At 30.2% G+C, this 72,089-nt stretch overlaps 6 protein-coding genes across 12 annotated transcripts; 3 read left to right on the top strand and 3 right to left on the bottom strand.

The window, feature by feature from the left end:
• Positions 1-8,708: 8,708 nt before the first annotated feature.
• Positions 8,709-11,666, bottom strand: LOC107903544 (uridine 5'-monophosphate synthase). The gene is made up of 6 exons (XM_016829617.2): positions 10,710-11,666; positions 9,987-10,070; positions 9,647-9,729; positions 9,470-9,557; positions 9,139-9,393; positions 8,709-9,057 (listed from the first exon to the last, which is right to left on the bottom strand). The coding sequence occupies exons 1-6, from the start codon at positions 11,490-11,492 to the stop codon at positions 8,929-8,931; spliced, it is 1,422 nt and encodes a 473-aa protein (XP_016685106.2). The 5' UTR covers positions 11,493-11,666; the 3' UTR covers positions 8,709-8,928.
• Positions 11,667-27,937: 16,271 nt separating this feature from the next.
• On the bottom strand, positions 27,938-31,253 carry LOC107903543 (uncharacterized). 6 transcript variants are annotated; one of them, XR_005913117.1, is made up of 9 exons: positions 30,481-31,225; positions 29,833-29,973; positions 29,627-29,740; positions 29,362-29,535; positions 29,123-29,238; positions 28,753-28,840; positions 28,427-28,649; positions 28,245-28,309; positions 27,938-28,182 (listed from the first exon to the last, which is right to left on the bottom strand). XR_005913117.1 is itself a non-coding variant. In XM_016829616.2 (7 exons), exons 1-7 carry the CDS (start codon positions 30,985-30,987, stop codon positions 28,644-28,646), a joined length of 1,146 nt encoding a protein of 381 aa, XP_016685105.1. In that variant the 5' UTR covers positions 30,988-31,253; the 3' UTR covers positions 28,341-28,643. The 6 variants fall into 6 exon arrangements, 2 of the variants coding, with proteins under 2 accessions (XP_016685105.1, XP_016685104.1); XR_005913116.1 differs by having other exon boundaries at positions 28,427-28,652; XR_001685844.2 differs by having other exon boundaries at positions 27,938-28,309.
• A 10,564-nt stretch (positions 31,254-41,817) lies between these two features.
• On the top strand, positions 41,818-44,398 carry LOC121217282 (putative disease resistance protein At5g05400). The gene is made up of 3 exons (XM_041092805.1): positions 41,818-41,925; positions 42,947-43,024; positions 43,595-44,398. Exons 1-3 carry the CDS (start codon positions 41,818-41,820, stop codon positions 44,396-44,398), a joined length of 990 nt encoding a protein of 329 aa, XP_040948739.1.
• On the top strand, positions 42,824-47,287 carry LOC107903542 (disease resistance protein At4g27190-like). Of its 2 annotated transcripts, none has more exons than XM_041092410.1 (3): positions 42,824-43,039; positions 43,595-46,584; positions 46,986-47,287. In XM_041092410.1, the coding sequence occupies exons 2-3, from the start codon at positions 45,551-45,553 to the stop codon at positions 47,008-47,010; spliced, it is 1,059 nt and encodes a 352-aa protein (XP_040948344.1). In that variant the 5' UTR covers positions 42,824-43,039; positions 43,595-45,550; the 3' UTR covers positions 47,011-47,287. The 2 variants fall into 2 exon arrangements, with proteins under 2 accessions (XP_040948344.1, XP_040948343.1); XM_041092409.1 differs by having other exon boundaries at positions 42,824-43,024.
• LOC121217283 (probable disease resistance protein At4g27220) lies at positions 44,462-45,484 on the top strand. The gene has a single exon (XM_041092806.1). It carries the CDS (start codon positions 44,462-44,464, stop codon positions 45,482-45,484), a length of 1,023 nt encoding a protein of 340 aa, XP_040948740.1.
• Positions 47,288-50,779: 3,492 nt separating the features above from the next.
• On the bottom strand, positions 50,780-52,760 carry LOC107903541 (uncharacterized). The gene is made up of 2 exons (XM_016829613.2): positions 51,882-52,760; positions 50,780-51,388 (listed from the first exon to the last, which is right to left on the bottom strand). Exons 1-2 carry the CDS (start codon positions 52,369-52,371, stop codon positions 51,006-51,008), a joined length of 873 nt encoding a protein of 290 aa, XP_016685102.1. The 5' UTR covers positions 52,372-52,760; the 3' UTR covers positions 50,780-51,005.
• Positions 52,761-72,089: the final 19,329 nt, after the last annotated feature.

Below are 72,089 nucleotides of genomic sequence, written 5' to 3' on the forward strand. Positions count from 1 at the left end.
TGTTGGGAATTTAATATGTTGTGTCCTAACGCATTGGATGTGACGTATTGATTTCTCGAGACAAAGATTTTTTTAAAATATATATATTAATAAAGGAAATATTTAATGTTTGGGATGTTGAGAAATTGTGCCCTAACGTATTGGACTGCGGTTTCGTCATAAATCTTAAACACTTGAATATTCTTTTAAATTTTATCACACTAATCTTTTGGACAAACTCATCTTGAAAAAAATAAAATATTGTGCCCTAACGCATTGGGTGTGACATTTTCTTTTTCAAAATGAGAGAGTTTTAACAAATAACTTAATTTAATTAAGGATTGTATTTTTCAACTCTCGACATTAAGACATTTATTAATCAACTTGGTACCAATTTTTGGGCGTTACGTGCTAATCCTTCCTCGTACGTAACTGACACCCGAACCCATTTTTTCTAAAACTCGTAGACCAAAGTCATTTTTAGGTGATCCAATCACACCTTAATAAAATATTGGTGGCGACTCCAATTTTCGTCGACAACTAATTTTTGTTTTTTTCCCAAAAATAGAAAATGGTTTCGACAGCTTGGCGACTCCACTGGGGACATTTTTAAAAAAAATAAGAGAGTCAAGCCACAAAGTTGATTAAATTTTGTTTTATGGTCGAGAAAGTATTTGTTTTAAAAAAAATTCATGATATCTTTTTGCATTCATTATCTTCTTGCTTAATGTATTTAAGTATTGTTTGCACTACACATTACATGAGTTGAATGATTTTACCCTTTAAGTGGGAGCGAGAAACTAGTCCTTCGTGAGGTTTTCACCTCCGTGCAGAGTAGTGGACCGCTTCTGGGGTACATCCGTACCTATTTCTTCATGAGATTTTCATCTCCGTGCAGCCATAGGGAAATGTATTCCCCTGAACTGAACTCAGTCCATATGAGCCTATAATGGGTGAGGATTGAGGAATCTGCTAGTACGGGTACCCTTGCTCTAGAATCCAAACCTCATATAATGAACCTTAGGAACTTGCCCTAGGTAGAACTATGCCAAACCCCTAGAGGTCACCCGAGTAGGTACTTTATTCATTTGCTTTTACTTTGTACTAACTTATTTTTTATGTTGTTTTTATTATGATTGCATTGCATTTGCATCTTAAAAAAGAGGTGTTGATTCACGTTCAATTGCTAAATAGAGAGCTTGTCATAAGAAAATGGGTTTCTTGATAAAGTGGATGACAATATGGTTGTCCGAATATGGTCCAAGAACACATGATAAGAGAAAGATGATAATTTAATAGAGGACTACACGACTATGGCTCCGTTGCCCAAGGATTCAAGATGGCAAAGATTATTCGAGAGCTGCTGAACCTTCTTAAAGAGAAGACAACGAGCATCACGAGGATGGGTGAGCAACAAGTTACGGCCTGGATCGAGCAAAAAGGAGATAGAAGAGACGTTTTTTTGAAGAGTTCGTGAGATTTATCTTAACGCTCGAATGAAGAAGAGGATCAAATATCTTCGCTTATGATGGCAAGGCCGTATAAATATCCATTTTATGTAAAGAGATTTGTTTTCTAGTAAAGTTTTCTAAATGGAATTGAATCAGTATCAACATCTCTTTATGCATTCATTGCATGCATTCGCATTGCATGAAATCATAAACATTAAAGTCCACTAAAAGAGCCTAATCGATTAAAATCATTCCTCAGTCAATCTGGAAACCAACCAACTTGCCAAACACTGCTACGGTACTCGATCAAAGACTAAAGACATAGACCAAATGCTAGAACAGTTCCAAAAAGAAATGCAGGATCAGCTTCAACAACAAATGAATAAGCAGCTTGAGAGGATTCAACAAAAAATGATGGATAAAATAATGGAATCCCAAAATAATATTATGGCAAAGCTAACCCAACTGTTGACTGGAGGAGGTGATAAGGGAAAGGGTCCCATGGCTGATGTCGAAGAGGGTAATGAGGATGAACCACTCTATCCTCTAGGCTTTACTCCTCCACATGTGCGAGCTCAAGCTGAATATTCGCACAAACCTACTGTCACAATCAGGCCTCAGCAATCCCAGGCCGGTGCTTTAAACTTTCAAGCTGGATTGGGCTCTAACCCCGGAAACAACCCTACTAACTCTGCCATTCCTGACTTTGATGAAGTGGCTGAAAAGGAAAGATTAAAGGAGGAGTTACCAAAGCAGTTAGAGGAAATGTGCAAATGGCTCAAGCAGAAATTCAAGGCGATGGAAGTCACTGAAAGCTATCGCGGGATTGATGCTAAAGAGCTTAGCTTAGTTCCAGATTTGGTATTCCCTCACAAGTTTAAGATGCCAGAATTCGAGAAGTACAATGGGACAACTTGCCCAGAAGCTCATATCACCATGTTCTGCAGACGAATGGCTGGATATGTTAGCAATGACCAGCTATTGATACACTGTTTCCAAGATAGCCTCGCAGGGGCAGCATCTAAATGGTACAATCAACTGAGCCGTAACATGATTGGTTCATGGAGGGATTTAGCACAAGCATTCATGAAACAGTACAGTCATGTAACAGACATGGTACCTGACAGAATCACCCTTCAGAATATGGAAAAGAAGCCGAACGAGAGCTTTAGGCAGTATGCACAGAGGTGAAGGGAGGTCGCCGTCCAAGTTCAGCCACCGCTCTTGGAAAGAGAAATGACAATGCTCTTTATAAATACATTGAAAGCCCCGTTCATCACACATATGTTAGGAAGTGCTACAAAAAGCTTTTCTGATATAGCCATGAATGGTGAAATGATTGAAAACGCCATAAGGAGCGGAAAGATTGATGCTGGAGGAAATAACAGAAGGCAAGCCTCAAAGGAAAATGAGGTGAACAATTAACTTTATCTGTCAAATTATTTTTTTAGATAAATTACACTCATTGTTACTTTAAAATAGAGTTTTTTCTATTTTTGTCACTTCAATATTTTGTCTCAATGTAGTCACTCTAAATAAAATAATTGTGCAAATTAATCACTATCGTTAAAATTTTCCTTTTTGTTCTAACAGATTACTGACATGACATATTAATTCATTTAGTGATTAACACGTATCATTTTTTTTGTTAACTTTTAACTAAAGTTTAGAAACCTCTCTATAACTAACACTATAGCAAAACAGGTTTTTAGCGGCATTTTTTTTAGCCTATAAGCGCCCTAAAACTATTTGCAGCATTTTTATAAGCGCCGCAAAAAACACCGCTATAGATAACGCCGCTAAATTTTACGGCGTTTATGTGAAAAAAACGCCAGTATAGAACATGACCTTTAGCGACGCTTTCCAAACAAACGCCACTATAGAACATGACCTTTAGCGGTGTTTTTCCCATAAACTCCGCTAAAAGTCTTGTTCTTTAGCGGCGTTTAGTAAAAGTGCCACTAAAAGTCTTGTTAGCAAATTTTTAACATCCCATTTTCATTCATATAAAACCTGAATTGTCAACATAATTTCCTGTAACATCAAATTCAACCAAAAACTGCAAATCTAAATGATACTTCAAATCCAACGAAAGATATATGATCTAAATTAATAAATGAAATAAAAAAAATTTATTATTTTCAAAATTTATAATGTTAAAATATTCTTACAATAAGAAAACAAACGTCTAAGATGACGAATTCTGCAACTGCTGAAACAACTTCATTATATTTTGAAGCTATAACTGGAGTGCGTCATATCAATGATCATATATCATATCATCACCATCAATATATCTCAACACAGTACTCTCCCAATATAAATAATAATCAACTACTCATTATAACAATACAAATTTTGGATTTCTTATACACTGAATTATTCAACCATAGTCAAAATCAAACCACCATTAAAGCTCCTTTTTTTTCTTTTGAGTTTCTTAAAGAAAAAATTAATTTGACAGTTTTCCATTACATTTTTTGTTTAAGAAACTAAAAAAAAAAAAGCTTTAATGCCGACGATTTTGACTATGGTCGAATAATTCCATGTATAAGAAATCCAGAATCTGTGTTGTTATAATGAGTAGTCGATTGTTATTTATGTCGGGAAAGTGTTGAGTCGAGGCATGATGATGGTGATGGTATAATATATGATCATTGATGAACGGGTTATTTTAGGGTTCTGGTATTGGGATGTCGGCGTGAAAAATGAAAAAAAGTTTTAGACTAATTATAGAGAGGTCTTTGATTTTTTGTCAAAAATCAACAAAAAAATATCACAATATGCCATGTCAACAATCCGTTAGAGGAAATCAGAAATTTTAATGATGGTGTCTAATTTACATAATTATTTTATTTAGAGTGACTAAATTAAAAGAAAATTTTAGATTTTTTAGAGTAACTTGGGTGTAGTCAGGATCCAAAGAATCAGTCAAGATATGATATATTAGTCATATCATTATAGCAATTAATTTTTTTGTTTTTGCATTAAGTAAAAGGCAAAATTAATCCGATTATGAATAGATCGAAATTGTGAAGCAAAATAAAAAGTATGTGGATAAATTTCGAGTCTCAATAAAAATGCTAGTTCTTACTGTTCATATGTTATGATATGAATATACTACACCAATTCGTTATGTATAGATGATGAGGTTCCATTGATACAAAGCCAATTCCAATAAACTTATTGGAGGATCCCATTAGCGTGCATCCAACTAAAATACTAAAAATGGATCAAACACATTAAGATTTTCATCAATACAAAACTTGAACTATATGATAGTCAAAACAAAACTGACTACCATGGTTTAGATTTTAAAACTACTAAAAATTACATCAACCAATTAAGCAAAGTTTGAAGTTTCCATTGCTGTTATAAAAATGAGATTGTGAAGTGGCTAAAGGAATATGACAACTGATTTTTGTGGAACCAAACTTCAACAAAAGTATGAAAATGCAAAGCCTTGTAAGACAATTTGACAGCAGACATCCATTAACAACGACATCACTATCTCAGAACAATGCACTTTGGGGGTGAACCATTAATTCTCTTCAAAGTAATATTGGTGTTAAGTGAGTACAATTCAGCTTCCACTAAAACTTGCTGATTATTCATATGCAAAATCTTAGGTACAAGTTTATAGCCACTGGCTTCGGAATCCAATTCGATCCCAAGTCACGAGGGTTTTAGGAAGGATTTTTTTTTTCTTTTCCAATAGAAGATGGGTTGATAGAAAGCAAATGTTTAGGAATACAGGGGCGAAGCAAGAATAATTTTTTAGGGGCAGAATAAAATTTTAATTTTTTATAGTCTATAACTTTATAACTTTTAAAGTATTAGATCAAATTTTTATAATTTTAGGGTGGCCAAAGTGTAATTTTACACTTACTAATTTAAAATTTTTAAAAATTTTAAAGGCTTAAATAGTAATTTTTCATTTTAGAGGAGTCGGGCCCTTGTCAGCCCCCTAGATTCGCCTCTGGGAATATATTATCTAGACATATGTTTATATGGTAGATTTTTTTTAAAGTATCATTACGGTGTTTATATTATACTTTAGATTTTATTTTGTCACTCTATTGAAAAATTGGATAAATTGATTCCTATATATTAGATGAAGAAGCAAAATAGTCTTTCCGTTAAAGTTGCGTCGTTAAATGCTCATTTTGGTATTTTATATATAAGGTAAAATAACAAATTTAATCCTTAAACTTTACACATTTATTTAATTTGGTACATACTCTATTATTTCTTGTAAATTAAATTGTTGATGTAATACTATTTTATCTTATACGTTATTTAACAAATAATTAAAAAATTAAAATTTTTAAAAAATTAAAAAAGACAATCCTATAAATTTTGGCCAAACAAAATTATCGAGACTTTTAAAAAAAATCTAAAATAGTGAAAAATAAAAATAAAAATGCAAAAAGAAGAGATTTGGCAAAAAAAAATTTATCCATATTTTAAAAATTTTAAAAGAGATTAAAATTACATCCATCCAATGCTGGGGTTGGTCGGGCGAAGGTGTGACGTAGAAAGGATGACCCACCTGACGTCATTGATATGGTGGTGGAGAAGCCAATGGAGGAGCTTGTCTGGTTTTAAGTTTAACTTACAGGTTGGACAAAAGAAAGGGATGAATCAAACATGCTAAGTTAGAAAAATCAGTTTAGAAAATAATATTTTTAGGCTTCAAACAAATTCTAATTCTATTAAAGTCGTGACAATTTTACCGTTCTAGAACCTATGAGGAAAATATATTTAATTTCATTATTCAACAAATTCATGATAACTAAGTAATTTAATTTTCACTTAAAACTTCAATTATTTAATTATAATAAAATAAATAATAATTCAAAGAGTTTAAATTAATTTTTAAGTCATCTTTTGTATTTAGCAAGAAAACATATTCTTTGCATATAGTGGTACACGTGATATATTTATCTTTCTTAATCATTTTCATTTATGTCATATTATTGGTTTTACATGCAATTCATTATGGTTATCTCGAGCTAGCAGAAGGTTCGATTGGGCATATATAATTAGGGATGAAATAATTTGTAATTAAGTTTCAGCTCTTTACCTATTAATTACAACATTATTTAATTAGTTATGAAGTCATTCCACTAAAGTATCAAGACTGTGCTCTTCCTTATTATATACCGTTCAAAAGTTACTTATTCCGATGACCTTATCATAAGTGTATTACCCTCCTATGATATTCTTAATCTCTTTGGGATAAATTTATTCTCCCAATATGATCCTATTTTATCATAATAAATTGTTCGAGTTGGTGAATCAAATGAAGGCACATAGTGACACGATAGATGAACATAGAGTTGTTAATAAAATTCTAATCAGCTTGACAGAAAAATTTAATCCCATGGTGATTGTTATTGTAGAAACTAAGGATCTATCCAAAATGTTTACTCAAGGGTTGATGGGCTCACTAAGATCCTTTGAGCAAAGATTGATATGTCCTCAAAAAAATATGTTGAGAGCACGTTTCAATCCAAGCTTACTATTGATTCCATGAATGGTGATCCTTTTGTTTTAGAGGTGGTAAATTTGGAAGAGGAAGAAATTCACGTGGATGAGGCAAAAGTAACAATAATGGTGGCTGAGTCAATGCTAGTGGAGCTAATAAATGGTGTAGAATTTGTAAAAAGAATAATCATGAAGAGAAAGATTGTTGGAATAGGGGCAAGCCACAATGCTGCAATTGCAAGAAGTTATGGCATATGCAAAAATATTGTCGACTTAGCAATCAACAAGAAGTATCACCTATTAAAGAAGAAAAAATTGATGGGAATTTGTTCTTTGCTTGTCATAAGGCTTCCGTGCAACAAAAGAACGTGTGATATTTGGATAGCAATTGCAACAACCACATAATGGGAGATAAAGAAGCTTTTCTCAACATGGATTGCACATTTCGCTTAAAGGTGAAGTTGGGCAATGATGAACATGTTGAAGTTCAAGACAAAGGTAATAGAGTTGAAGCAAAGTGAGGAAACAAGGTCATCCATGATACCTTTTATTAGATTTGTTAAGCATTGGGTAACTTTTGGAGCATGATTATTTCTATCCTTTAAAAATCGAGAGTGCAAAATCCTTAATTCGAATGGGAATATTGTTGTTACTATCAAAATGACCAACAAAAGAAATAATACAACATCTGCTCGATTCTCCAAACAGAGAAATAATATAATGACTATTATGATACTTTTACCTTAATTTTTTAAAAAAAAAAACTTTAAAAATAAAAAATAAATCCAATAATATTTCACCAAGCCATTGATAGAACACAATCACTAAATTTGTTCACAAATTGTCATGGGGTTTCCTTCATTCATAATTTCCACATCACATGAGTATCGTTATCATGATCAAAGATGCCCATAAGGACTATTTTGTTCTTTACCAAAACTATTTTTCTTAGTCAATAACGCAGCAGGAATTACGGAAAGCACCGCTTAAAAAGCTAAAAGCTGAGGCTATAGATACTAAGTAGTTGTGGCAGGAATAATTGTGTAAGTATGGGTTTTAACATCGATATTATTACTTTTTTCCTCTAACTTTAACCCTCAATATTTATATAGATTTTATTATGAATAATTACGTATGTGTAAATTTTAATATGAAGATATAAATATTAAATAGTTTTATTATAGTAACTTTAACTCTCAACATTTATATATTGTCTCAATTTAGTTTTAATTTTAAAAATTTCAACTCTCAACAATTACATATTATGTAATTTGATCAAATTTATCTTTATTATATTGAGGGTTAATTTTAAAAGAATGGCAAAAAATTAAATTATTATCTTGCATTTTGTTGGTGTTTCCTTTTCAATCAAATTTAGCTTATAAATTTGTTTTTTAGCTATTTAGATAAAAGGGTCACAAAGAAAATAAAAAATGATCAAATTACATGATGTATAAATATTGAGGGTTAAATTTTTTTAAAATCAAAATTAAATTAACACGATGTATAAAATTTTGAGAGTTAAAGTTGCTATAATGCTAATTTTAAAAGATGTCATTTTAGTCCGCTGATGACAACCCACTTGATGATAATCGATGTATATTGTATGATAACATAATACTATTTATCTTATATGCTACATTAAGAAATAATTTAAAATTTATAAAATATTTCATATAAAATTTAAATTCCGAATTTCAAGCATGTAGACTTTTAACCTTAGAAAACTAGCCCAATAATGACATATAAAATAAAACATAATTGGAAAATAAATATATAACACAAACCTAGACATAACTTACCAAAATTTATTGAAAAAAACATAGAAGAAATTGCATATATATAGCCCTCAGCAAACAAGGATGAAAACAGTAATGGGATCCCAGAGATCTCCCTCAACAAGTATTACAAATATAACAAGCCAATGATGCAAAATCATAGATAGATTCAACAAAATTTGGCTCTTATGTTATTAGGGACGTAACATACTTAAAAGATAAGATACCCTCTAAGTGCATTTAGCCATGTAGGCTTCCCATCCTTGAAGACGGTACTCACGAGCTGCCTCAGCTGGGTTTGCTGCCTTAATGATTCCCCGACCAACGATTATTATGTCGCTACCCCTATCAAAGATGACCTACAATATTGTTTTTCTCGGTTATTAGGGAACGGTAGAAGAGCCAGATTGTAAAATTAATGATGGGATAAAAACGCTTACTGAATACGGAGTGTTGTATTGTTGGCCGAGGGCATCGCCACCCTTTACCATTTGAACTCCAGGGGTTGCCTGAATGAATGCTGGATTTACAGGTGCACCGGGCCAAGATGCGGGGTTGACCGAGATGAAACCGATGACAAAATCGGAGTGTTGTTCGGCAATTTTTACGGCAGCAGCTGTGTAGTCTCCCGTGGCAAGGTTACCAGCAGAGCTCATTTCAGCAAGTAGCAACAGCCCCCTACCACGAAGCAGACCCTAAAACAGGTCCCAAAAATATAAAATTACGAGAAATTGTACCTTTAAATCGGGTAATTATAGATTTATAACAAACCTTCAATTTCAAACCATCAACAATTCCAGGACCAGAGATTATATGAGCATTAACAATATCAGCCCATTCCAAAATACGGAAGATACCCCTGCAAAAGAAACATGCCGAAAGCACTTAGGTAATAGCAAAGGCACTGAATAGAAAAGGAACAATTGTGTAGCAAAAACCAAATATTACCCTTCATACTGCATTGTTACTGTGTTACCGATGTCTGCAAATTTACGGTCTTCAAATATCATGAAGTTATGTTTTTCTGCAATCTTTAATCAAAATATGGAATAAGGCATTGTTAGTTCAACTTCTCGATCAAACACCAGTTTACCAGATCCAACATAAAGCCAATGGAGGTCAATAGCTCTCTATATCGACCACCAAGTTTAACTACTAATTTGGAAAATTGAAAGCAAGGGCAACATAGTTAATTTGCCATTGAAAATCAAAACCATTTCTCAAGAACGGCCGTAGCTAGGGAAATGTAAGCATAATAAGACATTTGACATAAGCAGTTGAGATATACCGCGCGAAGCTTAGATCCGAACTCTGGAGTGAAATCAGGGAATATGTCAACATGGGTCTTCAATAGGCAAATTTCAGGTCCAACCTGCATAATAGTTCAATATTGAGCAAGAGAAACACAAAATCAGCAAACAAGAAAATTTTATCATTACAATCATTCAATAGATATTAAGCTTAGCCACAACTCAAGTTCCATGATAATAAAATGAAGATAAAATAATTTATTTACAAAGATATGGTCAAGTAATAACATTGGCTTCATACCAGGCTGCAGCCAATCCCTAAAGACTCATTTGATATGGTTAATTATGAGTCAAACAAATCAAATAAACTGTCAGAAAAGGATGTAAGCATATATATATATATTTGAGTGTGTGTGTGTGTGTGTGTGTATGTATGTGTGTGATCTCATTGTTACTATGCCTAAGTTCCCGAGCATAAATACCATGATAAGCATCGTTGATAAAATCAAAGGTATCCTAAGATAGAACCTAATGAAGATCTTAAGCAAATCACACAAAACATTTCCATCACTTTCCCAAGTAAGTTTTTCCACTTTCCTAGGAAAAATCAACAAGGAAAACCCATTTCTGATCACTTTCCCAAGAAAATTTACAACTTCCCTTAGAAATAGATCAACCCAAAACAGAAAATCCATTTTCTATCACTTTCCCCAGAAATTTCCCAAGTTTCCTAACAAACAAAAATCAATCCACAAACTTACCTTCTCAGCAATATCAAGCAACTCAGCAGCAGTGGCAACATCAGCCGCCAAACAGAGATTACTCTCTTTCTTAACCATAATCTCAAACAGCTTTTTCCCAGTTGGATTCTTAGAAATCTTAGCCCTTTCTTGATACCCCAGACACTTAATCCTCACTTTCTCAACCTTAGGCACGGGTACTTTCTTATTCTCCTCCAAAAACTTCATAACCAAACTTTCCATCTCTTCCTCCAGCTTCCCTTTAGCTCTTAAAACCTTGACCATCTCAGTTAAAGTAAAAAGTGCATGAAGTTTAATCCCATTCTCCTCCAGCGTTTCCCTCCCGCCTTGCTCCCTATCTATAACCACGACGGCATCCGTTACGTTGATACCCAAAGACCGAAGCGGTGCCGCCGTTTCGAGAACCGATGCACCGGACGTTACGAGGTCTTCCACCACCAAACAAGCTTGACCCTTTTCGTAAACACCTTCGATGGACTTGGCAGTTCCGTAGTCTTTCACTTCTTTGCGGCGCATGAGCATGGGGATGGAGGTGTCGAGAGAGATGGAGGTGGCTATAGGGAGGGCAGTGTAAGGGACACCGCATATGAGGTTAAAGTGTGTTTGGGGAGGGAGAGAGGAGAGGAGGGAGTGGGAGATTTGGTGGAGGAGGGAAGGGTAAGAGACGATGAGACGGAGGTCTATGTAGATAGGGGAGAAGATCCCAGATTTCAGCTTGAAGTTACCGAATTTAACGGCAGAGATTTCATGGAGTTGGAGGATGAGAGACTCCGTTGACGACATTTTGTGACGGCGCCGCTAGTGACGGTGGTGGTGAAAGTCAGTGGAGGAGTGGGAGCAAAGGTGAAGTGCTTTATAAAGTGGAGAGATATGAAAACGTTAAACTTTTAAAGGCTTTTTTTTCTAGAAAAAGTTAAAATTAGTGGAACCTTTAAATTTTATTAAGTTATATTTGGAAACATGAAACGAAAAATGGGTAAAATTAGGCATATATGCCGCATTTAATAAATAATTAGGAAAATAGGTTTTTTTATTTGAAATTTAAGAAAATAAGTCGATTTTAGTATAAGTGGTAAAAATATTCTTTGAATGAAGGTTTTTTTGTTGACTAGGTAAAAGTGCGTCCTACGAGATCCGTTTTTCCCCTCTCTCTTATTATGTCAGCAGAAAACACTCTTTACATCGTCTAATTAAACTTTTTTTTAAAAAAACCTTTATATTGAATTTTGAAAACTAGAAACTCCTAGGAGAAAGTTTTTTAAAAACCTAAGAATCCCAGAATAAAACTTAGTCTCATCTTTTCCGCGACAAAACAAAAATATGAATCTTAAAAACGTTTTAGAAAAACACTTATAACAAGAAGCGTTTTTTTTCTTCTTATTTGTGAGTCATGTCTGATCTTTTCCAATATTTTGAAATATGATTTATATTCGGTGGTAGAGTTTCCTATAAAATGAATATTGATATGGAGAGTTTTCATAGTTAAATTTCGAGCAAAAGTTTGCATGTTAATGAGAAGATTGTTGATGTTAAAAGTCTGAAGTAGAAAAATCGACCCAACAAAGTAAATTAGTTGAAGTAAGTAAATTTAGTGTCATTCTTTGAAGTTGATTAATGATTTTTTTTGTATAATGTTTTCGTTTTAATTTTATATTAAACATGTGAAACAAGTTTTTTTTGGCAAAGATGAGTAGACAAATTAGAATCATTATTTATTACGACGGTCAAATTTGTGATACCGAAATTGATATAGTTTTTGTATCAGCCCAATCTATAGAGCATAAAATTGAACGAGCTTCTATTAAGAATTAGAAGAAAAGTCTCGACTTCAAGCTGGAGGAGTATTTCAAGCTTGAAATATAGATATCTAACGTTAATGAACCCTATTAGATACAATACATTTGAGCTCAAAGGTGAGATGGATGTGGAGTTAATGTTTGATAAGTATTGCTCAACTGGAAATGTTATACTAGAGTTATATGTCCAGTTTGTCGATGTAGAGGAAAGTGGTCCAAGTTCGACAATAGCTCCAATTAATTTGTTTCAGTAACAGGAAGCAGAAAGTCCAACCACATAATTATGCGATGGTTTCACGGCGTAGTTGCAAAGCTTGGAACCATCAATGGAAAGTTATTCATCAGTTTCAACCCTCAGTTTCAACGTTGGCATATAGTTAGGGTTAGCTTGTAACCCAAACGTAGACCCCGACACGACATTCTGTGAGTTCTTTTGATTTCAACTTTGAAATGTTGATGTTCTATGTTGGAAACTCTTATGCGGGTATGACATTAAGTTACATGGGTAGGCAATTTGTAAGGAATATTGGTTTTAACATAGGGTTGACGAGAACGAATGATGTTCTCCCTACAACCTGCAGCAGCAAAGGGACATCCAATTTTGGACATGAAATTGTAACTAGGTTGACAACAAAGAAGAAGTTGCAAACGAAGAGGAAGCTAAGAAAAGAGAGGAAGTTAAAACCAATGATGATCCAATCTTGGAGTCAGGGTCAGATGGTTTAGGAATTGTATTATTTTCTAAACTAGAAGTTGTTCCTACTGAACCAAAAGGGAATGGTTTTAACAGTGAAGGTCCAAACAATGCTAGAGGAACCCAATTAGATTTTATGGTATACGAACCTCTACCTCACATGCTTTATGTCGACATTGATACTGAAGATAGTTTAGAATTTCCAAAATTTCCTCATAGAAGACTGGGCCATGCGAGTTCTTCTACAAATTTTGGCTATTTACAAATTGGAATGGATTTTTCCTCCAAAGATGTTGTTGATGCAATGAAACAGTATAGCATAAAGCATGGGATCAATTTCTATGTTACAAAATCGCAAGCGAAAAAATATGCGACGAAGTGTGCAATATGTGGCAATAGATATCCCTAGAAAATCATGACATCGGTGAGAAAGAAGATAGGATTCTAGACGATAAAAAAATATGACTCTCCACATACTTGTGTTGTTGCAGGTAAGTCACAGAATTATCTGAAATTGGATCTTGAACTTATCTTTGACATTGTATTACCTATGGTAAAATACTTGTGTTATTGTAGGTATGTCACAAGATCATCCGAAATTGGATTTTGATCTTATTTTTTACATTGTCTTATCTATAGTGAAAGTGAATCTTAGGATTCTCATGTCGGATTTGATTGATAATATCCATAGTGAGTATGATTACACCATGTCATACTACAAGGCATGGGTTGCAAAACAGAAGGCGGTGGAAAAAATGTATAACGGGTAGGATAAATCATATTAAGATTTGTGGCAATGGTTGAAGGTATTGAATCAGTACGACCCAAGTATCGTTATCAATCTACAAACAAAACTTGTGTATTATGAAAATCAAATGGTCTAAGGAAAAATAATTTTTCATCTTTTTTGGGGGGCATTCAAGCAAAGCATTGAAGCATTTTGATGTTGTAAACCACCAGTTCAAATTGGCAGTACATTCATGTATGGGAGATATGAGGATCACTTGTTATTGACCATTGGACAAAATGGTAATCAGAAAATTATGCCAATAGCTTTTACTCTTGTTGAACAAGAAACCACAGATGCTTGGAAATTATACTTGACTAACTTGAGAAAGCATGTTATGCCACAACTTGATATATGCATCATTTCTGATAGGGCACTTGAAATACATGCTACGATTGATCAACGTGGAAGCCTATGAGGTCGTGCATACCATAGGTATTGTATATGTCATATCGGGTCAAATTAAATAAGTCAATTCCACAAAGATGAGGAGCAACGATATGTTATTAACACATGTATGTAATAAATATTATTTTCTATATCATTCTTCAACATATACATTGTTTGCATTCATAGATATACTATTTATTTTCTTCAACAGAGTACGAGCTCGTCTAACATCGATTTCATAAAATGTTGAAGAATTTGTAGGTAGTAAACTCACAAGGTGTTGAATACCTCGATGGGATACCTAAGGAACAGTTGACTCAATCATATGATGGAAGTCTACAATACGGGTATATGACTACAAACTTAGCAGAATGCATAAATTTTGTATTGAATGGGACGTACGATAATGTTGGTGGTGAAAGAAACATATTTTTGCTTATCAACCTTATTTCCGAAGTGAGAAAAGAAATATGTTGACAAATAAAGGTCGAATACATTTGGTCTAAGGAAGTGAGGAAAGATATGGCGAAAAATGCAACAAGAGAAAAGTCTATGTCTATAATGTGTCACTCGCATCCAAATGAAATATTTTGGGCTATGGAGTTCCAAAGATCGAATGGGGGATCATGGGGAGATCATATTGTGTATACTTAAAACCAAGGACTTACGAATGTGGGAGATTTCAAACACTTCATTTTCCATACGCACATGCAATTGCTGCATATGCCTCGGCACGTTTGGATTGCATGAAGTATGTTGATGAATTGTACAAACTAAAATAGATATATAAAGTATGGAAGTTTGAATTCCCATCGGTCCCAAATGAAGGTAGATGGCTCCATTTGAATTGCTACTGAATATTGAATTGCATTGCAAGCCAAAAGATCGACCGAAATCTAGTTGGATATGCAACAATACAAATATTCAGGAGAAGATAAGCCAACTAAGGTTATATAGTTTTTGTAGGAACCCAGGACATAATAAGAAAACATACTTACATTTGAAGGCAACGTTGAGGCAAGGATCGTAGATATGTAATTTTCCAAACTTCTTTGTTATAAAAGTCACATTTAAATTTCCAAAGTAGATTTAAGTTCTAATCCATCTTGATGAAAATTTTAGTAGTTATCAAATGGAATTAAAAAATTAATTAATTTAGCTATATATGCTTTTAAATTTTTTAACAAACAAAATCATTAATTATGTAATCTACTCTAATATTATGTTGACTAATTTTAAAACTAGTGAATAATTCAAAGTCGAATTAAACATAAAAAAATAAACAAATAATTTTTTGATAAAATGTAAATGAGTAGATTAATGATATAAAAATACAATACAAATATTAATGGAAGCATTACTTATATAAAAAAATTTCAAAATTAACAAACTAAATGATGATGTACATAAAAAAATTTAAAATGAAAAATTCATCTCTATCGTCGGATCGAATGTGTGTCAGAACCCAGTGGGTATCGATTACATAAAATTTGCATTTACCATAATTGATGGAGTATCTAATTTACAAGATTTTACTAAATTATTCGAAATTTACTATGTTAATGGAAAAAATTACATGTTTTGCTTTTTATTATCAAATATTTTTTAAAAAAATTAAAATTGAACCCCAAAAGATAGATATTTTGACAAATAAACCACTCCTTTATAGTATTAATATATCATATTATGCAAATTAGTATATATATATTATAATAATAAATTGTTTTTCTATAATTAACAATGTATTATATGTATACTGATATTACGGGATTTTCGTAAAATTGAAAAAAAATATTTTAATATTTTCGTATTATATGTATACCAATGTTATATGAAATAATAATAAAAAAGGGAACAAATTGATTGCAAAAGATTTATACTACTTTCTGTTTATTCCCAAATATTTATTAAATTGTATATTCGACCATTTTTAAACTTTACATATAAAAAATTTACCTTTTTTTTCTTATTAATTAATATTAATATGGATTTGATTAAAATTAGTGCCAAATTTCAACCAATAAATGGCCTAATTTCATGGTGCCAAATAGACCCTTTAAATTATGCCACATAAGCTAACTTATCAATTTTACTCAAAAATCTTATTATAGTGTATATATATTAATTTACAATGGACTTTTTATAACTACATCTATTTCAAGTAAAGTTCTTTCAGTAATGATGGTTTCAAAATTCGAATTCAATCTAAACGATTAGGAAGGAAGTCCACTCCACTTCTTTTAATTACCCATTTGTGATTCCGATAAAATGTGATTGATGGTGATGATATCATTGTAAATTATTAATTAAAATCTCGTTAAAGTTACATTAATATGTTTGGTGCATTTTAATAACTTTTTTGGAAATACAATGTTACTTTACAAAATTAATTTTATTAAATAAAAGATAATATTAATATATTTTAATATTTTTCATTAAATTTATTATTAAATTAAATATTTAATAATAAACTTATCAATGATTATTATTATTTATAAATATTTAAATTAATCTACCAGGTATGATATTGTCGCGTTTTGATTTAATCTGTTACATGAATACATTTGAAACACAACTTGCACATTAATTTAAATTTATGGGCCACAATTTTTAAGGTTATTTCACTTTCATGTTATAAAATTTAATATTAATTATTATAGGTGGTTGGGAATTTATTGGAATATGTTTTTGTTTTTAAGAGTATCTTAAAATTTATGGGTATTGATTTCTTGGAATATGTTTTTTAGGAGTATCTTAAAATTCATGGGCGTTAATTTCAAGGTGCATGTCAACACTTGCAATTTTTTTTGTGCACTCATAGAATTAGGCTCAATTATTATATTATGAGTATTGTATCTCGAAACTTGTGAGTGTTAAGGTCATAGTAAAATTTTTTAAATTAAATGATAACAATTTAATTTAATTTTAAGGATACATCTAAACCCTAAACTCAATATCCACTAATGTCGAGTTGTGTACTAATTTAAAGAATGAATAATGCAATTTGAATAAATTTTAATGAAAATGTAAATTTAAGTTGAAACCACTTTCACTTAAAACCCTAGCAGAATCTTGATTTTAGAAACTATAAAAATGTAATTAAACTTGTTAATTTTCACAACAAACCAAAACAAATCGTCTTTTGCATTCTATCTTACCTTGTACATAACTAAGTACCTTCAAATTACAATTATCAATCGTATTGTAATGGTTGTCAATTTATTAAGATTTGAAGAAGTACATGTTAGCTAAAACGAAACAACATTTCAATATTCTCTTGTAGCTTGGCTTCGTGGCAATGTGAGTATAAGTTTACTTAACGAGAGAATCATTTCTCAATTAAGAGATGTTAGTTTCTTCTATGTAAGTCAAATTGAGAGAGCATCACTTACGTTCCGTCATCCCTATTTGATCTGATTAAGCGATGGAAACCAAATACCCATGCATTTCATCTCCCATATGATGAAGTGATGATATTAGAAGATGTAGTGTTGTTGATAGGCTTCTAATGGACATGTATATTGTAACGGGAAATTCTAAGCACAATCTAGGGTAGAACTGTAACACCCGGATTTCTAATAACCTTGAAATTTAAAATAATTAGAGGACTAAATTGAAAAAAACCATAAGTTAGAGGCTTCTATTGAAAGAAACGGGAAAGCTGAAAATCGAATTGGACATAGTTGTAAACCCTAGTTGAATTTACCGACCACCTTAAAATCTGCCAGTAAAAGAAGATACAATAGATAGACCTTGTTGCTATACTTGTTCGGCAATAACATTCCTTTGACCATCTAGAGCATCCAAGCTCTAGTGTCTCAATCCATCTCCTTCTTGGTGGCATGCAGTGGATGTTCTAGTAAGACAAGTTGTTCCAACCATGTGCACTTCAAACAACACCCATTTAGATCCTTCTTCGGTGTCTCCTTCAGTGACACAACACCCCAAAACCAGTGACACTCGTACTTCAGGTTAATGGCACTAGGTCTAATCGTCACATCATCGTTGATTAGAAGGTCGATTATTAAAATGACATCTTTGAGCATGATGGTCGCTTCCCCATATGGAGAATGGAAAGTAAATGGTTTCAGCCTCCATCTTTCTGACTAGGCATCAACCAATTCTGAAATGATATTGAACTTCACCATTGTAACTACAGCACGTAAATTGGCATCCTTTAAGCGTTCTTTGATCTGACCATCAAGCACCAAGTGATTAAAATCTATTATGATTGGGTAAATATTTATATTCTCCTATTGTGATTTGATTAATAAATAATTAAATAAGCACATTAAAACTTTTAATGAGGTATCCTTTTCATAAAAAATCAAAAATATTTACTTTTATACTAAATTTAAAAATACTAATAATATTTTGTATTTATTATTGTTAAGTATGACTCATATTTTCAGTCAAATTTGAAAAATAATCTTTTAGTTAAACTCTATTTATTTATTTCAGTCAAACACTGATTAGTTTAGATTATTTTATTATTATTTGACATATGAATTTAGCCTATAAATAGGCTCTTTTACAACCTTAGTAAAAACACCAATTAGAGATTAGAACTCATAACACATTTAGAGAATTTTGTGTTTATGTTTTGAGGGTTCTTTGTTTTCGGGTTTTTGGGGTTTAGTTTTATCTCCATCTTTTGTACTATTCGTTCTTTTGCCATTATAGTAAAATTATCTTTGCCGGTAGTTTTTTATCCTCTTTAGAGGGGTTTTTCCATGTTAAATTTGTGTGTTCAATTTCTCAATTTATTTCGCTTTTTTGTTACTTGTTGCTTAATCGTGTCGATGCCTATCAATTTAAAATAATAAATAGACACCCAATAAATATTTTTATTTTTAAAGTATAATTATTACATGTACACATATTTTATTATATAATTTATAATTTTTATAGTGTCTACTTTGAATCAATTTTTTACAAATTTAAGATTTTAAAAATAGCCTAAAGTAAAAAAAGCAATGTAAACATCTTCCTAAAGTCTTAATCTTTATCAACAAAAGATGACTACTACGGTAGCTGATTTGTTATAGTCTTTTTCTAATTGGTATAATAATACATTTAGTCCTCAATACTTACATATTCTATCAATTTGATTCTAATTCTAAATAATCCAATAAATTTAATCCTTCATTTTTATAAATTCTATCAATTTGATCTTTAAACTTCCTAACCAAAACTCTCAACTTTTAAAATAAAGACATTCCAGTCTATAAATTTATAAAATCCAAAATAGAAACACGAATATGGTAGGACGATGATTTATATAATTTACCCAAATAAAAAGGATTGGCTGTAATCTTTCCCCTTTTATTCCGGAATCAGTGCAGCCAAAAGAAAGTTACACAAAAATCTTTTCCATTTTCCAACTCCATTATCGATTCATGCAATTATTAATTATTAACAATTATTCTGGACCATCAAAGTGTGTCTAAGTCTATGTTTCTTCTCAATCTCAAAAATTTTAGTCAAGCTTTCCAGAAATATTAGCATATACAAACAAACAAACAAATAAATTAAATTGTTGACTCAATTATGATTTTTTTAAATTTAAATTTTATATTAATAAAAACCCACCACCGTCCCTCTCTCTACTGCTGCTGCTGTAAAAATGGCAGCATGTTAGGAAAGTTTTGTCAATGTATCATCACCTTCTTCTAAGCCATTAGCATTTCATTAATGTAGATTGTAGAGTTGCATGTCATTTATTTTTCAGGAATGAGTTAACAAAAGCTTCTATGAAGCTGTGGAAACATTATTAACCACAACTCTGTCTCTTTTTATTTAATATTAATATAAAATTTATATTTATTATTATAATTTTTGAAAATATTTATGTGTTGTTATTTTTATTTTTTTTTTGAATTTTTTTAAGAATTGGGATTAAATTGAGATTATTTGTAACTTTTGAAGGTTAATATTTTAAAATTATGGTTAAATCAATATAATATGTAAAAGTTGAGGGTTAAATTTATTGTTTGATAACTCTAACAATTTAAAGTTATTTATATTTTACTTTATTTTAAGAAATTAGTCTAAAAACATCATATTTTTTTCTTAGATTATATGAAAATTTTAGTTATTTTTATTTTGATTGTTGTTAGTTCAGATTGTATTATTATTATTATTATTATTATTTTATTTATTATGGGTTTGACAATCATGAAATATTATGATGCAAGGAAGAGATTTTCCGCTTCGGCGTGTATTATGTGAAACTTTTGGTAGTCAATTTTTTCCCTCTAGTGGAGCCCAGTTTTAAAGATTTTCTTTAGAAAGAAATAGTGGGTTTAACGTTATATCGAATTGAATAAAAAAATTTTGAGTTAATTGGGTTGATAAGTCTTATTTTATCATTCTAACTAATTAAAATTTTATTACAATATAACTAATTTCATATTAAAATGCATAAATTTGATACCATATATATTTGAAAACTTTTTTAAAGTATAATAATAATAATAAAAGATATGATAAACTTGAATCATTAATTTATTTATTTAGGTCTCAAAGTTATTATTTTAGAAATTTTTAACTTTATTTATATATTTTTTAAATTTTTTTGAAAATATAAACTTTAGAATTTTTATAAATATTTTCAATTTTTTTTGTAATTTTTGTTGAGAGTGACCAATTTGTTTATTTTCAAAATTGTTAGGGATTAAAGGAGTGTTGAAACCTTTTTTTTTTGAAATCGACTTTTTATTTTTAAAAAGAAACGAAAATGGGAGTCGCCGCCAATCCTTTTTATGAGGTGTGATCGGATCACCTCGTAATTTGATCGTTTCAATAAACGATTTGATTTACTAAAACAACGAATTTTTTGTCTACAAAATTCAGGAAATGGGTTCGGGAGTCGGTTACACACGAGGAAGGATTAACACCCTCATGACGCCCAAAATTGGTACCTAATTGATTACTTAATGTCTTAGTGTCGAGAATTAAAAATTTGAAGAGAATTTAAAATGCGTTCCCACTTTTGCATAATGTTGTTTTTAATTAAAATCACTTGAATAAATCAAAATGTATGTAAAAGACCCTCTTATCTCAAGGTAACAAAAGGTCACATTCTGTAAGTTAGGACATGACATCTCGAATCCTCGAAAATAGGGTTGCTCTTTATTTTAATTACTATTTAAATATCATGTGTTTTAATTTTAAAAAGAATGTTCGGTTATCTAGGTTCAAAGAGAAAGTCGAACCCTATAAGTTAGGGCACGACTTTTCGAATCTCCAAATACGGAACATTGCCTTAATTTTAAAAATTTTCTTTTTATGCATCGAGTAAAAAAAATTTATGTAACACTTAAAATGATACATATATTTAGCTTTTTCGGGCATCGTATGAAAAACGGACAAATGTGTTTAAACATAGTGTATAATACAATGATAATGAAATAATGTGAAGTAGCTATGTGGGTAGAATACTAAAATAATAAATAATAAATAAAGGAATGATATAATAATAAAACACCAAATAATAACAATGGCAATAATCCTATTAATTACTATTTTAATACGAATTAAATAATAAAGAAAAAATAAACAATGGTAATAATAATAAAACGTGCAAATAAAAGAATAAATGACAATACAAAAAAAGTACATAAATAAATAAATGAATAAATAGATAAATAAAACATAACATAACAATATAAATATAAAAATCTATAAAAGGTTGAAATTAAATGAATAAAATTAAAATGAAATTTAGAGCCTAAATTATAATAAAATAAATGAATAAATATAAAAAGGACTAAATTGAAATTTAAATGGAATTTAGGGGCCTAAATTGTAAAAAAATAATAAAACATAATAAAGGACCAAAATGAAATGCGCGAAAAGAAATAAGGACTAAATGGGAAAATATTCCAAACCCTATTAAACGCACTGTTTCTTTGGCAAATTGGGGGACTAAATTGAAAACAAAATAAAATTAAGTAGTGCAATCTAAAAGAAAAAAAATAAAAGAATTAGGACCAAATTGAAAAACAAGGAAAGAGCGGAAGGGCAAAAGCAAAAATTAGACCCCCTATAAAAAACACGCGGATCCTACTGAGTCGGGTTGGGTTTGGCCCCAAAACGAAGTCGTCGCCTCCTGTGGCCGGAAAAATGCTTTTTAGCCCCCATTTTTTTTTAAAAAAAAATCTATTTCTTAAAAAAAACTCAAATCTAGCCTAATAGTTTCTGAAAATCAAAGAAAAGGGAATAAAGCGTGTAGAAACAGCGTCTATGGTTTCCGATGGTGGTAGAAGATGAACCGACAGGTGCGTTTCCCCCCCTTTTTTTTACTTTATGTGTTTTTTTAAATAACAGATTTTAAAAAAATAAAAAAAATAAACAAGAAAGTCACCTTTGAACTTTTTCTTTTTTGTTTTTTTATTACTTTTTGTTCTTTTTTTCTTTTAAAAAATCACATTTTACAATCTGTTTTCAGACTTTTTTATAGCCAAATTAAAATACTATTTTTCATTTTTTTACTGTCCTTGCCTCTATTGCGTGTTTGGTTTTTGTCCTTGCAGTGGTGGTTAAGGAGCAGTTGATGGTGGCAGAGGCTAGGAGCTACGACGGCACTAGGGTGCGGCGTACTGACGTGGCGAAGGGGAGCGGTGGCTAGGGTTTCTTCTTTTCTTTTCTTTTTTCAAAAATAGTTTAGGCTATGGGCCTTTTGGGCCATTAAGGTTTTTTTTGGATTTGTGCCGTATTGGGCTATATTGTAAATGGACTACTATTTATTATTATTATGTGTTTGGTTTTTTTTTTGGTTTGAGCCTGGACAAAATTGGGCTTCCATAAGGAGTATTTAGATCAATATGTTATTCATATTATTCGAGTTATTCGAATTGTAAAATTCAACCCTACTCAAACTCAAAACTTTAATTATTTATTCGAGTTGACTCGAATAACTCGGTTCAACTAACTCAAAATTTATTTATTTTTTAAATTTTTTAAATCAAAAATTATTTTTGCTCGCACCTAATTACAAAAGACAAAGCATCAAAAGGAGAGTGTGAAAAGCGGCCAAAGCTTTCAAACATCAAAAGTCAATAGAATTCGATAAGAAGGCTTGATTTACTTCCTCTTATTTCTATGATTACTTCTTTTAGAGAGGTCATTTTCGGAACATTAAAATTTCTTTTTAGGATTGCAATAGATTTTATGTTTAGATAATTCATTTTTTTATTCTTAATAGAGATATGATTATTTATTTATTCTTGTTCTTTATTGATAATAATTTAATTAACTATTAATTTAACAAAATTTAAATAAATTGAAAAAATGTTTTTACATTTTAAGTCTAAAACGAATAACTATTATTGTAACGTTACTAGACCTAGGGACTTAATAAGCTAGACTTGGAAATTCTAAAGAAAATAGAGTCTGCATTAACCGTTTGAGTTAGGCCAATTTGTCACCTATCGTCTAAAGTCTCTAAACTAATCCTAAAACTAAACTAAAAACTAAGGCTCAATCTCAAAACTAAATATAAATTCAGGGGTATGATTATGTGTAAGGAAGGTAATGGCATCTCTATAACGCCTATTAAAAGATAGTCCTCAATGTTGGATTCCTCTACAGGGTCCACTAACCTAAATGGATTATGAACGTTGTGATGGTACACAAGCACAATGATAAATGGAGAATGTGTGGACTTCGCAAGCTTAAATAAAGCTTGTTTGAAAGCTAGTTTTCCACTGCTCAACATTGATAAACTTGTTGATGGAAGCTCCAGAGAAGAACTCCTAAGATTCATGGATGCTTACTTCGGGTATAACCAAATAAGAATGATGCTTGACGACAAGGAGAAGCCATCCTTCATCATAAACGAAATGGAAGGAACATTTTCTATAAGGTCATGCCCTTTGAATTAAAGAATATTGGAGCCATCTATCGACAGCTTGTCAACAAAGTGTTTTGAGGGCCAAATTGGATGAAACATGTAAGTATACGTTGCTTGTCAAGAGTCCTAACCTAGGACACCACATCACAGACTTAGGCAAAACATTTGAAGTGTTGCAAAAATACAACATGAAGCTCAATTCCAGAAGGTTCTTAGGATTCATGGTCACCCAACGAGAAATCAAGGCAAATCCAAAAAAGGTCAAAGCTATCCGTGATATGGCCAACCCTTGGACCATTAAAGACAAAAATATTTACCAGACGAGTTGTTGCCATCAATGGTAAGAGTACCACAAAACCTCCTATACTATATCCTAGGTTGCATTTTAGTCCCTCTACTTAAAAAAATAGCAATTTAATCCCTGTATGTTAGATGAGTGAGCAAAACAGCTCCTCCATTAACATTTGGTGTTTATATATAAGTTATAATAACAAATTCAGCCCTCAAACTTTACACATTTATTCAATTATTTGACCCCTACTCTTTTATTGAAAGTAAATTAGAAAATTTTTAAACTAATAAGTCTAAAGGATCAAAAACATTTTAGTATTAAATTTTAAAAAAGTCCATTAAGCCCTTTTAAAATTTAAAAATTATTTAAAAATCATAAAAATATAAACCAAATTTATAAACAAATTTCTAAAAATTTTAAAATTATAAATTTTTATTAAAAATAACAATACCGACCCATTAAATTTTAATAATTAAAAGATTTAAAAAAGTTTAATCCGTACTCTTTTATAAATATATTAAAACATGTTAAGAATTTCTTTTTATTTTAAATCATAATATTTTATTAAAATGATTAAAATAATACTTTTTATGTCGCTGAGTAAAATTTTCATTTATCCAACAACGCAAAGTTCATTAATGAATTGGAATAATAAAAAAATTATTTAAAAAATTTATAAAATTACTTTGGTTTACTACATTACAGTTTATTTATACATCAACGTAAATATATAGGGTTTTTTTTATTAAAATATTACAAAAAAATATTTAAAAAATACTAAAATAATATACAAAAAAGTTTATTTACCAAAATAATACAAAAAAAAGACAGCTGAATGGAGGGTCTGCCACAGGCAGCACCAATGGTGCCTATGGCAGAGGCGGCACCAACATGTTTATATTTCAGCCCTTTGTTCGTATTTTTTTCTCGGATTTTATTACTTTAAAAAATATACTATTTTCTAATTTTATTATTTTAGTAAATTATGCTTGAAATGTATTAATTTACTGTTTTTTAAATAAATTTTAAAAAAAACCCTTATTTCATCCCTTTGTTCGTATTTTTTCCCCGAATTTTATTACTTTTAAAAAATATACTATTTTATAATTTTATTATTTTACATTATTTTAGTACATTATGTTTGAAATGTATTCATTTAGTGTGTTTTTTAAATAAATTAAAAAAATCCTTATTTTGGCCCTTTGTTCGTATTTTTTCCCAGATTTTATTACTTTAAAAAATATAATATTTTCTAATTTTATTATTTTACATTATTTTAGTACATTATGCTTGAAATGTATTCATTTAGTGTGTTTTTTTATTGAAAGTAATAAAATCCGGGAAAAAAATACGAACAAAGGGCCGAAATAAAGATTTTTTTAAATTTATTTAAAAAACACACTAAATGAATACATTTCAAACATAATGTACTAAAATAATGTAAAATAATAAAATTAGAAAATATTATATTTTTTAAAAGTAATAAAATCTGGGAAAAAAATACGAACAAAGGGCCGAAATAAAGGTTTTTTTAAATTTATTTAAAAAACACAGTAAATTAATACATTTCAAACATAATGTACTAAAATAATGTAAAATAATAAAATTAGAAAATATTATATTTTTATTGAAAGTAATAAAATCTAGGAAAAAAATACGAACAAAGGGCCGAAATAAGGATTTTTTTTAAAAATTTATTTAAAAAACACACTAAATGAATACATTTCAAACATAATGTACTAAAATAATATAAAATTAGAAAATTAGAAAATATTATATTTTTTAAAAGTAATAAAATCCGAGAAAAAAATACGAACAAAGGGCCGAAATAATGGTTTTTTTTAATTTATTTAAAAAACAGTAAATTAATACATTTCAAACATAATGTACTAAAATAATGTAAAATAATAAAATTAGAAAATAATATATTTTTATTGAAAGTAATAAAATCTGGGAAAAAATACGAACAAAGGACCGAAATAAGGATTTTTTTAAATTTATTTAAAAAACACACTAAATGAATGCATTTCAAATGTATTAAAATAATGTAAAATTAGAAAATAGCATTTTTTTTAAAGTAATAAAATTCAGAGAAAAAATACGAACAAAGGGCCAAAATAAGGTTTTTTAATTTATTTAAAAAACACAGTAAATTAATACATTTCAAGCATAATATACTAAAATAATGTAAAATAAAAAAATTATAAAATAGTATATTTTTTTTAAAGTAATAAAATTCGGGAAAAAAATACGAACGAATGGCCGAAATAAGGGTTTTTTAATTTAAATAAAAAACACACTAAATGAATACATTTCAAACATAATCTACTAAAATAATGTAAAATAATAAAATTAGAAAATAGTATTTTTTTAAAGTAATAAAATCAAGAAAAAAATACGAACAAAAAGCTGAAATACGAACATGTTGGTGCCGCCTCTGCCACAGGCACCATTGGTGTGGCCTTTCAGCTGTCTTTTTTTTTTTGTATTATTTTGGTAAATAAACTTTTTTGTATATTATTTTGGTTTTTTTTTTATTTTTTGTAATATTTTAATAAAAAACCCTAAATATATATAATATATGTCTACATTTAATTTAATAAAAATAATAAATTTAACAATTTGCATTAGTAAAAATTTCATGATTGATTGTAATTAAAACAAATAAAATTTTTAATAAATATTTTATTTGAATAAAATCATATATATATAACAATTTGACTCGATTCGAAAAAATCGAAAAAAATTCGAATTTCAAGTTAATCGAATTAAGTTATACGAATTATTCGAGTCAACTCGAATAAATAATTCGAGTTTCAAGTTTGAATCAAGTTAAATTTTACAATTCAAATAATTCGAATAACAATTGGTGTAAATACCCTTTTGGTCCCTGTCAAGTTTAAAAATGAACAAATTGATCTCTCAACAAAAATTACAAAATAATTCAAAATAATTTTTAAAATTAAAAATATTTATAAAAATTCTAAAATTTATATATATTTTTAAAAATTATAAAAAATATTGAATCATTAATTTTAAAACTTTTAAATGGAAAATATGTTGTTAAATATTTATTAATAAAAAAAACTTCAATTCAATTTAAATATAAACAACTAACACACAAAATTAATCAATGTTTAATCTATAATACATAAAAATTAATCAATTTCTAATTTTATAGACCTTAATGTTAATGGTAATATATTTTGTTAATAATAATTTTTTTTCCTAATAGTTATTGTTGAGGCATATAATCAAGAAATAATGATTTATTTGATCCTCTAACTGTACAAAAAAAAGTTATTTTACCCCTCCATTTTATTTTTCATTTTCTTTAGCCCTTAAATTTAAGTTGTTTGTCATCAAACCACCCTAAAGTAAATAGAAAATTTAATATTTGTCATACACGTGGATAACAATGGTTACTTTTTCTATCTATTTTGGGGTAATTTGACAAGCACTGCAAATTCAAAAGCTAAAAGAACGAAAAATTAAATGGAAAGCGAAAATGATTTTTTCTTTTTTTTGTAAAGTTGAAGAGTCAAAAAAGTCCTTATGCCTATAATCAACATGGTGATGAATCCTCAGAAGTTCCCAATGTAAGATAGGAGATATACATTGCAGCTCCTCAAGAGAAGGTTCCTCCATTTGCAGATTCCTTGTCAAACAACAAAATTAAACAGGTAAAATAAGTGGCAATTAAACCTCACCAGTACTTACTTGTGGTGCCTAATGCCATTTGATTTGGCCTACCAATCCACCATTAAATTTCTTGTGATGGAAACCTGTCCAGATTTTATCAATGGAAACAAAACAAAAAAAAAAGAACACAATTACAATGGAACAAAGGTTTTACATCCATGAAAACTTCCATATTCTATAGAAAATTTCCAGCACTATACCATGATATTTTCCACAATTAGTGATCACAATGTCTCCAAAAGTATAATTTTTGTACATACAAACAAAAGACGGCATTTACGTAGCATACGCATGTAATTTCCCCTTGTTTTTGCGATATTTTCCGGTGACCGGCCTGTCAAGCCTCGTTTGATCGAAGCGAATGAGGGTTAATTCCACTGCCATGTCTCAAATCCCAGATATCCTAAATCTCATTATTTACTCCTGCTAAGAGCACAAGAAGGAAAATGTAAAGAAAATGAGTAAAGGGACATTATATTCTATGCAACTCTAGCTAGCCTAAACAACAACCAATCAGCTATCGTACCTCGGGTGGACCAACGGGTGGCAAAATTGAACTTGCTTCTGCTGGTGCTGCCTCGGAGATTCTTGCTTCCGATTTTTCATTCGAATAACTAGAATAGAGTTGAAAAAAGAAAACGTCAATAATGTAGAATTCAGTCACATTTGAGCAAGGAAAACATTTGTTATTATAGGGCTTGTGCCTAGTCCGAACAAGCTCAGTCTATGGACATGTCTAATATCAACACTCACACTACCATCTATTACTTGCATGTCCAAAAAGCTAGAGCTTATACAAAATGTTCTTCCATGCATCTCAGACTGTTTTTAAGTAGAAAGAGTGTTTCTCAGTGCCATTCCATAATATCGAACCATTCAATATTCGAGATACTTACGTTGAGAGAATCGTCACCCAAATAAGTTCTACGCAGTCCACCCAAAGAAGCCTTTGTTCTACCGGAATAAAACCGTAAGTGATAAGATGAGCAAATGGCCAAAGTTTCCATCCGGCCTACATAATAACCATGCACAAGAACACTATGAGATCTTGATACCACGGGAAAACGAAACAATACCAAATTGTTCAAATATAAAGTGAATGAATGGCATGGAAAGAAGGTTAAGGTTCTCTTACTGTCAACATAGGCAAGAATGTTGCCTTCCATTCGTTAAAAATACTGATCGGAGATTCAAGACGCAGAAATCCCAAAACCACAAAGTAAATGCTGTTCCAAACTGCAGCCCATGCAGTTTGGTCGAAAGCTACTTTCACAGGAACCACCCACCAGTCTTGGAAAGGAAAAAGCTCCTACGGGCAAAAAACGAGTTTCAATACATTAAATAGGACAAAAATTTCAACTCCGAACCTGTTTGTGAGATATATAGTGCGGAATGATTACCTCACAGAATTGGTAATAGTAATGAGACAAGGAACCGTGTAGAGTAAAGCCAACAAGGCCAGATCTGAACATCCGCATACGATCAAACTCAAAGAGAGGTTTACCTTCAAAGCACTGAAAGATTAAAGACAAGAAAAAGTGTAAGGGACAATCTCATGACCGAAAACTAAAGATCGAAAATTATTTCTTCGATGATATAAACTTACTTGCGCGATCCAATCCCCTATAGAATAGACGATTCCACTGATAACCATTTTCGCTAAAACAGGGTTTGTCCTCAAAGCTTCTTCATAAGCACTCCAATTGTGTTGAGGTGCATATCTTACTATCTCATAAATAGTCCATCCCTACGACCCGAAGATGTAAAATTTTCAGTTATTCGTAAGTTGCAGGCCAAATTCATTATGAAATACCAGTGCTATATGCATATGTGGTACATAAGCATGTCAAACACAATAAGATTAAGATCTTCGTTAAAAAATCTCAAGCTACTAAAACATCCAAGAGCAATATATTTTTTTTATACAATACAAATTCAAAGTCACACACCCACACATGCACAAGCTTATAATCGAACTCTGGAATCGAGATGGGCCTACTACTAGAGTTCATCCAAGAGCCCTCAATAATGGCACAAGCATGAAGAGCTAAGCATACATATAGATTACTCACATATTTTTGTATTATTCAGCAATTGAAAGAGCAAAAGGGAATAACAAAAAAGGAGGGGGATTTTACAATAACAATCTGATACCAATAACAATACAAAGATTTTGCAATCAATCATTCAATTTCCTAAGCCAAATCATGCAATTTTCCACAAAATGAAAGTAAAATTGCAGATATAATCTCACCTGCCAATAATTCTGATCAATGGTAAGCAACTTGGTGATGGCATAAGTACCAGCAGCAAGAACAATAGTAGCATTAATAGTTCTATCTATAAGCCTATCCAATTCCTCTTGACTTCCTTGTCCATCACCAAATCCGTTCCCTGAAGGTGAACCTGAAGAAGAAACCCCTTCAAAAGATAACATTCCTTCATTGCTAAACCCACCTACCTGAGTCACCAACTCTCCTCCTGCCGATTCTCTCGGCACCTGACTCACCGCAACACCTTCTTGCATATCTGTAACATCCTCACTTTGAACTGGTATCACGTCAAGCTCCTCGGCTAATGACTTCACCACCACCACCGAGTTTTCCCTTTTGTTTTTCTGTTTGGTTCCCGAGAAAGCAAGGCCCTCGGGCAGTTTTGAGGTGGTTAATGAGGAAGCTGAGAGGTGCCTCGAAATGGGTTTTCGTGGCTTTGTTAAAGAAAGGAGGCTTTGAGGAGATATCGTGGGGTGAAGAGACGCCATGGATCGGACTGAGTGGAGTTGAGTCGACCGAGATATGCCTCGGCAACTTACAAAGACTTCAACAGCCACTTGTGTAATAGTTGTTTCTAGCGTCCCCAACGTTGCAGATGTCGGGAAGAGCCGTTTCTTATATGAGAATAACTTCGTTAGGGGCGATTCAATGCGGTAAGCCTTATGCTTTTATGCAGTGCTCTTGATTCAAGCCCATTGGACGGCGATATTGGGATGGTGTATGATCTCTTTCTTCTTGAAACATGTGAAGGTGTATCTTAACTATGATAGATGTCATACAGGTAATAACTTCATGTGTGATTGGTGGGTGAGATAATTTGAAGATGAGAAAATAAGGTCCACATAATAAAAAAAAAAGGTAGCTAAGATTTAACAAAATAATAAAATAACCATAGTTGACCCAAAACACAAACAAAATGCTTTAAAAAATAATTAATTAAATATAGTCTCATGTTTTTCGCATGTTCTAGTAAATAGATAAATATAAAATATTTATAAAAAAGTAAAATTATATGGTACGCAAATAACATTTAGTTGAGTTTTTAGTGATTAAGGGATGTTCACCTCGGGATTTGAATTTCTTTTCTTTTATAGCATGTATGATGCCAATATATCTCTATCTTGTATGTAAGTAATGACCCTTTAATTTGATCATTTATAGGTATAAATCATTAACTATTTGTTACCCTTTAAAGTCTCTAAAATATTGTATATATTAATTTACAAATCACTACCGACTCATAAATGTAAAAACCAATCATACATCAAAAATAGTTAAGTGTGGGGTGTCTATGAAGTTGCAATTGGTCAAAAATGAAGATTGGAAAGCAAGATCATCAGTTGTGGGACCATTGAAATTAAAAGATAGAAATGGTCTGGAAAGAAATGTGTCATTGTTGATGAATCACTTGTTTGTAGATAAATATGAGAGTTCCAAATTTTGATAACCATTCAAAAATTTCAAAGTTTTTTTAAGATATTCTTTTGTTTGTACAATGGGGCAGATTTTTTTATTTTTTATTTTGAAGTTTCTCTCTGAAATTTGTGGCCAATAACTACACACATCCATATATGATAGACGGATTTGCCTCTTTCTTTGCTTGGGCACAAAACCAGTCAAGTATTTAATGGTACCTAGATTTTTAGGCATTTAACACAAACCATCTCTTTATATTTTATAATGGTACCTAGATTTTCAGGAATTTAGTCTTCTTTTTTTAATTTAAAAATTCATATCTAATTTTTAACGCTATAAAATTATTCTATTAAATTTACTAGTATGACATTTTGAAACTTAAAGAAAATACTCACTTGGTAGTCATGTAATAAAAAAATATAATGGACTTGAATTTAACAAATGATTTTAATAATGTTTACAACTCTTAAAAGTTGTATCAACATTTTAATCAAATAAAATATTTGGACTAATCAATGGCATTATAAAAGTTGAGGTACCAAATTATATATTGTTGATATAGTGATACAACAAGGAGGATGTATGAAAGAGAGAGTGGTGGTTGTCACAGAGGTTGGTTCACCCAATCGAGGCAGAGAGCTGGAGGTTATAAAAGTGAAGGCAAGTTGGCAAAATGTAGGCTTGATATCCTTGGAGAGTCAACCCCTTCTTCATCATTCTGGAGGTATTTATAGGCAGCGTCTTATGTAAGGTGGTGTTAATAGGTTGCACTTGACATCTAACCATCATAACAGAATGCGTGGGACGGATGTATTCGATAGGACAAGGATGTCTATGATGGGACAAATAATGTCATTCATTTTGACTTGATGATATAGAGCAATTGGGCCCATGTGGTATTTGGTAAACAACGACATCATGTTTCTTATACGAGCTCGAGGGCTTGGGTGTTGGATGGAGTTTGCTTGTCCGGGTGGTCATGCCAAAAAATGGGTTTTCCTGGTTTGTTGTTAGCTAGTTTGCTATTCTGGTGGCCTCCCGACTTGCCACATGTCCTCATACAGATAGGGGTATAACAATATTCCCTCTATTCAATTCGAGAGAGAGGTTATAAAGTGGCTCTCCTCAAGACACCTTGTTCGATTGTCTCTACGTATTCAACTATTTTTCAGCAGATGAGGGCCTTGTTTGACAATGAAACGTTGTGACAAAAACTTTTGAGATTTTGTCATAGGTGTTTTTAGAGGATTGTGTTTTTGAGGAATTACGGTAATGATGATCAACATCTTTTTCAAATAGGTGGTAAGTCATCATTGGGCATCATTTGTTTTTCAAAACGATGTGTTTTGGGAGATAGGTTTATATATTATTTAGGTTTCCTTCTTCAGAGTTACTATTGTTCTTTTAGTTTTGAAATTTCTGCAACTATTCTTGTGAGTTTCTGGTTTTGGTTGGTTTTTACAGTGATTTCTACTTTCAAGTGTCTTTATTTTGATTCATCTTGCAGTTTTTCTTTTTGTTATCAGTGGAGTTATCTTTGGCATTTTTGGAAATATAAACTACCGTCCAAACCAATACTATAATCGACAATTTGACCATTTTCAACCATTTTCCATTTAACCAACAAATTTGAATCATCAAACTGCAACTCCCGAATTTTCTTTAGAAACTAGGGCTTAGCCCTTAACTCGGTTAAAATAGAACCATCACGCTCCAACCTAAGTTGAACATTCTTCAACTGAAGAGCAAAAAAGGGATTTCTGGCTCAAAGCATCGACAACAACGTTTGCTTTACCCGAATAATAGTCTATCACCAGATCATAGTCTTTTAGTAACTCAAGCCACCTACGTTGATGTAGATTTAAATCCTTTTGAGTTATCAAATATTTCGGACTTTTGTGATCGGTATAAACATGACATTTCTCACCATACAAATAGTGTCGCCAAATTTTTAATGCAAATACAACTACATCTAACTCAAGGTTATGTGTCAAGTACTTCTCTTCATGAGTTTTAAGCTGTCGATAATCATATGCGATAACCTTACCTTCCTGCATCAAAACATATCTCAAACCATCCAAGGAAGCATTACTGTAAATAACAATTTCTTTCCCAGATTCAGGTTGTGTCAACACTGATGCCTTTGTCAACATAATCTTTAACTGATCAAAACTTTGCTGACATTTGTTATAACATCTTCCTGTAACAATTTTGTCATAGGTAAAGCTATTACTGAAAAGTTCTTAACAAACCGTTGATAATATTCGGCTATTCCCAAAAAACTACGTACCTCAAAAATGTTTCTCAAAGGTTTCCAGTTTAAAATAACAGACATTTTACTCAAACCAACTCGTATCCCTTCAGTTGAAATCACATGATCGAGAAATTTGACTTCTTTAAGCCAAAACTCGCATTTACTAAACTTGGCATAAAGTTGTTTTTCACGCAAGGCCTGTAATACGATTCTCAAATGCTGGGTATGCTCAAATTCATTTCTAGAGTAAATCAGAATGTCATTAGTAAAAACAACAACGAACCTGTCGAGATGAGGCTGAAAAACTCGATAAATTAAATCTATAAATGTTGTCGTGGCATTCGTCAATCCAAATGGCATGACTAGAAACTCACAATGTTCATAACGAGTTCTAAACGTTGTTTTTGGTACATCGACATCTTTAACTCGCAACTGATAGTAACCAGATTTGATATCAATCTTCAAAAACACCGTGGCACCTTTCAACTAATCAAATAAGTCATCAATACGAGGCAACAAATATTTATTCATTATTGTGACTTTGTTCAATTGTTGATAATCTATACACAATCTCATCGACCTATCTTTTTTTTTACAAACAGAATAGATGCACCCTAAGGTGATATACTTGGTCGAACAAAATCTCTGTCAATTAATTCTTCAAATTGAACTTTTAATTCTTTTAATTCAGTTGGAGCCATTCTGTATGAAATAATCGAGACTGAAGCAGTCTCTGACATTATTTCAATAGCAAACTCAATCTCTCGCTCTAGCAGTAAACGTGACAATTCCTCAAGAAAAACATCGGCAAAATCACAAACGGTCGATAGCTGATCAACTTTCAATTCAGATACTCTAGAGTCTAATATATAAGCTAAAAATGTATCACAGCATTCTTGGATCAATTTCTCTGTGGAAGTCACAGAAATTATACTCAAAATGTATTCAAACTTAGCAGATTCAACTTCGAACATCTCAAATCAATCTGTTTCCATCGGAAATTCACTACAACATCATGAACAATCAACAAATATCCATATTCCCAGAATAACGTGAAATTCGTTAAATGGTAGTAACATTATATCTACAGGAAAGTCATATCCCTAAATTTTTAGTGGACACTGTTTGCAAACCAAATCAACTATAAAACTCTGACCTAAAGGATTTGTTACTTTAACTACATACTCAGTTGACTCAACTGGTAAATTCCTTTCAGTTACTAACGTAGTACATATATACAAATGTGTCGATCCAGAGTCGATTAATGCATATACAATAACATCAAAGATAGAAAAGGTACCAGTAATGACATCAGGAGCTGAGGCCTCTACATGTGCACGAGTCGCATACTAAATCCTTGGTCTAACTTCTACTGACTCCCGAAGTACCACTATTCCCTTGTCGCCTACATTTAGTAGTAGTAACAACAAGTTTTGCATTCTGATTTTTGTTGGGCTCAATCCAATTCGGGCAATCTTTCTTGAAATGATAGGGAGATCTACAACTAAAGCAGGATCCATCTTTCAACCTACACACTCCAAAGTGATACTGGCCACATTGGCTGTATTCAAAAAGTAATATCATAAAATCATATAAATTATTAATGTCCATTATGGTTGTTCAATTATGAATTTGGACATTGGGCCCAATTCATCTCAGGCTTGGATTTGTTACATGCTCGAGCTTTATCAAGCTCAAATTTTCTCAGGATCAGGCTTTTCCTAGCTCGAATTTTCTCGAGCTCGAGCTTTCTTGAACTTGCATTGGCATGGGTAGGCTTTCAAGCTCAAGCCTTTTTTTCCAACTCTAGTTGCCATTATGGTGTATTCTTATTTTCAATATTTTTTTTGCTATTTAGTGAACAACTAAAAAGCTATTAATATTAGTTTAAAGTTAGGGTAAACTATAACAATGGTCACTAACTATGCCCGCATTCCTGTTTCGGTCACCCAACTTTAAAAATTTTCAATTTAGGCACTAACGTTTGAATTCATTTCTATCTTGGTCATCCGTTGTTAAATTGATAACAAAAGCTTTTTTTTTAACTGGTATAATAACAAATTTGGTCCCGCATACTTACATATTCTATCAATTTGATCTTAATTCTAAATAATTCAATAAAATTAACCCTTCACATTTACAAATTCTATCAATTGATTCTCAAACTTCCTAACTAGAGCTTTCAACTTATAAAATATAGTCATTCAACATTTATAATTTTGTAAAATCCAAAATAGAAAAAAAATTGATACCCACAACTAGCTTGTGTAGTTTATCTAATAGTTGGATATATCAATTCATTGATGCATGAATTTGGTTGTATATATCAATTAAAATATATTTTATGATTTTGTACAAATTTTATAATTGATATTATAGTTAAGTTTAAATCATTTTAAATATTGTGTAATTCAATATCTTATTTGATAAAATTAGTGTCTTAAATCATTATTATATGTATATGGTATATATAAAGTACTAGACTAAACATTTATGAAAAGTGTTTATAAAATCTATTAATTTTTATATTTATGAAATCTATTTGAAATAAACATTTAAAAAAAAGTGTTTCTAATTTTTTATTTTTTATTTTTTATTAATCTATTTTGAAAATATTTTATTTGTATATTTTAAATTTTAAATCCAAATATGCTACTTAAAAAAATTAATTTATTTTTAATTTATTAAGAGTTGGATGGCTACAATTATAGTTTATCCTTAAAAAAACTCAAAAGCTCACATCTATAAATTAAAAAATGATTGATATATTATAATTGCTACACACATTACGAAAATATTTTATTGCACAAATATGAAAGATGGTCTTTGTTTTCTTGGGATGTCCTTGTATTGCTCACAAATCATATACTTATTGGATTAAGTGATTAAAAATTTAATATCTAAAATTTTAAGTTTGAGTATTGTAAATTAAAAAAAAAGTTTTATTGTGTTACTTTGACATCAATATAGAGCCTCTTACCATTTGTTTTATTACAGAGTTTTTTTTTTGGAGGGGTTTACAAATTTATTGATGTGACATGCTTCTATTTTAAAAATTAAAATTTGTCGTTAGGAAGCTTGAGGATCAAATTGATGAAATTTGTAAATGTGAAGTGTTAAATTTATTAAATTATTTAGAATTAGGATAAAAATGATAGAATATGTATGTATTGAGGACTAAATGTGTTATTATACCAATTAGAAAAAAATGTTTTTCGTTATCAATTTAATGGTGGGTGACCAAAATAGGAACAAATTCAAACATTGGTACCTAAATTGAACATTTTTAAATTTGGATTATCAAAATAAGAATGCGAACAATAGTTGAGTGATCATTTGGAAAGTTTACCCTTAAAAATTAATTGAATACATTATTTTAATTGGCTAGATATTAAGGACTACTAAAAGAAATCATTTCTAACCCCAAGAAATACCTAAATATGGGGCTAATATTAGGGATGGCAGCGGGTTGAATATTTACAAATTTTGAATTATCCGAATTTGAATCCGTAAATTTTTCTAAGAATCTAAATCCGCAAATTATTCGATTTTTAATATCCAAATTCGAATCCAATTTAAATATCATTATTCAACGACTATCTAAATCCAAATTCATTATTTAAATAATAGATTCACATATCCGACTTCACATTGGTTACAAAAATATATAAAATTGTGCTTCTTGCAAGATTTGAACACGTGATCCTTGACCATTAAAATTATGCTTTAACCATCAAAATTAATCCTCAATTTTAATTAAAATTTCCATAAACTAATAAATAATGTATAGATATCAATCAAATGATTTCTAAAATAAAATAAAACAACTAATAATAAAATTAAATATGTTTAAAAGAATTATAAGAAAAATATATCTTATTTAACATATTATTCTCTTAAATCTCATATAATTTCTCTTAAATCTTATTCTTTTGTATTCGTAAACTTAATTGAACAATAAGATGGAGTCATTAGAATTTCTAAATTTACGATTATACCTTTTATTATTTGATCAATTAAATTAGTTAAATTTTTTAAACAAAGAAAAGCTAATTAATATTTATATAATTAAAATAAATATTATTATATGATTTTATTTTTTAATAGTACATATTGTATTATATAAAATAGTATAGATACATGTTTAAGGACATATAATATATTAATTGTTATATAATTAAATTATGAATGTAAAATAATTATTATAACGTGATGATATTACAATGTACATTCTTCTAGTAGCGATATACAATCTAAATCTTAAATATTTAACTTAGGATCCACTTGTTTGACTGAAAATGGTTTTCAGAAAATAATTTCTGAAAAATGACTTACTTTTCTGGCAAAGTTAATATTTTCTGGTATTTGGATGAATCTGTGTAAAATATTTTCTGTTATTCGATAGATTTCTTGAAAATATTTTATAAAAACTGTTTTAAATTAAACAAACATACGAAAATTTATTATTTTTTCATTGTTTAGTTGAGCTTATTTACATATATTGCAATGATTTATTTATTTATAATTAAATTAAATTAAATTAAATATATAATAGTACTCAATTATGAAGTTAGAATTAGATAATCAAAATCTCAAAATAGTACTCAATTATTAAGCTAGATTGTTCAGTAGAATCTCAAAACATGTATAGTATTAAATAGATAGAGTGAACTGCAAAAAACAAGTTCATTATTGAAGTTTTTCAAAAGAAATAGATAATTTTCATTTTTCATACAACAATACTCAAAATCTTGGAATCACAACATCATATTTGTAACATTTGCAATAACTAAACTCTACAGATCAAAACACCTCCACTTTTAGACCATTCTTTTAAACATCCTATCCTAGTCAATTATTAATTGCCAATGGAGTAACATATTCTTAGTAACACAACAAGCTGATAATAACTGGGTGATTTTCCCATCATAAAACCCTAAAAAGTAATCTCCTTGAAACCACCTACTTGTTGGGTTTTTCATGGACTCCAAAATCGGATTCATCAGTAAACCACCATCATAGATTTTTGGGCCTCTAGCATAATCTGTGGTATACCTGCATTTTACACTCAAGAAAAGCAAAAAAGGGCTTCTAGTTTAAGTGTGAAAAGCAAAACTGCAGATTGGTACGTATTTGTAGTCTAGTAGATACTTTAGATTCATACCTCAGCATAATTATTGTAATTGAGAAGCTTAGCCTTTTCCAACTGAAGTTTCAATATCTAGTTGATGATTGGTATATATGTTATCCAAATTACCACTTGCTGCCCGAGTTATATAAGCACAATAGACTTCCTCACGCAAGGCATGTTTACGAGCATGTTGCAAAACAGAAATAAAACTTGGAGCATCCAATGTAATCATTCATGCTCCATTCTCAGCAGTTGCATTTTCATGCCCCTAGGCGAGTATAGAGAGAGAACATATATTACATGAAAAAACAGAAATTGCACTAGACTTGACAATGAGAGACCATTAATAAATGCAAACACGTGCTGAAACTTGGAAAAGAATACATTGGACACTATTCTTTGAGCAGCTAGCCCAAGAGCAGTTGTAGGTAAACCCTCAATTTCTTCTTATCAGTTATCAACTTTTCAAACTTCTTTGTGGCATCCAAAACATTCTCACTAAATTTGTGAGACAACATCTCCAATTCCTGTAAATTAGCTCATAGTAAACAGAAAAGAATAGCTAAAAAGAATGAACATGATACAATTGAGCATAAATGTTTATATGGTAACAAGAAGAAACCAGACACCAAGAACTACTATATTGTACATGTTCAATTTTGTTAAATTGTTCTCTTTTATCATCTTCAAGTGAAACACCATTGAGAACAACTTCATTTATCTGGGTTGAATACATACAATAAAACAAAAGAGATATCAGGTCAAACACTCACAGAAACTAAAAGGAATGGAAGAAGCATGTTGTAATGAGAACACTTTTATATATGCAATACATGCAACAACACTAAGCTGGTTTTTTTGTTTTGTTTTTTTTAACAGAATGCTCATCTTAATATCTGCTATAGCAAGCCAACTAATAGACTATGCACTTAGTATTGAGTAATGGTTCTAGCTTTGAATTAAGGTACCAAAGCGAAAAGGGAACATATACTTACCATCTAGAATAAGTTTGTGAGCTTCACTCAACGATTGCCAATCAGGAACATTATAAATGGGTTTACTTTGTCCCAATTTTAGTTGAAAATTTACTTTTTCAAGTTGTAAGGAAAAACTAAAAATGAGACTATGGAATAATGCACCAATGCATATTTAATTAAGCTCTACAAAATAAAAGGATCAAACTGAACAAACTGCCAAGCCAAATTGCTCCAAAACCAATAAGATCACAATACCTTGGATTCATCAATAAACCACCCCACAGATTTTTGGACCTCTAGCATAATCTGTGATATACTTGTATTTTACACTTAAGAAAAGCAAAAAATGACAGTTTCAAATACCAATATTCAACTTGTAACAATAGAAAAAGAAAAGCTAAAACTTCATTCAAAGTACTTACAGAAGTTAATATGATGAATCTTGGCTGGGAATTGCTTTGCCCATTATTACATTGTTACTAGCTTTGGGAATCCAGGCTGGTTTTCAAAGAATATTAGTAGAGCCAGTTTCTCAAAGGGCTTCATTTTTTTGGAAAAAAAATCAGAGCTCTTCCCCAATAAGTAGAAAAATAAACAAAAACAATCGCACTGAAATAAAAAAAGTAAGACATTTTCCTAAATTAAGTATTTCTTTTCCTATGTTTTGTAATAGGTTTTATCAGTGGGAAATCATTTTTAGCCAAATAAATATTGGAAAAGGCTAAAAAACTTTTACAGAAAATGTTTTACTAGCAAACAAACGGAGCCTAATTGTATATAGGTTAGGCAACTCTGTTACATCAACTAGACTCACTCCTACAAAAAAATAAATTCTTTGTACCGGCCAATCCTAATTTTAAATAAATCACTCTCCCTCATTTGTTTCTCTTTCCTTACCTTTTTTTATTAGTAAAGAGGATCCTCAATAAAGCTCTTTCATCAATCCGATAAAATTTGACATATGGCGATGTTATTTCCAGCCAACATGCCAAATGGAATTTGATACGTAACCTTATATACAATTATATTATTATAATATACATAACTAATATAATACTAATTGTATATATTATTGTATATCATAAAATTAGTTACATGCTTAAGGTTTAGGTTGCACATCACTAATAGAAGAATAAACATTGTAATATCATATGTCCTTAAAAGTGTATGTATATTATTTTTATAATATAATATGTACTAAAGATAATCATGTCGTTACATTACAAAATAAATTCATATAATAAAATTTATTTTAATTATATAAATATTAGTTAATTTTTTTATTTTAAATAATTTAAGTAATTGAGTTTATCAAATGATAAAAAGGATAATCACAAATTTAGAAATTCAAATGATTTCATCTAATTGTTTAGTTTGGTTTACAGAATACAAAAGAATAAAATTTAAGATAAACTACATAAGATTTAAGATTATGACAGTGATGCACTCGGTGGTAATCAAAACGGTACATGTAGAACACCTAGAATTGTGAGACCCCATCGGGAGGGCGAGGGGTATGAACTTTTGCACATTATAGTTGATGTCCTTCGGAGGGTTGCCGATGTTGCGCCCTAATCCGCTTTGTCAACTAGAGCTCGAAAGGCTCCGATTAAGGAATTTAGGAAGTACGGTGCCACTGAATTCAAAGGTGTGAAAGGCATTGACTAAAGTTTGGGGACCTCCCTATAATTAGTCCAAAATTTTTTCCCTAAATTTTGGTCAAAAGTCAACAAAAATGTCACATATCAATCACTCAATGGGCTAATATGTAATATCAGCAATCCGTTAAAAGTAAACGGAAATTTTAACAATGGTGGCTAATTTGCACAGTTTTCTTATTTAGAATGACTAAATTAAGAAAAAAATTTAATGAACAAAATAGGACAGACTCTATTTTAGAGTGACCATGGTCAAAATTTACCCTTTTATTTATCTTCATTTACACGTGATGAAACCTATTAAAATGATGTTGTCCTACATCTAATTAAATCTTGCACTAATATTCTTACATTCAAATTGAATTTCATGAGAGAACACTTAACATCTCTTGGTAAATATTAAATAGAGACCCCAATTGTTCTCAAACGTTTTTAATAGGTAAAATTGTGTGTTAGTCTATGTACTTTGATAAAATTTAAAATTTAGCTCATATACTTAAAAAGTTAAAAATTAAATTCTCTTACTTTTTTTTTTATTTAAAAACTCATTCATATCAATTTGGCATGTTGATTAGGTAATCTTCATATGACGTTGCATATGACTGACAGAAAATAAATGTGTTAAGTTGACAAATTTTGATGGAAATTAGCAACAAAAATAATAATTGAACCTATAATTTTTAAATTGAAAAAGTATGAGATTGAATTTTTTAACTTTTAAAATGCATAGACTAAATCTCAAAATATAGAGAAGTGCAAGGACTAGTAGCACATTTTAACCTTTTTAATATATTTAAAATGCTTAAACGTTAGGTTTAGACTATATGTTGACCAAAAATATATTGCTATGTGTGATCAGTATAAACTATAAAGCAATAAAGTAGCCGGTTGATTCTGTCCTTTGAGGAGGAACCTACCATGAAAGTGGCAGCCATGACCATAAAACTTGACTAATAATTTTGCTTGTTTTTCTTTTCACTTTCGTCTTCGTCTTACTATTGTTTTTATTAGTGTTCCCAAAACTCTGTATCATTTCTTCCTTGTTTCAATCTCAAAGATCGTGCAGAAGTTGTCAGCGAGCCAGTGAAGGTACCATTGCTGTTTGTAAGTTTGCTTGCTTAATTCATGATATGCTGTTCTTTGCTTTTATCTTGGTCTGGTTTATATAGTTTTCTTTCCCACTTTCACTAAGATTATTAATTTTGGGCCACATAATATGAAATATGAACTACTGTGATAAAATCAGTTGATTTTGCTTTTAGATTGGATTTAAATCTGAATGAATCAAAACTTCATGAAAATCCAATACACCTCACACATTTTGATTATTTCAGAACCTCTCTTGGTTCTGGTTAAGCCCACATTTGTATGTATGTATCTGCCACTGCTATAGCAGCTTTGCGTGATTGGTTCACTGCTTTGGTTCACTACTTTATTTTCAGTCCTAATTTGTCAAGCCACAAGTCAGGTGATTTCTACTTTCCATTATTTGATTGCAGGGCTGTGTTTGTTTTCTTTGGTTGTTTTTATTTTTTTCCTTCCATGCATCTATTTACATGATTTTTTTCCAATTTTTTCTCAAAGCTCTTTTGAAACTAATGATTAAGTTGAAAGAATGATAATACATGAAAGAATGACAATATACATATATGATTGCAGGGACATTCTATGGAGTGCATACAACCTGCAGCTAGCATTGCAAATTGTCTTGGAACTCCAGTTTGTAAATACTTGCAATATCACAGAAAGCTGAATGATTATGTGAGAAACTTCAAGAGAATCAGAGATGAATTGAATAGCAAAATGGAAGATATAGAGCTGCAATTGAAGGCAGAGCTTCTTCATTGTGTGGGGAAGATACCTAAGAAGGAAGTAGAAAATTGGTTAGGAAAAGTGAAAGTGATGATTATGGAAGCACAAGATGTTGAAAATAAAGTAAGTAATGGGAGATATCTCTGCCGTGCTTGCAATGGAAAGCTGGTTGATAGAAATATTCAAGAAATGCAGACATTTCTTGATAAAGCTCCTAATATCTCCGAAAGTCTTGTCATTGAAGGTCCAAGTGTTGGGTTGCCACTGCCAACATCAGAGCTAGTTGGTGAGAAAGCCGTGAGAGATGAAATTTGGCAATGTTTGATGCAAGAGGAGGTGGGTAAGATTGGGGTTTGGGGGATGGGGGGTGTGGGTAAAACGACCATCATGAAGCACATCCATAATGATCTTTTGAAAGAACATAGCTTTGAAAGGGTAATTTGGGTTACTGTATCAAAAGACTTCAATGTGATGAAGTTACAAGATGATATTGCAAGCGCATTGAAGTTGAAGGGAGATTTGGGCAATGAAAGAGATAAGGTTAGACGAGCAGCAATCTTGTTAGAATTGTTGAAGAAAGTGGGAAAGCATGTTCTAATCTTAGATGATGTGTGGGACAAAGTCTCTTTGGAGGAAGTTGGGATCCCTTAGCCGACCAGCAGCAATGGATGCAAATTGGTGTTAACAACCCGTTCGGAGCAGGTTTGTAAGTATATGGGTTGTAAAGTGACACTAGTGAAGCCCCTTTCAGAAGAAGAGGCATTGATACTATTCTTGAATAAAGTTGGACCTACCATAGTGCAAAGTCCAACTTTAATGCCAACTTTGAGGCTTGCCGTCAAGGAATGTGCGGGTCTACCTCTTACAGTTGTTGTGCTAGCTGGTACCATGAAAGGAGAAGATGACCCTTGTATTTGGAAAAATGCACTCAAGGAACTGAAAGAGCGAGTAGGGATGGTGGAAGGAGTAGAAGCTGAAGTGATCGAGCGTTTGAAATTTAGTTTTGATCACTTAAAAGACGAGAAATTGAAGCATTGCTTCTTGTATTGTGCATTATATCCGGAAAATTTTCCAATTTGGGAGGATGAGCTAATCGAGTGTTGGATCGATGAGGGATTCATAGATGAAATGAATACAAGGCAAGAAATGAAAGATAAGGGCCATGCTATTTTGAAAAAGTTGGAAGATAATTGCTTGTTGGAAAATGGTGCCTATCAATATGGTCAGCCTTGCAAGAAGATGCATGATGCAGTGAGAGACATGGCATTATCCATCACAAGTATTAATCCTCGATATATGATACAAGCAGGGCTGCAATTAGAAAAGTTACCAAAAGAGGAGGAATGGATAAGAGATATTGAGAAAGTGTCGCTTAAGAATAACTCCATATCAGAGATTCCCATAGACATGTCGCCTCCAAAATGCCAACTGCTTACAACCTTGTTACTACAGTGGAATCCAATAAAGAAGATCCCAAATTCTTTCTTTGTGAACATGCCTTGTCTAAGTGTTCTTGATTTGTCCTGTACGAACATCGAATGTTTGCCAGATTCCATCTCTGAATTAAAGAATCTCACCGCATTGCTGCTTGAAGGTTGTGAAGAGTTAAGAGCTTTGCCTTGTCTTTCAAAGCTTCAAAGATTGAAGAAGTTGGATCTTAATTTCACCAGCATTGAAAAAGTCCCTGAAGGAATGGATATGTTGATCAATCTAAGGTATCTTAACCTTTTTGTTTAGACTCTGAAAGTGATACCCACCAGAGTATTGCCAAAACTCTCTCACCTTCAGCACTTGAAAGTTTATATGCATGATGAAACAAAGGGCCTTAAGGCGGATGAGGTAGTGCCATTGCAAAAATTGGAATGCTTTTATGGACGTTTCGAGAACATGCATGAACTGAATAAGTTTGTCTCCTCAATGCAGCAATGTAAGAAAAATCTCATCAAGTACCGGTTATATGTAGGCTTATTTTCTCTTGTTGCTGAAGGAGAGAGAGTTGTATCAATCAATGACCTTGAAATTGTTGGCGGTGAGTTAATGTTCCCAGTTGATATGCAAGAACTCAACATTTCATATTGCCACTATTTGAGAAACTTAAGCGATATTTCTTCCTTAAAAAATGTGGTTGACTTGAGGGTTTGCAAAATTGGGCACTGTGAAGGGATAGAATGTGTTGTTTCCTTCTCTTTTTCCTCTTCTACTCATCAATTCCAGAGCCTCCAGTGCTTGTGTCTTATTGATCTGCCAAAGTTGAGTGACGTTATAAAAGTTGAAGGATATGGTTCAGCAACAACCTCAATATTAGCTTCGTCTGCTACCTTTTCCAATCTTAAAGATATTCGTATATCGGAGTGCCCAAGTATTATGACGTTGCTTCCACATTGGTTGCTTCCCAACCTCCAAAACCTTGAAGAAATAAATGTGATCAATTGTGAGAAGCTAGTAGAAATATTTGCAGCAGAAGATGAAGAAAAAGGAAGTGATGCACTAATCAAATTCGACCTTCCCAAACTAAGAGTTTTGAGACTAGAGTCCTTACCAGAATTGAAGAGCATTTGTAGTAAAAGTGGAGTGATGGTTTGTGATTCTCTCCAACTTATCGATGTTGATAACTGTGATAAACTGAAGAGAATTCCTCCCTTTGTTTCCTTTGTTGGCAATGAACAGCCATATGCACATGCTTCACCTTCTCTTAAGATCGAGTCAAGCAGACAATGGTGGGACTCTTTGGAGTGGGATGATCCAAACTTTAAAAATGTTCTTCAACCCCTTTGGCAAAACAGATGGTTTTTTTTAAAGACAGCTTTTGATGAATGTAGAGAACTGATAAAGATGAAGTAAGCCTCATCCTTTTATCATTTTCCTTTTTTATACTTTCTAAATCTCAATTCCTCAAAATCTATACATCAAATGTGTTTATACCTAGACTTTTAATATCTATTGACTTATGTTTTGTTAGTGTGGTTTAGGGAAATAATAGAGGAGATCAAAATCAATAATTATGGGATCACTTTTTTTTTTTTGTATAAAATTAGAGATAGGAGATAGGGACTACATAGTTTGAACTCGTGTCAAACGAGTGTCTGATAATATTTTTAACCACTATTCCATTCAAGTCAAAACATGAGACCAAACTTGTACTTTTAACCTTTGGTTGATTTATGTTCTATTTAATGCTAACAGGTTCCAACCTGATCTAATCTGTTAGGGTTGATTTTTTTTTTTTTTGAAAATTCAGGTTCAGGGCAGGTTGGATAGAGTGAAATAAAAAAAAACAAAACAGTTGGATCAGATTTGAGGTAAATATGTCCCACCTCATCTCGAGATATTTACAAAAATGTCATTAGATTTGATTTGGATATCGAATTTGATGACTTGATGTGTTTTCTTTTTTTTTTTTTTTTAAATCACTCAATGTAAAGCTTGTAAACAAGAGTAGATCCCACAATTCATGTACTCTTGTATGATGTTAGTGTAATTTCTTGCAAGGAATGTTATATCTATATAATCTTTGATAGTTCTATAGATTCTAATTCCAAATTGCAGTTTGGGACCTGCTAATTTCACCTTAATTTAGAAATTTAATATTTATTATTCGAGAATTACTAAAAAAAATATATAACTTTTGTAGTTTTGATAATTTATAAAATATGAATAACACAGTTGTATGAAGTCCAATATACACTTCCAACCTGTTAATTCACAAAGGATGGGAGTATTTGGGAAGATGCTGAACTGATTCATGATTCTACAGCACAACCCAAGAAAAAGAGGTGATCTAGGCACTATATAAATATTTTTAATAATTTTGGAACACCAAAATGTAAAAGTGAGTTTAATTATTTTAATAATTATCAACATTTTTTTTATAATTTTGTATTAATCGAAATGAATTTGGATATCCGTTTAATCTAGAAAATAATTTGTTCTGGTTTATTCTTGATCCACATTTTTATTATTTTTTATAATTTTTTTTACTCATCTAAATTAAACTTGACAACTATTTGTCCACGTCAATACCATGTACAAAAATAGTCATTTATGTTTAAAATGTTACGTTTTAGTCACTTACGTTATCATTTTGTTATGAAGTAGTCACTCTACCATTAAGCTCTATTACCTACCTAATAGTGGTCCTACATGGCAGTTTAAATGAGTTTTAAATGCCAACTTGGATGTCCTACGTAGCAGTCTAAATTAAATTTATTTAATTAAAAATTAATTTTTATCTCAGCAACTGAACATCCAAGTTAGCATTTAAAACCCATTTGAACTACCGCGTAAGACTGCTGTTAGAGAGGTAACATAGTTTAATGGTAGAGTGACCACTTCGTAACAAAACGATAACGTAAATGACTAAGACCTAAATTACAAACATAAGTGACTAAAATGTAATCTGAGTCAAACAAAAGTGACTATTTTTATAATTTACCCTACGATTAATAATCAAACTACTCAACAATATTTACCTACTTAATTTTTTTTCTTTCTGTTATTGAAGGTTCAATTGAGTACATTTTTTAAAGATTTAATTGATTTTTTTTACTTACCTTTAAGCTTTTTAAATATGAAAGAGTTAATTTATAATTTAACCTACTAAGTTGGTGTCGTTAAACTCGTGACACCAATCCCAATAAAAGACTTAGGGCTAACTTATCAATGCTTTTGAAAAGTGTATCTGAAAAATTTGACTCAAATTTTGAGTGTTTAATATTACTGTCAAAAAGTGCTTTTGAGAAATAAAATGTCCATTTTAGACATGTTATTATCAAGTAACAAATATGCATTTAAATAATATTTAAATCAGTTAATATTATTATATTTTAGTAAGAATATAAAAAAATATTATAACTTGTTGTTAGTGTTTTAATATATGAAATATAAATTTTAAATATTTTTAAAAATAAATATTAATTATTTATAAAATTTAATTAGAATATATAAACTATATTTTAAATATTTAAATATAACCATTAAATATTGGTAATTAGTATTTTAAAAAATATTTTTTATTTTTAATTAATGATTTTAACACATTTTTAATTAAACACCAAGAAAAAAATACTATTTTATTAGAAATGTGAAAAAATAATTAAGCACTAAAAATATTTTTAAGAGAGAAAAAACTAAAAATTTTAGGTTCTCTTTTTCAGAAGTGCTTTTGAAAAGTACTTTTAAAAAGCTAAAATTTTCAGCCAAAAGCAATTTGTTCTGCACAACTTTTCTTTTAAAAGTGTTTTTTATGCACGGCAGAACGTGCCCTTGATATTAGTAGAGATATTAAAGTTTTTTTCTTATTTCAAAAATTATCTCCTAATCTATTTCCAATCAGAAGCTGCCATGTCACCATTCACCTGTATTTTTTTTAAAAAATATTTACACGAAATTAACAAAAAAATGGGAAAAAAATTAAAATATTTTTAATTAATGTAATAAATTGAAAGAAAAACTGCCAATTCTTCCTGAACTCCATCTTCTTCCCCGTAACCTTTCCGATTGGTTTGCTTTCGGTAATCAAAACCAAACTTTTCATTTTCGATTCCATCATCTTCCCAAGAAGCAAATAATTCTTGGGATTTTAGTTTGTTTTCAGACCGTAATCACTTTATTTTTATTTTGCAATCGATTTGGGAACCCTAGAAACCCAAATTGATTTTCAAAATAGAAACCCTAAAACCCCAAAACAAAATAATATTATCAACTTGTTTTTATATTTGTTAAAACATCAGCTGTTGGTGCTTGCCTTTGGGTTCTCCAACTGATTGGAAAAGCTTGAGGGTTTCTTGGAGCTTAGGAGGGAGTTCTTCTATAGGGTGGAAATAGATGAAGATGGGATGGATGTGTTGTGAAAGAATGAAAATTTAGAGGACTATGATGCCATTTTGACAACAACTAAACCCTAATTCAATCGTTGGGAAATAGAAAGCTGGATTTGGTAGATGGAAACAGATTGGAAATTAGGAAGTGAAGACGGAAGCAAAATTCGATTTAATTTAAAATTATTTTTAAAAAAAAGTTAAATTTTGAGTTAATTGGATTGAACTATTCAATTTTTTTAAATTAGTTCATAGTTTGAGTCTGAGTCGAGTTAAATTCTACAATTTAAATAATAAATTGGTGTAAATATTCTTTAGTATTTAACAATTTAAAAAATAAGCAAATTAAACACTCTTTCAAAAAAATTTTAAAATTTATATTTTTAAAAAAATTCTAGAGAATATATAAAAAATTAAAATTTTAAAAATTCGTAAAATAATTTTAGGTACTTAAATAAGTTAATTAATAATTTAAGTTTATTATACTATCTTCTTCTTTTTTTTCTTATTTTACTTAAATTTTTTAAAAAATATATATATACGGTTTCAAAATTATGTGTTCTTATATGAAATTAGTTATACTGTAAGAAGAATTTAATTTGACATGTTCAATGTTTTAATTTACCTCGAATAGTTTTACTTAGCTCGATTTGAAAAAATTTTAAATTGAGTTAGGATGATAAAATATGACTCGTCAACTCAATTAACTCGAAATTTTTTCACTTAATTCGATTCAACTCTCACATCTAGCAATGAGCAGAAAATAAAAAATATATATTAATTACTAAAATAAATTTAATTAAAAATATTTTTTTATTTTTTCCAATTGTTTTAAAATTTTATTGTAAAATTTTAAAAATTACAAACGAATGGCAACATGGCAGCTTCTGATTGGACAAAAAAGTTTAGCTTAACGGTTCTAAGTACTTATTTAAGATTAGGGCCCATACATAAAAATGTAAGAAAAATAAATAAAAATATATAAACAAATTGTTAAATTAAAAAAAATAATGAAAATACATCATCTCAATCATAACAGAATATGAATAATTACGAACCCACAACAATGTTCATCACCTCAGGTATGGCTTAGTTTCAAATTGCGTCAGTCGCGTTGATTATTCAAGTTTTGTCTTATTATTGTAATTTAAAAAAATATATCAACAATTACAGAAGAAAATATATAATAATTTTTTATTTATTTGCCATGGATGTATCAAAGAGGGAAAAAAAAAGCACATATATATATATATATCATATTACATAAGTTAAGTAGTATATTTCCAACAAAATCATCTGGTTTGGCTTCGTCTCTCCAGACTTTAAATAAATAAAAGAAACTCTAAATTTTATCTATAATTTTCTTTAGTGTTTTTTTCCCCTAAGTATCGTATTTAAATAAGTAAATGTTTTATCTATAATTTAAGCTTGATATTTCCACGTCAGCATCGCCAATCCAACCGTACTTCACCGGGACCCACAACATGCTGACTAGGCTTCCTAAATGATACCATGTGGCTGCTAACCATGAAGGCAGTTACACGCTCGGAAACCCTAATATCTTCCATCTTTAATTCCTGCAACCGCCGCACGTATTCCGGCACGTGGAGTAGATCCCAAACTACCCCAACGCCGCCGGGCTTTAGGACCCTCACCATCTCCCCCACCACCCTCATTCTCTCCGCTGCCGCCTCCACCGTGCGATGGCCGTATTCTTTTCCCACCGTGTGGACGAACACGGCTGAAACCACCACGTCGAAATAGTTATCCTCGAATGGTAAACTCCTCACATCGCCTTCTTTGCACGTTACATACTCCCCCACACCTGTTTCAAATTTCCCATTTTTAATCATTAAAATTAATTTCATGTATAAATTTATATACTTTAAATGTAAATAGAGTCGGTTACATTTTATCTTTTTAAATAAAAAAATAAGTAAAATTATCTTTATATATTAAATTAAAAATTTTATTTATTTTTATTATTAAAAATAATTTACTTACATCATTATAAGATACATGTAGCACGTTATGAGAAACTGTTTTGTTATTCCATTAACAATATTAACTTTCACAATAAAAATTGATAAAATTTTTAATTAAATAATTTAATTTACTCATAAATTTAAGATATAAAAATTAATTCACTTATTTTTTAAATAAAAAATAATGATTAACATCGTGAATTTTAAAAATAAAAATAGATAAAAATTTCAAGTTTATGATATAAAAATTAATTCACTTATTTTTAAAAAAAAAACAAAATACAGTTAAGAGTGCCTATGGTAGTTTTAGGAAATGATTCAGGAACTACGAACCTTCAACGTTGGCTGTTCGGAGCGTGGACAAAGTAGTCCGTTTAGAACGATCCAACCCAACAACCCGACCCGAACTACCAGTCTTTTTCAGCTGAGTCGCCACCGAGTTGAGAAGAATCCCCCTGCCGCATCCAATATCAAGCGCCAGCTTCACCGACGACCAATCATAAACCGACCCCACCATCCGCTGCGCCATTTCGTAATGCAACGGGCCAGCGGAGTACAAAAAGTTGGCCGCAGCGAAGAACAAGCAAACAGCCGAAATCGAGGTGACGGCGCCGCTGAACCCGGCTGCGAAACGGGCGGCGCCGGGGCTGGGAAATAAAGTTTGGAAGAAGTGGAAGATGGAACCGAAGTAGAAAAGGAAGATAATAGATAGTAATGAGAAGAAAACAGCGTGACACAAAAGGAAAACCAGTGTTTGCCATTGATCCATGCCGTAAATGGCATAGATCTGAGTCCAATCTCTGCTACTATTGCTTTTTCCCATGCTCCAAAACTCGACGAAAACTCAAAAATAAACAGGAAGCGAAAGGAATTCGTTGATGGGTTTTTGTTGAAGAACTTGATCAATCAAATCAAATCATGGTTTTGAAGGAAAACGATCCAAGAAATCATCACTGAAAAACAGAGAAAAGAGGGGAAAATGAAGAGCAGTGGATCATGATTTATAGTAATAAATCAGTGAAAACATCAGTTGTACAGGGAATTCATGGTATCATTAGCAATGAAAATTTTCCTTTTTCACGCGCTTTCGATACTTTAAATTTGTAGGGGTTGATTTGAATTATATAGGGAAAATATATATGAAAATCAAAATAATATAATAAAAGTTGAACAAATCTAGTGGACAATGTACGGATTTTGACAGAAACAGACGAAAAATTAAGAGAGTAACTACTGGTACGTATATATTTTTTTAGTTAAATGAAAATTTAGAATGGCATACTTATTTTTTTCACCCTCTAACTTTACCAAATAATCATTTTAGCCAGTCATTTATTTTTTAAAACTTAAGTTTTTTTAACTTTGTTGACTTAGCATGTACGTAGATTACCACGTGGATAACACGTCAGTAAAGTTAACAAACGTTAATTTTTTTCATCTATTTTAGAGATGTTTTGACAAAATAATATAAGTTCAAAAGCTAAAAAAAGATAAAATAAATAAATTAAAGACTAAAATGACTTTTTTATAAAGTTAGAGGGGGCAAAAAAGTTATTATGCCATTTGAGAAAAAAGTTAAGACGGCAAGGAAGACTTTTATAAAGCTGGATATTTGACCTTTTCATTTTACCAATTTTTTTTATTTTAAATTCCAACTTGTTTTTTTTTTAATTCTTTTTCTTTAGAAATTTAATTATTTGCTTTGCGTAATTTATGTTTTTAATTAGTGTGATCCAAAGTCAAATACAATTGTCTAGGAAATAAGTAGGTAATATTTTTCACTGGAATTGGTACGTGTTGGTATTTATCTATTCGATTTTTAAAAAAATATATATTTAATTTATAGAAATATATAAATATAAAATATTCATTGATTATATAGATTACTCATTAATAAATTCATTAAATAAAAAAACCATTCAAATCAATCTAAAATTAATAGTAAAAATCCATCATTCAATATGAAATTTTAAAGATTTAACTCGGGTTTAATTATATTATATTTTATATTTTTTTAAATGTGAAAGTAAGTTAACATCCTTTTTCATTTCAATTAAGTTTTTAGCATAATAGTAAACAATTAAAAATTTTATATTTCTTAACATTATTCATACGCCAGCTAGTGCACCATGTTCCGGTTGGTGTGACCAAAATTGACTGGAACGAATCAATACAATCAATATAGACAAGAACTTTCACTAGTGAAAATAAAAAGGTTGATTATTCTGACTTAACATTGGAATGATATGCACCGACTGATATGAGCGAAATTGGTGTAGAATTGATCACCATGCTAGGAACCATATATTAAGGGTGCGTCTTTATATAAACGAAATTCAAAATTTTAAAAATATTATCATTAGTGATAATTATATTAATTTTTGTCCCCTCTTTTACTTTTTGTTTCTTTTTTATTTTTAATATTTTAAATGCAAATACATAGTTTTAACTTAATTTTAATTCATTTTTGGTTTATTTCTTTTCTTTTATGTTTTTATCAAATTCTTTTCCATTAAAACCTTCTAAATAATTATAATTAATTTTAAATACATATTATTTAATGAATTCATCTCTATATTTTACTTAAATATAAATTCAACATAAATTTAAGTGTCTTTATTAGGGTAACATCTTTTTGGTTAAGGGGGCTTATAATATAGTTCAAGATAATAGCAAATTTCTGGGATTGAGGAAGGAGACTAAAGAATGAGCCATCAATTTTAGACACGTGATATCACAATAGGCCACTTATTGAAGAGTAATCTCCACCCGCTACAGACTGAGTGATTATCAGAAGCGTTGCCTCCTGAATCAACTATTCGACCATGCGAAATGAAGCCTCCCAAAGAAGTTAGCCACCCATTCTAGGAAGGATGCCATCATTCGTTCCTCCAAGCACTTGATCTCCTATTAAGAACATGACTTTTGAGGCTACTGAACCCTATGTGAGCTCAACTATTCCGTACCACAATTCAAAGGAAATGACAACACGTCCCATCACAAACATCCTCCCTACGCACCTTACAATGATGGCCTAATAACGAATCTACCACGTTAATATCACCTAACACAGGACCTTGCCTATAAATAACCCCTAGAACAAGGAGGAAATGATTGACTCTTCAACACTCTTGCTTACACTCTGCCACTTTACTCTCAGCCTTCACCTTCGTTGCCTTTAGTCTCAATGTGAACTAGCCTCCACCAGTTCCACTATATCCCCCTTCGTGTCTCTTTATTAACCCCACACATCAACAAGCAATATGCGCTTTAAGTATTCATAAATCCTTTTACTACCCTTAAATTGTTTAATATCCCAGAATAAAATTCAGAAATTGAACTCACGATTCAATTCTACTATGTGAAATAGGTGGATATTTATTAGGATAGTGGATCATCCTAAGAATACCACTTTTTAAGCAAGTTTAGATTATAAACAACTCTATAATTGATTTAAATCCATTGATTTCTATATTTCTATGATAAGATATGAAAGCTTTACTTCAATTTTTTATTATAAACTTTCAAAATTAAAATTAAATTGACATAATTTATAAATATTGAAGTTAAATTTATAAAAATATGATCAAATTGACATAACATTTAAACGTTAAGTATTAAATTAATTATTATATCAATTTTAAAAGTATCAATTATCGTAATCTTTGTATTAATCATTTAATAGTGGAGGACAAAAGAAATGTAAAAAATAATAATGAAGTAATAAATCTAAAAACTTTGGCCATCATTAATATTATATATGAATCCACCATTGATGACCTTAAACCATTAATGAACTATCATATGCTTTTTCTGAACAGAATTATGTATGATATACTTGGACTTTACACTAGGAATAATTTTGATCTCATTTTAATTATTAATTCATAGCAGAAGACCCCTATTAATTATACTCCGCAAATCATGAGTGGAAGGGCTAATCTTGACCCTACACCAAGGATATTTTGAGATTGATGAATCTCAAATCTCTCTACTTTTTAAAATATTTGAATTTTCTTTTTTATTCCAAAAAGAAGATACAATTAAATGAATTCTTGTTTTGTTCCCATTGTATTTGAATAGTAAATTTATCAAAATCTTAATCAAAATTAGGATCAACTGAACTTGAATTTTATCTGTACATTAATCTTAAAAAAGAGAGGTTGAATCAATTGACTTATGAATGGGTATATCCAGATTGAATCCGTTTAAAAGAATCAGTTGAATCAACAATTAAATTGGGTTTACTATTTTTTATTTTATTTTATGTAATTTTAATAATTTTATTTAATTAAATTAGATGAATTGACCCACCAATCAAATTGAAAATTAATCTACAATTTCCAAAAGTTTAAAGTGGAAGATTGAATTTCTATTATATTTCCCAAATTCCCCTTGAATAACGTAATAATATATACCCATGTAGTTGTTTAATTAAAATATAGTGATGAAAAAAAGCTTGTCTAGGTTTTTTCACACGCATGTAAACCAAAAGACAAACATGTCCCCATTGTAAAGTTGAAGTTCTATGTTGGTCATGGATTTTGATTTTTCTTGAGATTTTCATAGGATCTTGATTTGTTAGAGTAATTAAAGGGTATCCCTCCCAAAGTTCACACAAATCACATCTATGTTTAAAATTAGGGATTTGAGATGATTTTAGGGTGTAATTTTTTCCATTGATTTAAATAAATAAGATTTCAAAGATTAAAGAGTACATAATTCATTCTTTGACTAGCTCATGTAGTTTTCAATTAAAGAAGTTAGCATGTGAGGATATGACTTTAGGTTGGAGAAAATTTAAACGAGGGCTGAAATGATTTTTTATGTAAAGTTGGAGGGCTAAATAAATTATTATATCGAAATTAAATGTGGTTTTGGTTGAGATGGTAAAGATTATGATCTTTTGGATTCAAATCCATGAGAGCATATATTTTTCTAGATTTATCAATCAATAAAAAAAATATAAATACCCTCAAAATAATATTTGTTAAGGAATGAGCTTGGTAATTTTACAACTGAGTTGGGGCTAGATTTGTTCATGAGTTCGGCTACTTGTCCGAAATTTGAGAGGGTTCGAGTAAAAATATTAGGCTCGAAAATGGGCTTGGAAAAAAAATTAGACCCATTTAGAATATGGGCCGGATTCAGGCTTGAACATTCGAAGTTCGAGCTCAGTCTAGCCCGTTTTTAAGTTTATAATAGTTTATATTATGTTATTTTTATATATTTTGTAATTTATAGCACATTAAAAAAATCTATATTAGATATATAATACTACCCTAATGTAAACATTAAAATAATGATAAGACGACTATATAAAAATTTTCAATAAATAAAAATAAATTTATTAAATATTAAAATAAAATAAAATAAATATTTAAAAAAATAATAATATAGGTGTAGACCTAAAAAGGGATTAGGTTAGTCTTTTTGCAAATATGGATAGGTTTGAACAAAATTTTAGGCCTATATTTCAGGTTGGGTCGAGATTGAGCAAGCATAAAGTATGTTAATATCATGTTTAGGCTCGACTCGACCTAACCCATGAGCACCTCTAATTGAGACTCAGTTAATAGGTAACACTAACTCAATCAAACACATTATTATAATATAGAAATTTAGCAACTTAAATACAAATACAATATAAAAGATTCTTTCAAGTGTAATGCGAATATACAATTTTTTTTTTATGTTACAAGTATAATCGGAATTGCAATTACAAATAACATGCATTGTGTAACTATATCAGAATCAATTATTACAAAACATCAAATTGATAATTGAAATATATCTAGACCTATATTAAAATATATTTAAATTGTTAGGATCGTCTCGATTAAGCAACAAACAAGTAAAAATAGCAGAAGAAATTGAGAAGATGAACACACAAATTTAACGTGGAAAAATCTCTCCAAAGAGGATAAAAAATCACGGGTAAAGATAATTTTACTATAATGACAAAAGAATGAAGAGTACAAAAGATGGAGATAAAACTAAACCCCGAAAACCCGAAAAACAAAGAACCCTCAAAACGTAAACACAAAATTTTCTGAATGTGTTATGAGTTCTAATCTAATGTGTATTATTTCTAAGATTGTAAAAGAGCCTATTTATAGGCTAAATTAGTAAGTCAAATAAACTATACTAATAAATGTTAAATATATTATACTAATAAATACTAAATTTTCTAGAAAGAAAATATATATTTGTTTAACTTAACTTGCAAGCAATTTCTTAAAATTGGGTCACACAACTCTAACATAAATAAAGCCCACACAAAGCAAGATTTAAGCTAGACTAATTTTGAAGAGAACTCAAACAAATTACACAAGAAGAGATTAAAACTTGAGATTTCAAAATTTTCAGTCTCATAAATACAAATTAGAGCTCTCGTCAACATTCAGAAAACATAGGTTTAAACCATATCAGCCCATTTCCTTTTTCCAAATATTGTAATGATAAAGAAAAGGTTTTTTGACAGGACTAAAATGTAAAACAAAATCTAGTGAAGAAAGCAAAGTATACTTGTTCATGGATCGGCTACTTGCCTAGGCCTGAAGGTCGATCTGAAATTTGTGAAGGATTAGGTAAAAATATTAGTCTCGAAAAATGGACTTGAGCAAAAAAATTAGGCCCATTTAAAATATTGATTGAGCTCGGGCTTGAACATTCAAGGTCCGAGCCCGACCCGGCCCGTTTTAAGTTTATAATACTTTATATTATGTTATTTTTATATATTATATAATTTAGAACACATTAAAAAATAAACCTATACTAAATATATAATACTACTCTAATGTAAATATTAAAATAATGTTAAGATACTATATAAAAATTTTCAAAAAATAAAAAAATGTACGAAATTATTAAAATAATGTAATATAAATATATTTTTTTAAAATTTTAAAAAATAATATAGGTGGGCATAAAATGAGTTTAGGTTAGTCTCTTACAAATATGAGTGAGTTTAGGTAAAATTTCAAACTCATATTTTAGGTTGAATCAGACTTGGATAAATATAAAATATATTAACATCATATTTGAACTTGATTTGAACTCGACTTGACTCGATCTATGAACACTTCTAAAACAAAGTGATATATAAAAAATTTTATTTGCTTCTAACGACAAAATAAAAAGATAAAAGAAATCCTAGAAATTAAATAAAGTGGGTCCAACGTGACTGAGAAAGCAAAGGAGGAGAACGCGGGATGACAGGCGAAAGCGACGATTTGATGCGTCGAGTCGGGTGGAATTAAAGCACCAACTCTTTTCTTTGGACGAGTTTTCGCCAATTCGTTAAACAGTGTCTGCGTGGGTACGTGAAACCAGCAAAGCAAAACACCGACTGATTTTGTTCCAAACTGTTCGACGGCTTACCGAAGTACAAAAAGTTGTCAAAATTTAGGCCTTCATTTTGTCTTTTATTACCACCTAACAAGTACTAAATGCATATCCCTCTTGTTTTTCCTTTAACTTTATTTATTTTTTCTCAATCTTATTGATCACTATTTTTGACTGATCTACAAACACCCTATGGGATACCGAGAATCTGATTATGATCTTCAATTATGAGTGTAAGTTAGAGACATGTTGGATAATGATTTATCATCAATTTCCAGCGCCACTTCCATTGAAGTTTAAGGTTGTTTTAGTGATACATCTTGAAATTTAATCATTAAACAACTAATGACGTAGATACTTAATATATTTATATAATTCAAGTTGGATTTGATAATATAATTTAGTTATTTATTTATTTATTTGGTACTTTAATTTCATAATTTTTAATTATTAAATCAAAAGAAGAACTTGTTTAAGCGTATCTGAACTACCATTTTCTTTATTGCTACAAATAATAACAACATCAATTTATTACTTTATAAAAAAATTATACAAAAAATATATTTATTAAAAAATTCATATCAAGTGATGCTTTGATTGAAACGGTTAACTTAAAAGTTTAAAAGCCATGTGTTTCGAGTTCAAATTTTATAGTCTTATTTTATTAAAAAAGAAAAAGAAAAAAATTCTCATATTAATATTTATTACTTTATAAAAATAAAAAATTTTAATAATTTTTCAACAAAACTGATATTTGTTAATTTATGACATCAAATTCAATTACGATTTTCGAGTTATTCTCGAATGATGCTTATATAAGCTTAATCCATATGGATAAAATATATAAATTAACCTAAGCTGTAAATAACTATGTCTTCCTTGAGTCATTTCTTAGTTAATCATAGTGATTTTCATATTTGTCATAATTATGATCTCCTAGAGTCCAACAAGTATGCCAAACTTGTTCCCATTTTTATATAAGCAAAATTATAGCTACCCATTATTATTGGGGTCTAATTTGATAAATAGCAGTTCATGTTTTTTCAGAAAAAAAACTGTACTTATACAAACAAAATTATAGCTACCCATTATTATTGGGGGCTAATTTGACAAATAGCCGTTATTTCTTTTTCGAAAAAAAATCTTTGCTTTTGATGTCAAGTTCATTAATTAGATGAAATTATATATATGATATTTTTTAGGTTGGGATCGATTCGTATAAAAAATAAATAGAAAATGTAGAGAAGAATGAACACAAAAATTTTATAAGAAAAACCTCTCAAAGAGGGAAAAATCACGAGGAAATGAGGTTTTGACTTCTCACAAAATGAGTAAACAAATTAGAATACAATATGGAGAAAATAAACTTAAATGTACTAAACATACATGTAATAACCCATTTTGCCCGGCCCAATAAATACCAAAAAAGAAAAAAACAAATACATTAAATTAAAATATCCACTATTAACAGCCTAGTTTTACAAATATTAAAATTAAATCCAAATTCAATTAAATAAATGTCCATTTACAGATTCAGACCCACCGATCCCAACAACCCAAATTATATTAAACCCGCGTCCAAAAACAACTCAATTACAATGGCCCAAATTACCAGCCCAATTCGGCCCATTAGCCTAAAATACCCCTAGCCCAAAACTGAAACAAACAGAAACCCTAAGGTTCCTGGGGTCTTCAGCTGCCGCTTTCCCTCAGCCTTACGCACGCACGCAGCACCACTCACGTGAGCCTTCGTACGCGCGCGCCCGCGCACATCCGTACGTGCCACGTCCCCGACCCTGCACGTCGTACCTGCAAGAGACGAACAAATGAGCAGCAAAGCAGACACCAACAGCACAAAAAGGAGCAAAGAGAAAAAAAACAAAATGGACAGAATGGGGGCGATTTGTTTTCATTTTTTTTTTCATTTTTCTATAAATAGAGACTATAAAAAAGACCAAGAGCGTACTGTAACAGGCATTCAATATACAAAAAAATTGAGAATTCAAAAATTCAAAAGCAGAGAAAGGTGATTTTCTGGGTTTTTATTCCTTTCTATTTTGCTTGTTGCTTGATTCCTTTCTTTACTTTCTTTTCCTAGTTTTTATGTTCATCAATCGTTGTTCAAAAGAGAAATATTAGAAAGAAAGGGAGGGACGTACCTGGTAGCGCGATCTTAGCCCTATTCGCCTCCATCGGAGAACGGGCTAAGTTCGAGTGCCGTCTGAATGTTCTCAATGCACAGAGCGACGCAAGGCTTTACTTTAGTTTGGGTTTTGTTCTAATGTTGTGGACGACAGTTTTTTAGGGTTTATTTTAGTTTAATCGCAAGATTTAAAGCGTTGCCGTTCAGATCCCATACATTGGCACTGAAACGGTGTCGTTTGAGAGCCTGATCCAGGCGGTGACCCGATCCGAGGTAGGATCTGCGCATACTGGACTAGGGGTCTATTTGCTTAATAGGTCCTTGCGTGTTCATCGAAATTAAAATTCTGATATCCTTTAATTTATTTGTAATTGGTATCATACATTTGGTTATGTTTTCATTTAGATCCAAGACTATACGGCGTCGTTCAAGGTTGAGACCCGCGCGGTGACCCGACCCGAGGGCAGGATCCGCGCACTTGGGTTTATCGGTCTATTTGCGCAACAAGACCCCTTTCTTTTGTGTTGTTTCAATCTGTTTTTTTATATTTATTTGTACCGCACCTTTGGCTTCGATTCCATTTTGATCCATATTTAAATGGTGTCGTTTTCAGTGTTTGGTTTTGATCCTTTTTTTGACGATTTGATATAATTTATATGTATATTTTGATGTTTTATCTTTGTTTTAAATTTCTTTAATATATTATATATCAAATATGTACGTAATAATATTTTTACATATAATAATATTCTTCATATACATATAAATTATTAATTATTTTAAAAATATGTGTTAATATTACGATATTAGATATTATTAAGATTATGGATTTCAAAAGTTTCTAATATGTATATGTATGTATTTTAAATCGATTTTACTTATATGTAATTCATTTAAAAAAAAACTTACTTACGTATGAAATTTTTTATTCATATATATGTATGGTATATTTATATGGTTATGTTGTATACTGTTTTTGTGAATTAATAAATGTATATTAGTTGTTACGAATTCGTTTCGAAATATTGTTCTATAATGTTATTATCATTTTATGTCAAGTTTATTTTAAGTTCATGTATAATGTGAATAAAATTATTATTGTTACTTTATTTGTATTTATTTATTGCTTATTTATTATTTCTTAGTCTAAGTTTGAATTATCATTTATCTTTTGCATCATATATTTCTTTTATTTTTTTATCATCCTATTTCACATTAAAAAGACCTAGCGTTTATAATTCTCGAGAGAATTGCACCCTAACTTACTTGGTTCCAATTTTTCTCGATGAATTTAAATAGCCATGTGCTTATTTTATTTAAACCGTATCGTTTTAACTAAGCATTTAGGATTTCAAAATGTCGGATCCTAACTTACTGGATGTGACATTCTACTATCCCGATGTTATAATAAAGGCAATGTTTGATGTTTAAGAATTTCGAGAAAGTGAACCCTAACTTACTGGATTCGGATTTCTCGATTGACTTAAATAGTCAAGTATCCTTCTAAAAGCACATGATTTTCTAAAAAGGAACCAATCTAATTTTGAAGATTGAATGTTCACACCCTAACTCACTGAGTGTGACAATTTATCTCTTCGAAATGAATGCGTCTTATCATTAAAGTTTTCTCACCAAAGGATCGTATTTTAAAACCTTTTCAAAAATTCGATATTAAGATATTAAATAATCGATTCGGTACCAATTTTGGGCGTTAAAAGGGTGCTAACCCTTCCTCGTGCGTAACCGACTCCCGAACCTGTTTTCTCAAAATTCGCAGACCTAAAATTATTTTCAAGGTGATCCGATCACACCTCAATAAAAGATCGGTGGCGACTCCCATTTTTGTTTTCAAAGTCTATCCCTGTTTTTTGTTTATTTTTCACAATTTTAAAAATGGTTTCAACAATACAAACTCAAATAAAAAAAACCCTAACCTCGTAGAATTCCCTCGAAATGGTACAAAATTCTCTCCATAATTACTACGAAAACTCTTATCAAAATTCATCTGTGACTACATCTTGTTGCCCCTCAAAAGAAAAGCCCTGTAGTACTACATCTTTAATTGCCTCTTAATTGACCTCTCAAAATAGGGATACAGGACCCCTTTAAATAGACTAAGTTTAGAGGTCTAACTATACTAAAATATCCCTAGAGTAATCAGAGTTTAACTTAGAAAAGATAACAGAGTTTAATTGAGAGAAGAAACCTGATTTATGTGGGGGAATACATCACCACGTCGCAACATCCCCATTCGCTTCGTCATAACGTTGTTCATCGTTGTGACATTCACGTCTGTTTAGCCGAAAATACAAGCCACACCCTACAATTTAGAATTTGTATTTCAATAATATTGTTTTTAAGATTCGAACATATATGTCTCCTTAAAAATGCGATGTGACTTATGATTGCATTTAATGTTGAACTTACTAAATGTATATTAATATTTTATAATAATTAACAAATTTCCACGGTTAAAACTTATTTTTTTATTTGTATACTTAATTAGTCCTTTGGGTTTTCACACATTACACACTACTCACCCCATAAATTAATATGTCGATAATAATAAAATCAAATCAAATTTAAGACCATGAATGTTGTTTTTGATAAAAAGGTTTGATTTCCCTTTTTTAGGGAAAAAATTTTGATTTCTATTTTTTTATTTTTTAGTCCATTCATGATACACATAATAATCAATGACTGCATCCAACAAACATAAACACATAATTATAAGATGTGCTCTAAAATAGTGAAAAAAGAAATGAACTTTAAAGAAGTGGTATGTTCAAACATTATATTTCATTGTTGCCATCTAACTCTAGAAGAGAGAGAGTTATTAATTATGTAGTTGATTGTTATGAAGATCTAAAGAGTAATTTATTGCAACTGATTGATTGAAATACATATTAACTCCCTCCCCTATTGAGTAAATTAGAAGACCTAACATTGGACCACAATTCCATTATTTTAACATTTGTACAAGCCTAGCATGTCATTGTTTTTATTGAGCTTTAAAGGTGTAGTTGGGTTTATATAAGTCGCTTTTAATATGAGTAAATTCATCTTCTAACATTTGCAGGTAAAAGTATAATGATGGTATTAAGGGTTATATTATATTGTTTATTTAAAAAAAGTTGAATTAGTTTCTGTATATTAAATTAAAAAGTAAATTGGTTTTTTCTTTTTGTTAAAAATTTTATCTTTTTCTATTGGTAAAAATTAGTTACTATACATTAGCATGAAGTACACGTGACAAGCCACGTGTTATTGTTTGGTTATTACGTTAGCCACACAAGTTTTTGATAGTACAAATAGATAAAAATTTTAACATAAATAACCGATTTGATATTTGATATAGTTTACAAGGACTATTTTGCTCATTTTTAGTAGAAAGGGCAAAATGTAATCTGACTCCTAATGTCACAAGCCCTGGATTAAAGCCCATGACCATTGCGCACAGAACATCCCATGAATACCAATTGATTAAATGGGAGCTCATTTGACCCACTGGAACTGACCCAATTCGTGAAACACATGGAGAAGCCCATCTACTTGAAACTTTGGTGGCCCAGTCAAACACTCCAGCAGAACTAGAGTATCCGAGGAATTAGTATAAATCCTAAGGGATAAAGATGTATAGAGTTTAAATCCCTTAGGGCTCTCGTATTGTAGATAGGTTTTTATCTCGACCATTTATGTAACTCTATATGTACTGTTGGTTTTGGGGGAGCTCAACTATAAATAGAGACATTCTCCTCATTTGTAATCACCCAGTTGTAATCCTTCAAAGTAATAGAGATACTTTTGCGTGCATTACCTTCTTGTGGCATTTTCTATTCTTTCATTTTGAGTTGCTTTCGCTTTATTTTCGATGCCTTAGAGAATTTTTACAAGAATTATCGTTGTTCGAGAGTTAAACTGACTTAGGCAAATTTGAAGTGAAGAAATCATCTAAAGTCGTGTTATTTGCCAGACTAAAATTCGAGCCTCGTAACACTAATACAATGACCTCTATAGTACTTTTACCAACACTTGCAATATTATGTTCTATTTTGAGATTTTTGTAATTTCATAACTAGAGTTAAATAAATATCATGCCTCAATTTTATTTCATTGTTACTTTTTTAATATTACTTAAAAACATATAACAATGTTTTACTCTTAATTTTCTTACATAATACAGTGAATGATATCAAATCTACATTTAAAAAAAATCAATCAAACCTAATCCAAATTTGACCCATGATCCATTTTGGCGGAACACCATTAACTTTACCTTTAATTTTAATTTCTTATTCAATGTCATGGCATGGAGTCACAATTGAAAAATGAGAAACCCATTAATGAAAATTCCATTTAAGTTCAAACAAAGCCTTTAATTTTTAATTTTCTCCCTCCCTTATTAAAGACACTGGTGCATATGATGTTGATGTCAAAATTGAAATCTAGTGGCATTGAAGTTGAAAACATGGGAAACTGTCGGCAGAGACTGTTCTTTGCCCTCAAATTTCGTCATCAAAATTTAATATTGTTATTTATAATTAATATTTAAATTTAATGTCATTTTGAAGCTATCCGTCTCTTATCAGTAATTGAATTGATTGAATTTAACTTTTATTTTAAAATAATTTTTATATTTTATAATTGTTTAATGATTTATTTAATTCAATTAGATGAACTGGTTAAGGTTTGATTGGTTTAATCACCAATCTAATTTTAAAAATTTTATTTATTATTAAAATAATTTTTAATTATAATTACTTTTTGGAGAGGGATCGATTTATATCGGCGTAAAATTAAAGTAGTTTTACCCCCTTTCGTGTATTTTGTACAATTAATATTTTAATGATCCAACAATCATATTACATATCCAGTTCATATACATAATGCATATCAAGTTTAAAGTAAATTTAAAATTTCTAACTCTTTGTTCTATGTTAAAAATTCAACCATCTAATAAATATTAATATAGATCAACCGTCTCTATAATAACTTCATTTGTTTGCCAAAATTTTGCCTATTATAGAGAGGCGGGAGTTATATACCTTTGTTGTAAAAGATAATTATTGTAAACTTATCATAAAATTAATGTCATAAAATTTCATCAAATGAAGAAAATGAGAATTGTGCTAAAAAGAAAAAGAAAGAAAGTGAGAATTAAAGCAACAAAATTAAAAGACATATAGTAGGTGCAAACATTTATGCTTGTTAGAGATTGTGTGAACCGAATCCCATCACTTGTTGAAGAAATAAATACAGTCACAAAATAAAAGGATCTGTGGCGGGCTTCGGCATCAAGTTGAATCTGTATAAAACTATTTTCCTTCTATTTGACTTTGATTAGAACACAGTTTTTCAACCCTTAAATAGATGTAGTCAAAACTCCTCTTGTATCATTCGTTTTTCAACATTAGTGAATTTCTCCTCTCTGCCCATGATTTTTTCCCCGAAAGAGTTTCTACGTTAAATTTCTGTGTTCTTATTTTTCTTTTCTTATTGCTTTGCGACCTTTCCACCACCAGTATCGACGTTGATTATAACAATGTTTTTATGCCTATTTTATTTTATATTCTTTCACATGATTAATTATGAACTTCATAAATCTATCAAATTCAATTAATCAATATGAATTATTAAATTTAATTAATTTATCACGAGTTCTTAAATTTAAGTAATCAATTTGTAAGTTTACAATGTTCAAAATTCATAATATAATATTTTATTAGAGAACATAATAATTTATTAAATTGATATATTTAATTCTACACATTAAACATTATTTCATTTAACAAAATATGATTAATATATTTTTTATGTGAAATTTAAACATTTTATTGAAATAATATTTAATTAACGTAAATTTTATTCAATAAAATATAAAAACCAGTTCTAATAGAAATTTGGATGTTATAGCGAAATGTTGTTATAATGGTTTGTTGTTATAGAAACGGTTTTAAATTGATATGATAGAAAAATTATATCAGTTTGAAATTTTATATGCATGCAAAATACAATTTTATTAATAAATTTAATTTTTGAATCGTTAAAATATTAATTATATAAAATAAAATAATTTTAATTTTACACCTATATAAATAAATTTTATTATATGTATATAAGTGTGTGAATATATTCTTTTCGATATAAATGCAGAGGACTGATTTGATGACTCAACTCCAGCGAAGATATTCTTATTTACTCAAACGGTGCCACATGTTTTGACTTAGTTAGCACTTCATTTTGATGGTTTGATTTGATCTCTTCCAATTTTAAAATCATTATTATATTTTTTATTTAGATATTATTTTTAAAAAGTAAATTTTATTATATTTTATGCTTGTGTATTAATTTGACTTTTAAACAAATTTATCAATTAAGATAGTGTCAATCTATCAAAAAATTAGTGTTGATGTTCGATTAGTATGGCCATTACAGTCGATATAGGAGGAAGTGAATTCGAGTGTGCATTTTTCTCTTATAAGTTGAGAAGAAGTTATGGGTAGTTCTTAAGCATTGTATAAAAAAACAGATATGATCAGATCTTATGATGAAATTGTTTAAGAAAAATAGTGTTGATGTTTGATTAATTCGTATTAATTTTTTTAATATACATATAAATAATTTACAATTCATTTGAAATAATATTTGAACCATTCAAGATTGTAATTAAAAAAAGACTACTAGAAAGTTATTTAAATTGTATTTCATGTCGCTAATTTTTTAAGTTATCGCTATCGAAATTAACATAATATTTAATCCTATGTTCATGATTAAAATTTTTAAAAAAGAGACCAAGTAAATGTATTACAATTATGTAAAAATGTGTATAAACTAATAACTAGTAAACTCTTATTCAATTTTTTATACTACTTGACAAAAATATGCGACAAGATCTATGATAAACCTATAAAAATATTTAAATAATATTTTTGAAGCTTTAAAACCTTTTGGGGAGGTTATTTTTTCTATTTGACTTTAAAAATAAATTAAATTATTTATATAATTCTTTTAATATATGGTTTTTTTTATTTTAAACGTTTGTTCATTTAATAATTTTTTAATTTAATTATTGCTCGATTAATTTATTATTTGTGACGTTAATTTAATCAAAATTTAATAACAATAATAATATATAAAATTTTTAAACATGATTGGATGGAATTTGTAACACATATCAAAAGTGTTAACTAAAATTTGGAAAACCATGTACTTTGTTTCATTAAGATTGTAGGCTATTTTACCTAACTAAAAGATAATGAATTGAAGAAAAACCTAACATTAACAATGTGAAAATTAATCTTTGTTTAAATGAAATTTTTAAATTTTTAAAGACTTAAAATAAATTCTTGTATTATATAATCCATCATTTTAAAATGTTGGTATTTGTTATAGAAAAATAAATAGAACAATATTAATAAGTACATAGAGAATTTCTCATATTCCACTTCAAAGGGCTTTATTTATAAGCTCCTTTGCATTCAATGAAGTAAATGTAAATGAAGCCTTTTTTTTTTCTTTATGATTAAATGAAGCTTTTTTAGTTTCTTAATCAAACATCTAATTTATTATCATGGTCATAAATACTTTAATAAGGGTTTAAAGGGGTTATAGGCACCCATTATTAAAGAATTTACAACACTTCCCCTTAGATGTCTTTTAAATAAAAATGTGCCTCGTTAAAACTTTTATTAGGAAAAATCCTGTGGAATAAAAACCTAATGAAGGAAAAAGAGTACATATTCTATTATTATAAGTTGCCTCGTTAAAAAATTTTACCAAGAAAACCCGATAGGATAAAACCTTGGTTAAAGAAAAAGAGTGCAACGTGTTTTTGACTCCCCCTAATGGCAATATCACATTTTAACTTTCAATTGACGCATTCCAATCTTGTGAAGTAGTCTTTCAAATGTTGAAGTTGGCAATGCCTTGACAAAAGGATTTGTTAAATTATCACTATAACGAATTTGTTGAACTTCTATGTCACATTTCTTATTAAGATCATGAGTGAAGAATAATTTTGATGAAATATATTTCATCCTGTCACCTTTGATGTAACCACCCTTTAATTGAGCTATACATGTTGCATTATATCTTCGTATAAATAGTTGACATCTTTTCCTGTAAAAGCAAATTACATATCTTATGGATATGTTGGGTTAATAACCTTAGCCAAACACACTCTCGACTTGCCTCATGCATTTCAATTATTTCAACATGATTTGAAGAGGCAGCAACTAATGTTTGCTTTGTTGAATGCCAGGATATGACAGTACCTCCACATGTAAATAAATATCCTGTTTGAGATTGACCTTTATGTGGATCTGGTAAATATTCAGCATCAGCAATGTCAATTAATAGAGATTTTGAATAATTTGAATAAAATAACCCCATAACAATGGTCCATTTGAGATATTTAAATACATGTTCAATTCCATTTCAATGTCATATTGGAGAAGAACTAAATCTTGTTAACAAGTTTACAATTAGAATTTTTCATAGGTCGGACCACCCGGCTCGAAGGCCCACCCGAAATGTGAGAGGGTTTGGGCAAAAATATAGGCCCAAAAAAATGGGATTGGACAAAAAAATAAGGCCCGTTTAAAAAATAGGTCAGGCCTTGGGTAAGACATTTTTGGCCTGGGCCCGGTCCCAGCCTAAATTCACTAAAGGACAAAAAAATCTATTTTTTTTAATTTTTCAATGTTATTTTCTTATTATTTTCTCCCTATTTTGTTACCATTTTACTATTATGTTGCTACTATTTTGTTGTTATTGTTTGGATATTGTATAAAACTTATTTTATTGTTAATTTTGTTATTATTTTAAAGACATTTGTTAATTTTGTTATTATTTTAAAGGCATTTGCTTGTTAAGTTGCATCTATCTTAGTATTATTTAAGTATACACGTTTTTTAAAATTTATTTTCAATTTGTTGGGAAATATTTATTTTGATGTTTTTAGTATTTTTAATGTATTATATATATATTTTAAAATTATATAAAAATTAATATGGGCGGGCCAAGTCAGGCTCGGGTTTTAACATTTTTATCCAGTTGGTCTTAGGCAAAATTTTAGGCCCATTTTTTAGGCCAGTTAGGGCTCTGGCCTAGTAAACGGGCCTAAATTTTTAGCTGAGCTCGATCCAAACTTGGCCCGACCCATGCACACCTCTATTTACAGTGAAAGCTATATCAAGTCTTGTGTTGTTTGCAAGATACATAAATGTCCCTATGACACTTAGATATGTCGTCACTTCAGGATCAAGAAACTCTTCATCGTTCTCGCAAGGACAAAAAATATCTTTATTCACATCTAATGATCGTACAACCATTGGGATACTCAATAGATGTGCTTTATTCATATAAAATTTCTTAAAGATCTTTTCTGTATAAGTTGACTGATGGACATGAATTCCATTTTTTAAATGTTCGATCTGCAGGCCAAGACAAAATTTTGTTTTTCCAAGATCTTTCATCTCAAATTCTTTTTTAAATAATTTATTGCATTTTGAAGCTCTTCAGGAGTTCTAATAATATTTAGATCATCAATATAAATAACAATGATCACAAAGTCTGATCTAGACCTTTTTATAAAAACACATGGACAAATTGGATGGTTTTTATAACATTCTTTTAACAAATATTCACTAAGACGGTTGTACCACATACGTCCAGATTGTTTTAATCAATATAAACTTTTCTTTAATCTGATCGAGCAATTTTTTCGAAAAACTCTATATCCTTCTAGGATTTTAAATCCTCTAAGGATTTTCATATAAATTTCACTACAAAGTGTACCATACAAGTAAGCTGTAACAACATCCATTAGACATATGTCAAGTTTTTCACGTACTGCCAAACTAATAAGGTATCTAAACGTAATTGCATCCACCACAGGAGAACGTCTCTTCGTAATCAATGTCTTGCCTTTGCGAAAGTCCTTGTGCTACAAGTCATGCTTTATATGTTATGATTTCATTTTCTCTTTCGTTTTTGCACAAATATCCATTTTTATCCTATTGGCTTTACATTTTAGGTGTTTGGACTATAGGTCCAAAACCTCATCTAAACACATCACATTTAGAAAGTGAATTTAATTTTGCTTAAATTGTATCTTTCCATTTTGACCAATCTTTTTTATTTCTACATTTATCAATAGATTTAGGCTCAAGATCCTTATTTTATTTTACTATTTCAATAGCAACATTATAAGTAAATTTTTTTCGACAACTATATTTTTTCGGTTCCATCTTTTTCGTGAAGTAACATAACTTATTGAGATATATTTGTTATCACCATTTTAAGGTACCTAAACCTCTTTTGGGGTTTTTTGATTAGTTATATCTTTGGTCTCTTCTTGGGCACTTGCCTCAACAATATAACCAGCTTGAATATTTTCTCATTTCCTTTTACGAGTATTTTTATCTTTGGAACCGGCTGGTCTTCCACACTTTACGTGTGGATTACTTTCTTTTGTACTAACAGTTTGCCCTGTTGGGACATCAATTTGTATTAGAATATTTTTAGCTGGTATGTGAGATTTTGTAATTCTTTTTAGGCCAGTAAATGAATCAGACAGTTGATTGGAGATTTTTTACAAATATATGATCTTTTGAACTTCTTGTTCACATTGACTTGTATGAGGATCTAATTGAGATAATGATGGTCCGTTCCATGTAATTTCTTTTACCAGCTGTATTTTCTCCCCCTAATGTTGGGAATATTGTTTCATCAAAATGACAATCAATAAATTGTGAAGTAAATAAATCTTCAATTAATGGTTCAACATACTTAATTATAGAAGGAGATCCATAACCAACGTATATTCCCAACCTCCTTTGATGGCCCATATTTGTGCGTTGTGGTAGAGCAATTGGAATATATACCGCACATCCAAAAATTTTAAGATGGGAAATATTTGGCTCCTGACAGAAAGCCAATTGTAATGGGAAGTATTTATTATAACTTGTTAGCCTGAAGCGTATAAGTATTGTTGCATGCAAAATAGCATATCCCCAAGCTATAACAGAGAGTTTTGTTCTCATAAGCAA

This window comes from Gossypium hirsutum, chromosome D05 (genome assembly GCF_007990345.1).
Source record: "Gossypium hirsutum isolate 1008001.06 chromosome D05, Gossypium_hirsutum_v2.1, whole genome shotgun sequence".
Lineage (NCBI taxonomy): Eukaryota > Viridiplantae > Streptophyta > Magnoliopsida > Malvales > Malvaceae > Gossypium > Gossypium hirsutum.

Bases quoted from the DNA above. Each gene is read 5' to 3' on its own strand.
- LOC121217282 (XM_041092805.1), top strand. From the start codon at position 41,818: ATGTCCTTCGGAGGGTTGCCGATGTTGCGCCCTAATCCGCTTTGTCAA. The intron at 41,926-42,946 runs GTGTGAAAGGCA...TGTTTTTATTAG, and splicing joins CGGTGCCACTGAATTCAAAG to TGTTCCCAAAACTCTGTATC. The intron at 43,025-43,594 runs GTACCATTGCTG...ATATGATTGCAG, and splicing joins TTGTCAGCGAGCCAGTGAAG to GGACATTCTATGGAGTGCAT.
- LOC121217283 (XM_041092806.1), top strand. From the start codon at position 44,462: ATGGGTTGTAAAGTGACACTAGTGAAGCCCCTTTCAGAAGAAGAGGCA.
- LOC107903543 (XM_016829615.2), bottom strand. From the start codon at position 30,987: ATGGCGTCTCTTCACCCCACGATATCTCCTCAAAGCCTCCTTTCTTTA. The intron at 29,741-29,832 runs GTAAGTTTATAT...TTAATCTTTCAG, and splicing joins TAGGGGATTGGATCGCGCAA to TGCTTTGAAGGTAAACCTCT. The intron at 28,841-29,122 runs GTAAGTATCTCG...ACTCTATTCTAG, and splicing joins TGGGTGACGATTCTCTCAAC to TTATTCGAATGAAAAATCGG.
- LOC107903542 (XM_041092410.1), top strand. From the start codon at position 45,551: ATGCATGATGAAACAAAGGGCCTTAAGGCGGATGAGGTAGTGCCATTG. The intron at 46,585-46,985 runs GTAAGCCTCATC...TTGAAAATTCAG, and splicing joins AGAGAACTGATAAAGATGAA to GTTCAGGGCAGGTTGGATAG.
- LOC107903541 (XM_016829613.2), bottom strand. From the start codon at position 52,371: ATGGGAAAAAGCAATAGTAGCAGAGATTGGACTCAGATCTATGCCATT. The intron at 51,389-51,881 runs GTTCGTAGTTCC...AATTTGAAACAG, and splicing joins CCGAACAGCCAACGTTGAAG to GTGTGGGGGAGTATGTAACG.
- LOC107903544 (XM_016829617.2), bottom strand. From the start codon at position 11,492: ATGTCGTCAACGGAGTCTCTCATCCTCCAACTCCATGAAATCTCTGCC. The intron at 9,558-9,646 runs GTAATATTTGGT...TTTCTTTTGCAG, and splicing joins GTAACAATGCAGTATGAAGG to GGGTATCTTCCGTATTTTGG. The intron at 9,058-9,138 runs GTAAGCGTTTTT...ACAATATTGTAG, and splicing joins AATACAACACTCCGTATTCA to GTCATCTTTGATAGGGGTAG.